At 38.2% G+C, this 72,089-nt stretch overlaps 1 protein-coding gene across 1 annotated transcript; it reads right to left on the reverse strand.

Annotated features, from left to right (window-relative positions):
* Window positions 1–15,826: 15,826 nt before the first annotated feature.
* On the reverse strand, window positions 15,827–53,717 carry Pcsk1 (proprotein convertase subtilisin/kexin type 1). Its single transcript, XM_038322105.1, has 14 exons — window positions 53,538–53,717; window positions 50,523–50,627; window positions 47,246–47,356; window positions 43,762–43,908; window positions 42,454–42,530; window positions 35,596–35,684; window positions 32,260–32,432; window positions 30,801–31,013; window positions 28,218–28,318; window positions 21,970–22,203; window positions 20,810–20,967; window positions 19,643–19,776; window positions 18,135–18,296; window positions 15,827–16,207 (listed from the first exon to the last, which is right to left on the reverse strand). The coding sequence occupies exons 1-14, from the start codon at window positions 53,715–53,717 to the stop codon at window positions 15,827–15,829; spliced, it is 2,265 nt and encodes a 754-aa protein (XP_038178033.1).
* Window positions 53,718–72,089: the final 18,372 nt, after the last annotated feature.

A 72,089-nucleotide genomic window follows, 5' to 3' on the forward strand; every position in this document is an offset into this window, starting at 1 on the left:
CTGATCAGGACCAATTGATGTACACAGTCTGTGATTTCCATTAAATAACTAATTTTTCATCTAAGCATATCTTTCAGCATTTGATGCTAAAATAAGATTCCGACCAGTCACATGAGTCCAGGTGTGCAGCTGGGCCCAGCTGGGTTCATTTTGTAGGTGGCCCATGACACCTATTAATAGGTAATGGTTATTGCACCTACTCCATCTAAGTAAACCACTGGTAAGATTTAATATCCAAAATAAAAATCATAAGTTGCTAATTTAAAAGGGCAATATGTCAGACAACCTAACCATCCAAGGTTTCAATAGCCTCTTTACTTACACCATGTGCAAGGTTTTACAAGACTTATATGATGACCCTCCTACATCACTATTTTTGATTTTGGGGATTAATCCTGTCCTCAATATTTTTTCTTACGAATATTGTTTACAATAGGGTTAAGAATGAGGCATTTTTAAAATGGTACAATCTTTACAGACTGATATCAGACTTCTCAAAAAAGAGGTTGGGAATCTGAAGAAGGATACAACCAATTTAACTAACAAACTTAGTCAACTGAGGTACTTTTAGAAATGGTACAGTCTGATACCAAGCTTCTCAAAAAAGAGGTCAGAAATATGAAGGAGGATACAAACAATTTAACTAACAAAACTCAGTCAACTGAGGTACTTTTAGAAATGATACAGACTGATAGTAATTTATTTAAAGGAAGATTCAGCACTCTGGAGAATAAGTCGATTTGGCACATAAAACCCAATCAATGACAGTGAGTGATGAAACATTATATGAGAGAATTTGTACTGTTGAATGTATTAATCAGACTCTGTCAAAGGAGTATGACAGATTGACTGATAAAATGTCTCTCCAGGAAGGTAATATGTGTGCTATAAAGATTATATTCAAGGATGAGACATTAGCTCTACTGGACAGACTTCATACCTTGGAATCCTCAATGAGAGTATTAGAGCAGAACACTGGACAGAAGAGTCAGACATTACAAAAGGCAGTAGCAAATAGATTTGAAAAGATTGAAGAAATTACAGAATTTGATAACCAGGAACAAAAGTTTAAAAGGCAAAATTTAACCTCACTGGTACATAAAAATCTCTGGGATAGCTTTCCAAGAGTTCTGCCCGCCTTTTCAGTAATAACATCAGAAAAAGTATCTAGCTCCAAGTACTCTAAGGTTGTCAAAAAATATTCATGGGAGCCCATAAGTATGACTGATCTAAAGGAAATTAAACAAGCAGTTGTAGCTTATGGACTACATTAATCCATTGTTAGGGAAATGGTCAAAACATGGGCTTTCAGTAACAAAGCAACCGTTCAAGATTGAACTCAGTTAATCTTAGTAGTCCCAGAAAGTGGACCACAATTACTTTGGAGGTACTTTTTTAAAGGGGAAACTGAATTTTAGAGCAACAACAAAAAGCAAAAAGGACTTGAGATTTTCCTAGATCAAATTCTAGACAAATGACTTTACTCTGATCCTCAAGATCAATCTCTTTATGATAACCACACCTTGTCCCTAGGTAGCACAGTAGCTTTAAAGGCTTGAACCAGGATTAAGGAACTAGGAAAGAGAGTTAAATCATATCTTAGTGTTAAACAGGGTCAGAAAGAGCCCTTTAGTGACTTTTTGCAAAGACTAACTAGGGCTGTACAAATAGGAGTAACTGACCCAGAAGCTAGATGTATAATAACTGAATCTTTGGCTTATGAGAATGCCAACATAGAATGCAAAAGGATCCTTGGACCTCTAAGGATCAGATAAGCACCCATGGATGAATGGGTCTTGTATACAATGAATGTTGAGTACTGAAGCTTGGGTAAGATAAGCAATTTCCAATGGTAAGAGAAGACATCAAAATATCAAAGGTTTTAATTGTGGAAGAATGGGACATCCAAGAAGGGATTGTAGACAATGCATTCCTAGGTATGTTTCCTCTGGGGATGACAGAAATAGGAGGACTCAACCTTCAGGTATATGTAGAAGGTATGGCAAAGTCCAACATTGGACAAATGAATGTAGGTCAACAAAATATAGACAAGGCAACCGAGTACCATCAGGAAATGCCATGGGGGGACCTCTTGCAGGCCCCCAAGATGAATGTTGTCCAGTCACTCCCAGTTACTGTGAAGAACGTGTCTCTCCAGGAAAATTAAAAATCCAAAATCTGCTGTAAAAAACAATACTGGTCTGAATGATGGGTTAAATATGGAGGATAAATAAAAAACTCCACTAGGACAGAGAAAACATCTGGCAGACTTCTGGAAATGATCAAAGACCAAAGCTAAGAGTGTGTATAAATGCCATTTTTATTGAAGGCTTACTAGACATGGGTGCACATTGGAATTGACTCCTTCAAGAGGTAGATGTTCAGTTCCTGGGAATTGGAACCCTATCTTGGGTAAAACAAAGCACAAGATAGGTTGAATGCATAGGACCAGAAAGGCAAATAGGAAGACATAGGCCATATGTATCCAATATTGCAGTGAACTTGAGGGATCATGAACTACTGCAGAAATGGAATACCTAGATTAACATTCCTAAAGCCTCAAATCTTATGTTTCTGGGGAAAATATTAGAAGATATTATAGATGACAAACACAAACCATTCAGACTGTACAAGAACACAAAGCATTGATAAAACTTCAGAGGTACCAACAGCCCTACCTTTAAAATGATTAACTGAGAAACCAATATGGGTTAAGCAGTGGCCTCTAGCTGAATAAAAGTTTCAGGCTTTAGAACAGCTGGTACAAGAGCAAATAGATGCTCGTCATATTGAAGAATCAACCAACCCTTGGAATTCTCCTGTATTTGTTGTTTAAAAGAAATCTGGAAAATGGAGAATGGTGACAGGTTTAAGGACTATCAACAAGGATATTCAACCTATGGGCCCTGTACAGTCTGGAATTCCTCTGCCTTCTCTGTTACCAAGGGGATGGCCTCTCATAGTTACTGGTTTAAAGGATTGTTTCCTCACTATACCTTTACAAGAAAAGAATAGAAAACTGTTTGCCTTCACAGTGCCTATTTATAATAATTCTAAGCCTAGTAGGAGATATCAATGGACCTTCCTTCCACAGTATAGCCTTCCCTGTGCTAATACTTTGTCAGCCAGCCATTGGAAATAATATGTAAGCAATTTCCTAAGTCTATACATCCATTACATGGATGACATTTTGTTATCTGATTTAAATACAGATACTTTAGAAAGGATGTTTGAAGGAGTAAAGAAAGTCTTATCTAAATGGGGACTACAAATTGTTCCTGTAAAGATTCAAAGAGGAGATTCTGTTAATTACCTTGGTTACAGAATGGATTTACAGAAAATTAGAACACAAAAGGCAAAAATTAAGAGAGACCAGTTATGGATTCAATGATTTTCAAAGATTATTCATAAACATTTTTAGGTGGGATAACACCTGATCTAATAATTCATTTAAACAAAACCTTAGATGGTGATAAAAACTTGAATAGTCCCAGAGAATTAACAGCTGAAATGGAAAAGGAATTAATGGTTGTCAAGGAGAACGTACAGGAGGCACATGTGGGTAGGGTGAATCCAAATCTTAATTGTATTTTAGTCATATAGCCTTCCAGAATTTCTCCTATAGGAATTTTAATGCAGAAGGATGATATTATCTTAGAATGGATCTTTTTACCACATAAACCAAGTAAAAAATTAAAAACTTATGTGGAAAAGGTCTCTGAATTAATTATAAAAGGTAAATTGAGACATCATCAATTAACAGGTATAGACCCAGCAGAGATTATAGTGCCTTTTACTGCTGAAGAAATAAAAAATGTTATGAGAAGACAATGAACCTTGGCAAAGGGTTTTTGCTAATTTTTTGGAGATATTAATAGCAATTATCCCCAAAACAATAGACTTCTTATAAAGAGAACTTCTTGGATTCTTCCCCAAATTGTATGTAATGCACCAATAAGTAGAGCCCATATATTTTATACTCTTGCAAATAAATCAGGGAAGACAGGTTACATATCAGAAGAATTAAGTAAGGTGGAACAAAGCCCTTATAATTCTGTCCAGAAGGCAGAATTGTATGCTATTCTTATGGTACTAAGAGATTTTAGAGAACCTCTCAATATAGTTAGTGATTCACAATATGCAGAAAGAGTTGTCTTGCATATCAAAACTGCTGAATTTATACCAGATGATACAGAATTGACTTCATTATTCATCCAGGTGCAAGAAATAATCAGGAACAGGCTTTGTCCTATATACACAACACATATCCCATCCCATACAGGTCTGCCAGGTTCTCTAGCACAAGGTAATGCAGAAATTGATCCATTATTGATTGGTAGTGTGTTGCAGACCTCTGAATTTCATAAAATCATCATGTCAATAGCAAAGGTTTAAAGAAAGAGTTTTCTATACATGTCAACAAGATAGGGGGCTGGAGAGATGGCTCAGCGGTTAAGAGCATTGCCTGCTCTTCCAAAGGTACTGAGTTCAATTCCCAGCAACCATATAGATGGCTCACAACCATCTATAATGAGGTCTGGTGCCCTCTTCTGGCCTGCAGGCACATACACAGACAGAATATTGTATACGTAATAAATAAATATTAAAAAAAACAAGATAAGGAGAGTATAAAGATATGTTCTACTTGCTCTTTCTATATAAAATCAAACACTTAGCCTTTAGAATACCAGCCTACTTGGGCATGGTCTCTTATACTGTAAAAGCAGTTCTAAATCTGCACCCACTCTCTTGCTTCTGGCCCCTGTTTACAGCTGCAAGACTCTGTTCCTGTGTACTCAAAGGACTGTTATTTAGGACAGTGATCTGTAAGTTTCCCCTTAAATAAATAACCCTTTTATTATCCATAATTCTGAAGTGGTGTAGGATTGTTTTGTGACTTCCATCATCATTACCCGATTTTGACTTGACTAATCATATAAATATCTTTTAAATACACATGACCTACTTGTATTGCTACTGTGGGGCATATCCCGGGATTAGATCTACTGCCACATTACAATCTCAAGTCTACTCCCCATCTGTGTGACTTTGAATGAACCAGAACACCTCCCCATACCTCAATTTTATAGTGTAAAAACTAGGAATGATGCCATTTGTTTCATATTTATCTTAAAGTACTTGTGAGAATTCAATTACACAATGGACTGCACTGTGCCTGTAGTTAAGAACCCCTTGCTCTCCCTAGTTGCCAATGATTTATAATTTCTTTATATTTGAAAATGGCACTGTGATACAAAATTAAACAGATTATTATCCTTCCTTCATTATGTTCTTTCTCTTTACTAGTAGACTCTGGCTTTCTTTGGTCATGGAAACTGTTGCTGGAGCACAGTTTACATTGTTTCTGATTAAACAGTTGCCAGGTTAGACTTTGGGTCATAGTTGAATGATAATATCCAAGACAATATCATATTAGCTAGAGATATTTTACATTATTTCTATTTTTCCATTGATTCTGACACTTTATCTTTTGTTGGATTTAGAGAAAGGAGTTATCCATTCATTAGAAAATTGGCAAACACAAATATGTTTGAAATCATGTGATAAAAATATAAAACATTTTAAACTTTGATTGATTGATTGATTTTAATCCTACATCTAGTTATTGCTGCCCAAATGAGCATGGGTGTGAGATCATCAAAGGGGGCATAGAAAACCTACCAATGGTTCTATTCCCAAGGAAAGGTACATATCTCTTGCTTTCCAAGAAGCCTCCCAAGCAGTCATCATTACCAATGGCTTTTCAGCTAGGCCTGGGCTTTGTGGACCCCCTTCCCAATCCATGCTGGAGTTTTTAACTGGCTTGATCTTGTACAAATCTTGTCGCAGTAACCACATCTGTTGTGAGTGCATATGTTCAACAGATATGACATGTTCAGAGGATAGCACTTCAGAACACCCTTCCCTATCTTCTATATTATTCTTGCTACCCCCTCTTCCATGATCTTTGAGCCTTCAGAGGAAGGAGTTGATATAGATGCTCCATCTGTGACTGAGCACTCATAGTCAATTCTTTTTCAGCACTTTAAACAGTTAATATACTGCTGCATTAACCATAATTAAGCACTTCTTTGTTGGGGAAGGACCATTGATTCATCCTGGCCACCCAGAACCAAAATAACCACACAGAAACTATATTAAATAAAATATTGTTTGGCCCCTTAGCTCTAGCTTCTTATTGGGTAACTCTTACATATTAATTTAACCCATTTCTATTAATTTGTGTATCACCATGTGGCTGTGGCTTTGGGCTGAAGTTTTGGCATGTCTGACTCTGGCAGCAGATCCATGGCATCTCTCTGACTCTGCCTCCTTTCTCCCAGCATGCCATTTAGTTTTCCCTGCCTATTTAAGTTCTGCCCTATCAACAGACTAAGGCAGCTTCTTTATTCATTAACCAATAAAAGCAACACATAGACAGTAGGACCTCCCACACCACTTCTTTGACTGAGGTTAGTGTCAGTACAACTCTATGGATGTAAACATAAACTTTTAGAAGGCAGTTTGACAACATGATGATAAATAAAAACAAAATAAAAATTACTCTCTTGGGGTCTGTGACTTTCTTAGCTATGGGTTTTGATCATATTTGTAGTATGAGAAATAAATTTTCCTTTGAAATATGACTTAAATCCAATCAAGAATTGGTTATCCTGTAGAGTCGTGCTGCATCTTGACTGGCAGGTCAGTATTGTAGCATGCAGAGTCCATCACTGGATAAGACCATTGATGTAGTTGGTTGTTTTTCACTGTTTTTCTCTTTTCTTCTTTGGCACTTTTGAGGGTCCACCACCCAGCTCCCTGATAAATCATACATGGAGTTTCTTCTTAATTATAAATGCCTGGCCTTAAGCTGACTCATTTCTAGCCAGCTTTTCTTAACTTAAATTAACCTGTCTTCTTAACATAAATTATCTCACCTACCTTTTGCCTCTGGGCTTTTTCCTTCTTCTTATGTCTGTATATCTTACTATCACTGTTATTCTGGGACTGACTGTATGATTAGGTGGTTGGTCACTGGAGTCTTCCTCTCATCCTCTTTCTTGCTCCTTGCTCTGTTCTCTCTTTTTCTTCTTCAATTTATTATCTCTGCCAGTCAACCACATCTATCATTTCTTCTGCCTTGCTGTTCTATTCTTTATTAGACCAGTGTTTTAGACAGGCAAGCAACACAGCATCACAGAGTTAAACAAACTCAACACAAAAGAATGCAACACATCTTTGCATCATTAAAAACATGTTCCACAGCATAAACAAATATAACACATCTTAAAATAATATTCTACAGCACATTAATGTGTTTTCTTCCCCAGTAGCTTGCATAACACCCCTTAACACTGAACAGGAACCAACAGGGAAAGTTTCCTGGTCAGTACAATATTAATTTCTCTGTGACATTCAACCAAAATGTGTAATGTCTTGAAAAATAAGGTCTTACTGTCTAGCTATGGTGGGAAGCTAAAAGCAGCTTCAATATCCTATATTGTTTTGGATATCTCAGGAGTCCTCTTTGAGAAATAAGTCAAAGGGAGATGATCCATGCCTTGCTCCTATATTTTCTGTCAATAATCTATGTCCTCTTGGAGTAGCATGGTTCACTAATGTGGAATAAATCTATTTAACTCCTTTATAAATTTGTATATTTTCAATTAGCTTACAAACTGGTGGCATTTCATAAGTTTTCTTCATACATCCTCTCTTCCCTGTCCTCTGTCCCCTCCTTAAACTTTTAGCTCCCAGAATTCTCCCATATTTTTCATATCATGTCTATTTTACTACACATTATTATTATAAATTTTATTTGGTTTGCAAGAACACACTTCACAAATAGTTTCTTATGCATACTTTATTTTTCTAAAGATTGGTTTTATGTCATTTGTGTGTGTGTGTTCACACATGTGTATACAGGAACTCTGTGAGACCATAATGGGTTTCAGATTCCTTAGAGATTTGTGAGCTGCACAATGCAGATGTAAGATCAAATTCTGGTCCTCTGCTATAACAGTAAACACTCTTAACTGCTTAGCTATCTTTTAAATCCCAGTACTTTGTTTAAGACTTCACATGGCCCTTCAGTTGCATAGTATTCTTACGCCACTACCTGTTTGAACTCTGCCCCAAATTTCTGGTCTCTTCTTTCATTTCTTTTATATTCTACTATGTCCTGTCACATCAAATTCATCACTCTGTCAATATCTATTTCTGGTTTCCTACCATCCATATCTACTCCATGTTAGTTTTAAATACACAAAACAAAAGATTTGAGGAAACAACTCTCATATGAGAAAGAACATGAGACATTTGTCTTAGGGGCCTGAGTACCTCAATCAGTATAATATTTTTTCAGTTCCACCTCCACCCAATTGAAAATTTCAGGATTTCAGTTTTCATTTCAGTTGATTAATATCCCATTGTCTATATGCACAACTTTTTACTATCCAGTCATCAGTTGATGGGCATCTAAATTGATGGATAATGCACTTCCAAAGTAAGTAAGGACCATAGTTATATGTCTCATTTAATTTTTTTTTGTTGCTTTTTTTTTCTTTTTTTTCTCATGGTTTATTTTTTTTTATATTTAAAAATTTCCGTCTCCTTCCCTCCTCCTCCCCCCTCCCTCCCCTCCTCCTCCCCCTTCCCTCCCCTCTCCTCCACCCATACCTCCCCTCCCTCCCTCTCAAGGCCAAGGAGCCTTTAATTTTTATGCAGTATTTTATACACTTCAATTTTATTGTAATACTTATTATAGAGAAAATTTACTTAAGTTGCTAGATATAACTGAATATATAATCTAGATATATATTCTTGAACTCAGATGAAGGGTGTATTAGTCTAATGAGCCATCAATTTTTATTGAACATACTTCTGTATTTAAAATTTTGTATGATAATAATGTGTTCATATATTATTTGTATAACTTCATAAAATTAAATCATCACTTAAAATTACAAGATATCCCTTTGGGTGCAATAGTTGGTACAAATGTTATGAGTGTATCAACTGTTGGGGTGGCTGACCAATCCCTGCACTGAGGGGCGTGGCCACTCCAGGGGCAAAAGGTACCTTTAAAAAGAACCGGGTTTGGGATAGGTGCCCCTGTTTTTTCTCCCTCTTGGTTCGCTGCTCTTCGCTGAAACCTTGGCTCTGTAAGTTTCTCCCATTTCCTCCCTTTATTAAAGCTGAGTATTTCAGATAAGGCTAGTTTGGTTATTTCCCATTGCTGGCCGACCACACATGCTACATTTTGGCGCCCAATGTGAGGCCCGCTTTCTCGCGTCCCCCCAGCCCCGTGCTCCCACGGCCTGCACCCGCCGCTTCCCCGGCTGCATCACAGTAGAAAAAAATTATGTGATATATAGTTTATATATATATTTTATATAAATATATAATATATATTTGATGAAGGAGGGTCATCTGTCTATGTGTTACTTTCTATGGCTAATAAAGAAACTGCCTTGGCCCTTTGATAGGATAGAAAATTAGGTAGGTGGAAAAAACAGAACAGAATGCTGGGAAGAAGGCAGTGAGGCAGTTGCCATGATTCTTTGACCCAAGACTGATGTAGGCTAGAATCTTTCTTGGTAAGCCACCACCTTGTGTTGCTCCACAGATTATTAGATATGGGTTAAAGCAAGATATGAGAATTAGCCAACAAGAGGCTGAAACTAATGGACCAAGCAGTGGGCTAAGCTAGCCATGCAGGAGCTGGGTGGGACAAAACGCAGGCCAGCCTGCAGCTCCTTCAACATAAATATATATATATATATATATATATATATATATATATATATATATATATATATGTATGTATATATATCTATGGCACTGAAAATACAGTCAAGAACACTAAGTTGGGGAAGCCACGAATGAAACACTTATATTACACTTTGCCCCCAAGATTCAAAGCCATTATGGAAAAAGAGTTAGAAAGAGTCAGATATGGTGGTAGACTAGAATGAGATAGCATCTTCTGGACATGACAGGACCACTGCATCCATCAATTTACAGCCTTAAAGGAAACCTAGTACTATTGTTTTGCTAAATAGGCATAGAAGTATCAAACTCTCTTTAAATTCATGTTTTTTTACCCATATTCAGTGCAACTCTTATCCCTCATCAGAGAAGTGTCTTTGTATAGTGGATGGTGCTTAACACAAAAACTCACCATGGGTTAAAGTGCAGAAGTGCTGTGGAGTGATTGGTCATAAACGAAATACCTATATCACAACACCTTTCCTCAAGATTCAGGGACCATCATGGAAGAGAGACTAAAGACTGTAAGAGCCAAAGGTTGGGGAGGACTGAAGTGAAACAGGGTCATCTGGACATCATAGGCATGTTGCCTCTATAAACTCATAGCAATTGTGGTAGCCTGCTCAGGACCTCAACAAAACCAAGTCAGCCAGCATTCTAGAATGGAATAAGAAGGGGTTCATGAGCCCTTCCCTAACTAAGGAGCTATGGTGCCAGGGGGATGGAGAGTCAATTTTCTTTAGGGTGAACTCCTAGGTCCATCTTACTCCAGTGGATGTTCCTATACTCAGAAGTATATGGACAATGCAAGTTGAAGCTAATGAATTATTAAATTAAGCATAATAAGGATACAAATTTGGGGCACTAGGAGGTAGAGTCTTATCTGAGATAAATTAATAAAAATATTTTAAAAACTCAAAAATTAAAAGTTTACCTATTATAAACTTACTACTTTGATTTAGTTAAATTTACATAATGTCAAACTATCCTTTAACCATCTATATTTATACCCATAAAAATACTACTCTCAGCCATAATGAGAAGTCCCTTTTGCAATGAACTGTAGTGAATACTCATTCAATGGGCTGAGAATAAGTGACAGTTGAGTTCTCAGTCACAAATGAGACATTTATACCTCCCAATCTATGGTTCAGGGAATGTTTCAGTACAGAAATAATGTGAGAACTGAAAAGTAGGGAGAAAAACTGAGAAATATCATCCTCTACATGTAATACAGCCATTGGGATCTTGAACTTATATCAGCTGCTGTTGCCATTGCTGGGACTACACAAAACTGGCCCTGCAAGAAATCTGTTATTGGATCATGAGGTCCTATTCATCCCTGATGAATTATTGGCTACTGAAAAATTCTAGAGAGAGGAAGTAATTACCTTTCCCAAGTTCCAATGTATAATTTCAAACAAATGGCCACATAGAGAACCCTGCTTAAACTTAATGGATCATGAAATAAAACAAAATGTTATGCATGCCAAGAATTTAGAGGGAGGAGGGGACATTGATGAGGCTGAGAGGTAATTCTCAAGTAACAAATTCAATTAATAAAAGACAGCCCTGTAGCATGCCTTTCCTGTTGGACTTTCTTTGGATCACCAGTCCCTAAATAATGTCACCGAGACTTATTATTAATTATGAAAGCTTGGCCTTAACTTAGGCTGGTTCCACTAGTATATGTCATTGATATCTGACTCTGCCACTTTCAGGTCCATTACAGCCAAATCTTACTTGCCTGCAGTACCAGCTAGAAGCTGTGTTTATCTACCCTAACTCTCATAAGCTGCTGAGCCTGCTTTCTAAAATCCCTATGAGTGGCAGCTGGCTGTTGTGAGTACTCATGGAGAGTCCCAGGCACTGACTGGTGTGATTTCTCCGTTAGTGTGGCCATGCCCCATGTTGGGTACCAAATGTAGTAAATCTTTTATGTTGGACATTTTTTGAATTGACAACCCCCACGTAATGTCACAGAGACTTAGTATAAATTATGAAAGCTTGACTTTAGCTTAGGCTTGTCCCACTAGCTCCTATATCTTAAATTAATCTGTTTCTATTAATCTACATTCTGCCACATAGCTCTTTCCTTCTCATCCAATCCATTCTGCATGTCCTACTCCCTCTGCGTCTCACTGGCTAATTTTGTGGGCCTAGGTTTATCCCCTGAGTTCCTCTCTCTCTGCCTGGAAGTTCAGCCTAACCTCTTCTGCCTAGTTATTGACCATTCAACTTTTATTAAACCAAACTCAGTGACACATCTTCACACAGTGTACAAATACCCCTCAACACAACTCAAGAACTTTTTTTGAACTATGTATGTCTCCTCTTCAGGTTCAATAGAGAAACCCACTGGACATGTGAAGGCAAACAAAGTGTTTTTCAGCATTTCAGGAAAACTTTCTGGAAGTTGTGCACATGGTAGAGAAACCACAAAAGTGATCTTTATCTATCTGGACAATTGCATGACAATGCCTATAGTCACTTCCTTATTGATGCATTGGTCAAGAGTAATACTTACAAAATATATTTTTGAACTAGGAGGACAAAACCCTTTTAGAACAATCCCTCTGGAATACTTGAAATATTATTTTAAGCTTAAATGATTGGTCTCTTAGGAGAAGCAAGTTGGTTGCCAGGGAAACCCATCTTCAGAGACAGAAGGTCTGTTTCTGAGCTGTAGAATTTTGAGGCGGATGGTAGCTTGTGCATGAGGAAAGACTGTCCTGAGGATTGAGACTGGAGGCTTGATCAAGGGACATCTTGGAAGAAGTGGCCTTTACTTTGGCCTTTAAACAGAAATGTCACAAATGATTTCTGCAAGGCTGTGAGTCCCTTCAGTTTTGTCTGCCTTTTCTCCTCCTCAACACCTCAGTTAAAGCTCAGTCACACAGATTTCTTGTATTATCATGAACAATGAAAGCCTGGGTTGAGTAGGAAAATGACATGTGCTTGTTCAAGTAGGTACTTAATCTGTTTCTAAGAAGGTCTGGCTTCCTAAAAATGAGTTAATCAACATTTTATTGTAAACCTCCCAATTTTCTAAAAAGTCCATTTAGAAAGAACATTGGGAAAAAGAGAAAACCTATTTTTGTTTTAAATATGAGCCTTTCCTTTTTGACTTAGTGAAGAGCAATTTATTCTTCTTATTTATAAGTATATTTACATATTCTGATTAATACATCAAGTGTGTAACGCAGGAAATCCATTAAGAATTCTAAGACCATGTTAGACTCAGTTGTACATTGTTTTAGGATATTAGGTGAACATAACTTTTATTATCACATCACATACATATGCACACACACATATATACTTTTATACATACACACAAACACACACATCTATCTATCTATCTATCTATCTATCTATCTATAGATATACTTTTCCATTCACAAGGGCATGCCTTTCAAAAATATTTTATTGGATGAAACATTCTTAATATCATGAAAGCTTTTGATTCTTCAATATAATTTATTATGCTTTTTAAAATTCTGTTTGATAAAAGAATTGGTATATTATAAATACCTATAAAGAAAATATAGCTTAAAATTCCAAGGGAAATATTATATAATTATTGTTCTTAACATTTTCACAAAATCCACATAGGCACTGAGAAAGACTGACAAAAATATTTTATGTCTAGACAATATATACTACAGGTTGGAAACATTCAAGCATGGTATTGTCTAATATTAAAGCTTATCCAGAGTGAACCTTTGGCTATAGCCCATGAGTTGGTTGAAGTTCTTACAGGGAAAATATATTATTAGAGAGGGCTGAAGAAAATCTCCATATATTTAGTATAAGATTTAGGGAAAAATGGGGTCAACCTCCAACTCTTTCATTATTTTAAGTCACTAATTATCAATTACCAATATTATCCTCCAGGCCATTTTTAATTAGTTGAAATTTAATGTAATAACTCATAAGGCATTTTTAGTTTTAACATGCTACAACAGTGGAAAATTCATTTAAACTTTATAGCAAAACAATGTAAAACCTTCAAAGACAGAGGGCTACTTCAAACCTTCTAGGCATCATGGTCATGGCTCTGGAGAGAGCCTTGCTATGTACAAAATCAAATAATGAAACAAGGAGGTGAACATTACCATACTAACCACACTCAAACCAAAGCAAATGAGTTGTCTTTCTGAACTGGCTCAATGCTAGGAGTGACTGTAGAATGCTTAGATTTTGTAGAAAATTTGCAAACAGGAACCCAATTGTAGAATGCAGGCATACAGTTAACTAGAGTCTATATTGGCATATTAAGATAAGGAAGTGGGGTCTCCAGTCAAAGAGAAGTACAAATGAATATCCAGGTGAGATAAGATTAAGTGCTCATATTAAAACTTCAGAGGTATTTTAGGATTCCAAGTACTCTTTTCCTTAAAAATGCACCAAACTAACTAAGTCATAGCAATCTCAATTATTAATGGCAGAGCCTGTCTGGAAGTAATCATGTATAATCTTTTTTCTTAATGCAGTTACACGTTATATAGATCCATTTAATGTGGGAAGAATCACATTCATAGAAAGACAAATATCACATTTTCTCTCATATATCGAATCCAGATGAAATGAAAAGACAAGGAATTGGAAGCAAGAATACTTGTGAATAGGAGGTAAGCAAGTGGGGACAGGCAGAAAAGATGGGGATAGACATTAGCCAAGTACATGAAATACTTGCAGGAGAATGTAAAAATGAAACCTTATTTTCTCTAACTAACACACTTTAATTAAAAAGGCATAAATGCCCATGGGATACCAAGTAGTAAAATAAAGCAGCCATTGTAAGAAAGTTGGCCAGGGAAGCCTAGACTTCAAATCTTACTAGGAAGGTGCTATCTCAAGCCAGCTATTGCCATGATGGAAGAAGAGTCTGAAAAATCAGATTTTATGTGAAATCTCACACCGTGAACACATTTTCACATTTTCAACACATTATGTATAACTTACAGAAAGGACAAATAAGACCTAAGTGCTGCCTACCTGTTTTCTTATTTGAAACATGGAAGAAAATTGGTAAGAATTTGAATATTGTCCTCAGAGATTGGAGAACACCCTGTGGTATCCAGAAATGAACACTCATTTGCAGAAAGTCAGAAGAACCTGTCCTAGGAACATGACTTGTGAAAAACCTCTCATTGCTTCTCCTCTTTAATCAACACATTCCCTGTTAATACATTGGCTCTCTATATATTGAGTAGTTACTTGTTATTAAACAAAACTATGACTAGGAATTTCCCAACCTCAAGTTCAATTTTGTTCTGAGAAAAATGGCATTGATTAGTTCTTTGAGTTTTGAGCTTGTGTCTCAGAAAGGAAATATACAAGGCAGATGGGAAAATAAAAGGCCAGACCATATACAGTATAAGTCACAGCTATCTCTGGATCCACAGAGATCTCTACATTGCATGCCAATCAAGAGGAATATTCTGTCACTATTCTAGTTAGTTAATATAAAATTTAAGATCTGCTTTCATATGTAAATAACGTATTTTATTCTACCCTCTCTAAAATGGTCAGATCAGCATCCTCTGCATGAGCAACACATGATATAGAGAGGCCTAGGGTCCTTAGTGAGCTGTGAACTCTCACTAGATGTTTTATGAATGCTTCCTTAAGATCAAAATTCAAAGAACTCCATTGCAAAAATAGGAAATGAGATAAGCTGTAGTGCCCCCCCACCTCTGTAGATTACTTTTCTGAGTTAAAATTAATCTCCTAGTCTTTTCCTATTCTTGTGAGACGAAATGGGGAGGCTCAAGGACCCATTCCATTTGGTAAAGAGCTGTATGTCAACAGTGACTTTAGAAAGATGTTGCTTTACTCATACAGATAGGGAAGATATTCTCAAATACAGAGACCCATTCAAGAAGTATTTTCCTTTTGGAACTCACCCCAAGGTACAGTTTGAGGAGAAAAGGTAAAAGAACCACAAAGGACATTATAAGCATAGGAATCAGTGACACAGCTCCAGACCCAGGACCATCTAAGGAGAAGGAGGATTCATGAATATTTCCAACTTGGGGCCAAACACTTAAGAATTTTCCTCATTCAGAATGTCTACAAGAGCTTGCAGCAGCCTATCATCTCTATGCTTATAAGGTTTGGTATTATAGAAAACATCAACATAGTCACTATACAGATTGTCCTCAGAGTCTTCAAGCCAGGAGGGTTTGTTTAACTTTTCCAGTGCTTCATAGAAATTCGCATAAGGGATGTTGAGCTTTGCACCTGGAGACGTCTTTGGTGATTGCTTTGAAGGTGGGTGTTTGCTGAAAGCACTTTGTAGGAGCCGTATTATGGCCTCTGAAGGAGCCCCTTGTGCTAGCTCATCTCTTCTGCTCTCCACACTGCTGCTGCTGGAGCTTTGAGGCACCGGGAGATTGTCATTCAGGCTCTTTTGTGTGGGTTGCTCCTGAAATACAAAATATCATCAACAAAGGAGGAAAATTCATTATTTACAGCCAGAAAAGCTAGATGCACACCTAACTCAAGCCCACTACAGGTCCCTTGAGAAACAATTTGGAGAGCAGAGAGAACACAAGCTTTGGAGTTATAAGGCTTTGTATCTCAACCCTTATTTTCCCCCTTACTGGCTCAGCTTTGGCAAAATTTCAGTCTCCAAAAATTTTAGCTATAAAGTAGAAATCAGAATGCTTCTATGTCTGGTAGCACTGGAGATTGAGACTATGCAAGTATGTATTCAATGTGCTGTATTCCTTCACTATAAAGCCTGCTACAATCTAATCCATTTGGGGAAATGACAGTAAGTATTTAACAACTCGCTTGAATGGCATCGATTGCTTGCTGTGGGCAAATGCAGCTGACTAGAGGACCTATGCTCTTAACTTGGAGAAAATCTCAGGGGAGAGAGGTCATGAGCAGGAGCTGGGAGATCTGAGAAATGGATTTTTCTCAACCATTATGGAAATACAGGTGTCACTTAGGTCTTTCCATGATACCAAAATCAACAGATGTTCAAGTCCTTTGCATAGAATTGAAGGGATTGCTATATAACCTATATACATCCTCTGGTATACAGTATCATCTTTAGGGCATTTGTAATACATAATAAATACTTGATATACTGCATTATTTAAGGGAATAGATAAAGGTAAGTAAGTCTGTACTTGTTCAGTACAGAGGCAGTTGCTTCAAATATTTTTGATTTCTACTTGGTGGACTATAAGGGCTGATCATATTTCAATACTTCAACAAGGAAAAGTCCTGTTAATACTTGGAAAGGAACTACAAAAATATGTGGCCTCTATAATATTGCCCCACAATCTTGCAGAAACACCCACAGTGTGAACTCTCCTCAATTGTTGTGGAAAAACTGTACCTGGACTATGCTTAGTAGAATACAAACAAAGTCAGAAGCCTATTTGAGGATTTTTCAAAGTTAGTTTATAAGTTCTTCCTGTAAGTGTCATGCCTCAAAACCTTCTAAAACGTCCAGTAGAGAGATCTCCCACTTAGGGTAGATTATTCCAGCGAGGCACTATATCAGATTCTGAGAATGTGGGGAAACAGATGGCCTCTCTTCAGGCCTTCTAAAAGAGGCAGAGCCAGTATCTCCTGGAACTAGAATCACATTGGCTACACTATGAATTTTTCTAAGAGAAGCTGTAATTTCATAACTCTTCTTAATGATAACAAGGCATGTCAGCTAAGTCCCAATTCTAAAGAGAAATTAGTGAAGAGAAGCTTTCATGATTTGACTGTCTAACCTTGGTCTCCTTTCTTTAAATATTTTCTGTCCAGATTACAGAGATTACAGTTAAAATAAAATGAAATAAAATAAAATAAAACTGACATTATTTTTTATAAATTTATGTGTTTTTTTTTTTTTTGAGACAGGGTTTCTCTGTATAACCTTGACCATCCTGGAACTCACTCTGTAGACCAGAGACCAGGCCGACCTTGAACTCAGAGATTCACCTGCCTCTGACTCCTGAGTGCTGGGATTAAAGGTGTGTGCCACCACTGCCCAACTAATATGGAATAATTGCCCTGAAATAAAATACTGCATAATATATTATAATAGGTATACACAACCATGTAAGACCCAGCATGAGTTGCAATATGTTGTCATACATGGATAAAATTCATGTTATGAAATTTAATTTTATGTTCATCAACGTTAATTAATAAACTCCAGATTTAAGACTATAAGAAAAAACAAAGGTTCATCCAGTTGAGAACCAACAGTTTTTCTTTCCCTTTCTCTCTATTTATACATAAATTCTTCCCTTTGTAAAAACTAGATGCATCTTCACTCTCTCATTGTTTACTACTGTTCAAGAACAGAGTACACACGGCAGGAGCAGAGCTACACAAACCTCTACCACATTCACCATCTTCTCCACTCCTCTCCTGTCATTCTGGACAGTATTGTAGGATGTATACACACGGGGCTGCTTCATGTGCTCTGGTTGAGAGGAGGTCCCATGCAAAATCAGCTTCCAATTCACAATCCTTCCTTCATTTTGCATTCTTCCAGACTGGCAACAACAAGCACATGTATGTTTTAGTCTGTGTTTCAAATATAAAACAAACCTAATCAAAAATGCCTAGAGAATCTCATAGTTAAAATCTAATTTTAAGGGGTTGTGCATTTCACATTCAAAGATCTATTTTGAAAGGAACTGCTGGATCCACTTCTCTAATGCTATGGAAGTCCAACATTTTAAAAGACTGATTGATTGCCTCAAAGTCAAGTTTAAAAAGCAGAGTTCCCTGGGTGAATCTGTTTTGTCACATTGGTCCTGTTCTTGAGAAGCTGATTGTTTCTGAAACATTCGTAAGTCAAACATCTACACCTGTGGCATTAGACTGTATGGATGTGACATGAAGTAGACTCATCGTAGTAAGCCATTGGGCTTAGTTTCCCACAGCTGAAGCTGAGCTAAAGAATTCAGGAGGGGATAGGAAGGTGGCTCATTGATTAAGAGCACTGACTACTCTTCCAGAGGATCCAGGTTCATCTTTTGAAGTTTAAAGTCATTTAGTTTTAAAAATTATCTAGGCAATGAAATCTGCACTGCTGGTCCTTACACTTTTCTCTCAGACCTCAAAGGTGGAACACCATAAATTTACATCACAGCCTACAGAGAAAACAGGGGAATGGCGCAGGAACTAAGAATTCAGCTATTTGTCTTCAAGTCAGAGACAGCCCTGCCATTTGATCCTTGTGGCACTGTACTTTAGCAAGTCAGAAAGAGTATTAGCACAAATACATCATCTGAAATGCTTGCAACCACAAGTATTTCAGATTTCCAAATCTCTCTGGTCTTAAAGGGTTTATACAGGTTTTTACCAGCTGAGAGTCTCTATTCTCCAAATAAAGTCTGGAGTGCTCAAAACCTGTAATGTTGTTGAGTATCATTTGAGCTTTAGAAATCAAAATTTAAAAAACTGTAGTGTATTTTTGTTACTAAAAGTAGAAATAAGATATTAAATAAGATGTCTTGCTTAACCTGAAACAGGAACCTGCTACTCAGTGAGAGCAGCGGATGAGTTGTAGGGATGCTCTCCTTGACTCCAGCAAAATATCCTAGCAAAGGTGCCTTCATAGCCAGGTGTCTCTGTGATTATGGATGATTCTAGGTTACATAGCTGGCTGCATACATTTTTTCCTACCTTAAAACATAACTGAATTTAGAAGTCTCTTAAAATTATTGTCTATGTAAATAAGTGCGCAGGGAAACCCTATACTTTTATTTTTTTTCTGCTAAAAAGTGGACAAGTCAAGTTCATTAGGACCTAGCTAGGAATGTCATCAACATTTTAAAGTACTTCAAAATATTTTGAATGAGTTTTGTTTCTTTGTCTTCTTACTCATGCTTACCATGTCTGTAATTTTCAATGTCCAGATGCCTACAGGATTCTCTCCCCATGTGTGAACAGACATGAAGTCCCAATTTTTAAAGCCATTGGGGGATGTATCCCGCTCCCTTTCAGCCAACAGTACGGTGCTGGTTCCTATTTTCATACAACAAACATGTTAGTGAATATTCTGACCTGACAGTCTGATCATAGGATTCACTGTAGCATTTAATAACTGATGAATATGGGTAAGATTAAGTGAACTATATATAGTCTGTCAGTGTGAGAGGCTGGGAATCTTAGTAGTATTTCAGGCAAACTCCAAGGCATCTAGAAAGTATACCTCTGCAATCAATAGATCCTACTCTCAAGCTCCAAGACTTCATTTGCCAGAAAGATCACAGAGTCAGTTAGCACATCTTTGCTTGTCTACTGTCTATGGACGCTGAAATTATTCAACTGACTGTTATCAAAATATTTTGTAAGATATTTTAATAATATATTTTTATTTATTTGTATATATGTGTTTGTGTGTGTGTGCATGTGTGTGTGCTTGAGGGCTTGTGCATACACATGTGTGAGCCATGATACATGTGTAGAATTCAGAGGATGACTTGTGGGAATTAGTTCTCTCCTATCACATGAGTCCTGGGGATGACACTCAGGCCGTGAGGCTTAACAGAAGGTGCCTATCTCACCAATCCATCAACATACTTAAATATATTGGGACAACTTTTGGTTGGATTGTGGTTTATGGTTCAACAGTTCTTAACTCATCTTAACTAGGACACTCTCAGGAATAGGGTAAAGTTTATATTATCATGTATTTTTTATTTGTATCACTGTGAAGATTTAATCACTATTCTTATTCAACTTTATGGGTCACAATTCTTAACTTTTCAATTGATTACCTCAATAATCCAGACATATTTATAAGTTTTGATAATTATTGAAAATATATCACTGTCATCTAAGAGACGTAAATGCTCAGTCTTTAACCTAGGGAAAAGAATGTAGTTTGAAAACAGGTGACTTCAGAAAAGTTTATTAATTAGCATACTGGAGTAGGTCAAACCCTTTACCTAAGGTCTAGTGGTAGTGAGCAGGAAGAAAGATGATGTTTTAAAGAATAGTAAATGGCTACAATGAGACTTGTTCCTACAGTCATTGATTGGTTGTTGAAGCTTACCTGCAGCAGAAGTGAGTGTGACATGAAGGTCTCCTCTACGAGAATATTCGATTGTTGCTTCAAACTGTACATGTTCCAGGGACTTGATAACATTTTCTTGTCCTTCACAAGCTCTTGTTGGGATTTCAACAATCACTTCTCCATTAGCTTTCAGGGCTCTACATATGTTAGAGAAGCAACATTAAAGAAAGGGGAACTTCCTGCCATCCTTTTGCTTCTTTGAAACAGTTGCACAGGTGCATGCAGGACCATGCAATCATGGTCTTGACCAGATAATCAGCAAGGTTTATAATTATTATATGATTATCTGAATGAGAGGTCAATTCAGAATTATCTGTAGGAGAATTTAATGCATAAGAAAATGGTAAGGAATGCAAATATATAAATATGATGCTATTTAACTTGATGCTAATCAAGTTCAGTTTTGTCTTCAATCCAATAAAAGTGGCCCATAACAAAGCTATCAATAAGATCCTCATAAAAATTAAACTCACGTATAAGGCCTTCCTACTGCATGTTTCCATGCTTTTCAGGATAGGGAATTTTGTGTGAGTGGATTTTTATTAGCATTATGGTCACCTTGATAAAAACAGAATGACAATTATAGCAGATTCTGTTTCTATAACCACACACAATGAGCCAGGATAATCCATAAAGAAATGCAGTAGGAAGTAGGGCTTTTGAAATAAGCTTTAGGTGACACTAGTTGGCAAGTACTGGATTCCATCAATGCTAAGTTGTATTTTAAAAGCAAACTTAATATTTTTATTTGAGAAAGAATATTTTTCATATTTTTATTTAAAAAAATTACTTTTAATTTTATATACCAACCCCAGAGAAAGAATCTTAAAACCAATTGTTGATTGGTATTGGTTTGAGGATGTTTTGTCTTACTGTTATACAAAGCAAAGCTGCCTCTAAGGCTTAACTTTACATTGCAGGCAGCCTGCAAGAAGAAAACGGAAAGATGTTAGCATGACTAGCAGATCTTTGGTTTCTCCATGACTCCCCAGAGGGACACAGACAAAGTGAACGCTGTTCTGTGAACTCCATCCTCAGCAATTTCATACAACCAAGTGTATGAGAAAAGCTGCAGTGACAACAGCTTTCCCAGCCGTGCTCTGGGAGTGACATTGTTCAAAATTTCTGCAAGTCCTTACCTAGGCTCAAAGGCATCATCTTTTACAACACATTCTTTCTTTTCAGGCACACTTCTCCAGGTCCTAGGATCAGCCAGATCCACCAAAGCTTTGGCATTTAGCAAACCAAATCCAAATCGACTGTTCACCATCAAGCCTGCACCATTCTTTTTCCAACCTGGGTTATTGGCCAATGGGTCATACTCAGAGGTCCAGACAACCAAATGCTGCATGTCTCTCCAGGTGAGATTTGGGCTAGAGAGAAAGTGACCCAAAGTATCTTTTAGGGATAAAATAAAGTATTATTATAAACTCAAGTCCTAAAAATAAGCATTTCCTTCTAAGGATTATTAAATACCTTTTGTAAATATATATTATGTTGCTTAATGCTACGTTGTTTTATTTAGAACTCAATACAATACTAAAAATTCTTACCTACAGCATTCAAGTTAAACTCTTACTATCAGTAAAATTCAACCTTAAGCACTGTTGACTTTGTTGTTAAAAGCAAACTTAATATTTTTATTTGAGAAAGAATATATTTCATATTTTTATTTAAAAAATTTACTTTTAATTTTATATACCAACCCCAGAGAAAGAATCTTAAAACCAATTTTTGATTGGTATTGGTTTGAGGATGTTTTGTCTTACTGTTATACAAAACAAAGCTGCCTCTAAGGCTTAACTTTACATTGCAGGCAGCCTGCCAGAAGAAAACGGAAAGATATTCTTTTTCAAATAAAAATATTAAGTTTGCTTTTAACAACAAAGTCAACAGTGCTTAAGGTTGAATTTTACTGATAGTAAGAGTTTAACTTGAATGCTGTAGGTAAGAATTTTTAGTATTGTATTGAGTTCTAAATAAAACAACGTAGCATTAAGCAACAGAATATATATTTACAAAAGGTATTTAATAAAAAAAATTTGTTATGGACTCTAGTTATTTGTATTTATCTAAAGCAATTTTTTGTTTTTTATTTAATTTTTATTGATTCTTTGGTAATTTCACATCATGTATCCTAATTCTGCTCATTTCTCAGTCCCTGCATATCTCTCTCTCACTGCTGTAGCATCCTCTCAAAAGAAAATTTAAAAACATATTAATTCAAAATGGACCAATGTAAATAAACAATCAAATAAGAAACCCACATCTCTCCCCCGTCTTTCCCACCTCTCCAACACCTCTTCATCTAAGTGTCATTGAGAGCTATAATGTGTCATGCAGTATCTTGCCTTCTTTTTTTTTTAATGTAGTCAGCTCTATATTCCTGGGTTCCACATACTTATGATTCAACCAAACACAGATTAAAAATATTTTTTTTTTAAAAAAAATCTTTTCATTTGTACTGCTGTGTATATACTTTTCCTTGTTACCATTCTTTAAAGAGTGCCATGTAACATAGGCATTACATTGTATTAGATATTGTAAGTAATTTGAAAATTACTTAAAATATATGAGAAGGTGTGCATACATTGTTTACAGTTACTATATCATTTCATATATGAGACTTGAGCATTGTAGAACCTATCTTAAATCTGATCCTTGGCAGATAATGAGGAATAAAAATAAATGAAAGTTATCAAGAAACTCTTGGCTTCATGAGATTACTCTTGAAAGGTACTATGCTAAATATTATTAGAATATTCAAGGAGGTGGTTCTGGTTCTTCAGAAATGGGAAGCACAGTTAAAAAGCCTTTTATGTAACTTTCTATGCTGAATGCTGCATTTATAACTTAATGTACTATGAAAGCCTGGAGAACATCTTTTCTGGAAAGACATATGTGAGGTGAACTTTGAAGGGTTAGTAGAACTTCTGAAAGGGAGTCCATGGCAACAGGAGCAGAAGTAGCATGATGTGGGAGAACAGCTGGGGCCAGATTACAATCTGTGTGCTATGGCAGAGAAGAGAATGAGGAGAACTGAGTCAGAAGCCTGAAGATGCTGAATGTCATAGAGTCAGCTTCGATTTTATCATTTAGACAGTGGGAATTATTCTGGACTTTTGTTCAAGAAAATGGAGACATTTGGTAGTTTAGTAAAATTAATTTGTCAACAATATGTTAAAGTTGGAGACTCAAAGTTTTACAATAGGTTGACACCTTCTTTGACTACCCTGCTGAGATATCCAGCTCTTCCCAACATGCTCCTGGTGGTCAAACCCTGCTCTGATGTTTTTCTTTTCTCCATATTACTACATATTGGTCAATTCATCGGTTTCGTGTCTTATTTTCAGCTGCTTTAGCTAGAATTTAGTCACAAGGAGTGAAAACTTATTACCCCATTCCATGATGTTCAGCAAACACACAGAAGAATGCCAGGCAAAGAGTATATGGGATTGGCAAACAAGTAAGTACACCTTACATCAAGCCTGTTGATCTGACTGCTACCCCCAACAGCTGCTTGGTGGAAGGAGAGAGAACTGACTCCTGCAAGGTATCCTCTGACCTCCACATGTGTGTCCTCTGTAGCACATACATGTGCACATACATCTACCAGGAGGATATAACAAAATATCTAAGCTGCACACAAAAGTCTCACCAACAAATCTACCCAAACATGAACTGAACAAGGACAACAATAACAGACATGTCAAAGTGGACCAAAGAAAGTATATGAGGCCTCAATCCTACACAAAGAACTACAGGTATCTAATGAATACTGAGAGTGGGTGGGAAAATTTGTCTTCCAGGAAAAAGCACATCAATTACCTTGAAAACATGCGCACAAGTTACATTATTCAGACTGAACAGGTTATATTTAGGAATACACATTTATATACATATGTAACAATAATTAATAATAAGAGGTCATGAGTTTTAAAGAGTAATAAGGTTATATAGAAGAGTTTGGGAGGAGAAAAAGAAAGGATAAAACCATATAATTATAATCAAAAAATAATAAAAAAGAGTATATGTAAGCAATGTTGATGAATAATAAGTAGGCTATGCTTAATATTGATTTAATTTAGAAGCTTAATGCTGTTAGTCATTGGACTATTTCAAGACTTTAAGCTTTTCATTGCTTTTATAAACTGCATTGTTTCACTCATGTGAAATAAAGCATTATTTAATAAAAAATGCATATTTCTCAAAGGTTCTATCTTACCATAAGGCTTCAGAATCATGGAAATCTCCTGAATTTGCCTATTTGTTACCCTATTGGACAATCCCATAATTACAGCTGGATGAAGTTGTAGAAGACAGTTCTTAAGAGTAGAGTAATTAATTCCCAAAGCTTGATTAAAGTACTCCTAGCATTAAAATGCCTTGGATGAACACAGCTTCTAGAATGTACTCTTTAGAATCTCGGTCCTTAGCAATTTGGAAAGAGCATGAAAATAACTTGCCCTGGGGGATTCTGTACTCAAGGGTTACTGCCTAAGGAAGAAAAGTCTTGCTTTATAGATTATTTCAGCCTGAAATAATTCTTTCTATTTTCCTTTCTTCTCCAGTCTCCTAGCTCTTCCTCATAAGTACAGTAAGGTGTCCTAGACTGTAGCCTTTTATGGAAACTACATGTTCTTCACATCAGCCTCCTTTGTTTGGTGGGATGCTTGGATTCCATTCAACACTCTTCTCCCTGTCAGAGCTGTCGGGAACAGCATGAGGTAGTACCATTTCAGGGCAGACAGGACTGAGTTTACATCTTTTTTGTGAGATATTAATCACAAATTTCAACCCCTCTAAGTCTCAATTTCTTTATTTATAAAAAGTGACTACTAGTTTCTATATTATAAACATAAGGATTAGAATTAACATTATATGTAAAAGTTTAGCACAGTGTCTGACCCACAATAAGAACATGATAAGCACTGAATGCCATTCTTGACAAGTTTAATCAAAAACCATTCATTCTCTGTGGCTGTTTCCTAGGTGGTGATGAGTATTTGAATGATTCAGTCTAGAGTGACTATGGACATAGCTTAGGCTTCTATGTAGAAATTCTAGTATTCAGATTTTTCTGATATAATCTTGAATAGGCCATTGAATAGGGCTTATGCAATTGAGAACAGACATCTCAACAATTGTTATATACTTTAGCAGGATAGATACAAGTGCTTAGACAGCTATGTTCGTTGTACTGATAACTAGAATCAAAATTAGGGAAAGTAACATCGTATGTTCTGCTCCTGGATGATCACAAACTACTGTTTTAATCATGAAAATGATGTTGATCTTCTAGAACCCACAAGCCAGTGCCCAGAAAATTCTTTATATACCTTCTCAAATAATTCCGCATTTAGGGAGCAAAGAAATTGGCAGACTACTTGGTAACTGGGCATGCATTTCACAGCAATGATGCCCCTCCTTTAGGCAAAGCTCATTCGCAGTAAATAAGATTAATTAGGCAAGATGATTTTTAGACAATTTTCCTCCCATGTAGGTATGAAGGTTCAGAAATCTTAAAACCTCAGTTCTGGGGCTGGAGAGATGGCTCCATGGGTTTTGAGCATTTTCTGTTCTTGAGAGGACCTGAGTTGATTCCCAGCACAGAACAAGTTATAGGCAACTCCACTTACCTGTAACTCCAGTTCCAGGGGCTATGATGCCCTCTTCTAACATGTAGAGGCATTGCAGGCATGTAGTGCACACACATGCATACATATAAATAAAAAGTAAACTAATTTTTACATAAAAATTAACACTATAAGGTTTTTATGTTATAAAAACACTGTAAACAAAAATGGGCTTGGACTAGTGTACTGTATTTCTATGCATCAGATAGACAGTGAATAGAGAAGGGAAAAAGTCCAACTTAATCAAACATCTCTCCAGTTCTTCCCAATAGGTAGACACTAGATAGGAGCCTGGACAGGGGTCATGCCTGGTCTCATTGCTGATACCCAGAAATTCCACCCTCATCTCTTCAGGGAGCCCCAGGGGACCCAGAGCTTCACCAGACTCCTTTGAACAAAGACTCAGCGGCTCAGAACTCTTCCAGGTGCTTTGGAAGGCAGCATGTCTGTTCCTGAGTCTAGTCTGCAAACATGTGGGAGGCGGTTACACCTCTTCCAGCTAGGTTAACCTCTTGTCACCCAGCATCAGAAGGCAGGGACAAGGAAACATAAGCCGTGGAAGCATGTATGGGGTAAATGTGCTCTGCCTTTCGCCTTCTGTTTTAAGTGTCAGAATGTTGAACAACTCTTAAGCAAAAATGTTGCTAAATCCATTTTTTAACATCATATACTAAAATAAAGGTCTGAAGGATTCAGAAGTTAGGCGTGGTAAAGGAGATACAACAAACACAAACAATTTGAGTCTAATTTTGGTTTATGAGATGTTTTAAAGAAAGAAACTCTAGAAAAATAGACCAGCAAACATAGCTGATTACTTATTAGCTTCATTACACTATATTACCTATGACTAAACAGATAGTAAATGCCAAACTGATAAAGTATTAATGGATCTTTGGAGCCTAGGTCATAAAAGAAAGCCAGGCCCATAAAGAGGCTGTAACACAGGACAACTGGTCAAATTTCTGAACTTCATCAATAATGACTCAAGTATTAAACAGGATACCATTTCCTCTACACAGCAAATACTTTAAAGGTGAACACTGGTAGTATCTTAGAAACTAGCAGCTTCAAATATCTACTCCTGGTGAGACAATAACATGATATGGTCTTTCAAGGCAATAACTTGTTAATATGATTCAAAATTATTAAAGCACACCTTTTCTTTGGCTCAGAATTCCCAGTTCTGTGTGCTTGCCTTAAGGAACATATCAGAAAAGCCAGTATTTATAGAAACATGACTGGATGGTTTTACCAAAATTTGTATTTATAGTTTGTAGTAGTATGAAAAGATAAAAACCTGCTGTTAATTACCATGTCTTATCTAGTTACATGAGCTCCAGCATGAATGCTTTATAATCTGAAGAAAGCATACTTGATCTCAGCATCACTCCCAGGAAATGATTTAAACAGAATTCTGCCTGATAGGACAGGCTTATTGCCCAGGAGGAGGACTAGGAGAAAACATAAATTTAGAAAGCCAAGGAACATTGACTGAGATGTGAGTCAATATCTATAATATATTATAGATTTTTAAATGTTAGAAAATAATTTAAAATAAGAAATTATATATATGTGTGTGTATATATATATATATATTTAAATCTATTCTAAGATGTCAACAATGAAAATTTCAAAGTGATACAATTTATCTGTATTTTGTTATTGTTCCTGTTTTGTAGTTGTCTAACATTTCTCCTATAACCACATATTCAGAAAACAGTATGAAAGCTGACCAGATTTGGGAGCCTTACTTTGCTTCCAAGGCCAGCGCGAAGATGCCAGCAGCCAGAGGCGCAGAGGCTGAGGTGCCCGTGTGGGTCTCTGTGCACTCATCGTGGAGGTCTGCACTTGTCTGAAAGAAGAAAGGCAGAGACATGAGGAGCACAGGAGGAGCAACGGTACCGGAGTCTGCATCTGTTGAGACCAAGAAGCCCAAGATTCCATTCACTTCTTCCTCTCAAGCACCAGCGACCGGATATTTGCCATCTGCTGATATTTTAGTTTACTCGCCTCTATATGCAACTTGTCTATAATTCTGGCAGTGAGTTGCCTTTTCTGAGAATGAAGTACTCCCACTATGAATATTTTCTCTTCTGAGATTCCTAAACGAAATGTGTCTATAAAAAAAGGAAATGTTTCTAAATCACTATGAATCATCCCAGCCCATTAATCATCAGGTCCATTGTGCATGGTCTGGCATATTTAGAAATTATAACTCAAACAACATTCCCTCTGGCCTTCAGATTGACGTCTATCTGCCTCTGTCACACAAGAATATAACGCCATCTTGATCAAAGCTCTTTGAACAAAACTTACTTAGAATAGATTTCCCATTAACTTTAAATTTGATTGGAAAGCTATGAGTTCATGTCTTCTGCCTTTAGATGGTCAGATTTAAAAATTAATCCACATTTGGTTCTGGTTCAGATCATAAAACTACTGTGTATTAGATGTGACCCGTGGTCACATTATATGTTCTTCTTATTAGCAGAATGGGATTTATATTTTCAGACTCAGTCCGAGACATAAGTGTGAGCCTGCTTTGTGAAAGTATTTGAAAACAGTATTATTGTATGTAAGAAACTGTGCAGGCTAACTTTAGCATAATAAAGAGGTTACTGAGATAAATCAGAAATACCACAAAGCCTTCCAGTCAGTCTGCTGGCTGAACAAACAGTGGGGCCAAGGGATTACTAAGCAGACACCCACCCTGGCTTCAGTGTCTTTGTGTTAGCTAGAGATCTCAGTGTGTGGGAGGGAGGTGTAAAAAAATAATTTGTTCTATTAGCACCTCCTTTGGCTTCCTACTTAGTATCCTTGAATTTCTCACGATATAGTGGCTCTGCTTCTCAGAGAGCTGCGGAAGTCAAGATGCCCTTTATACCTGTTGACGCAAATAAGCCTCCAGAGATGACAATGTGGAGGAAAAGGGTTACGTAAGAAACAGCATTATTGCCACTGTCTCAAATAGAACCCACCATCTGTCTCTGCCAGAACTGGTTTACCTAAGGACTAATCTCTTCCCTGCTTCAGTGCACTGGGTTTTGGGTGAGGGGAAGTCTATACAGTAGCAATTCTAAAATGCTTACCAGGCAATTTTAACATTTCAATTTAACAAGCCAACTCTGGATGCTGCAGAAATAGCAACAGCTAGGGGCTCTGACACCCATGGACAGATGTCTGATATGTTCTTTGTAAAGCTATAAAGTCTGCCTACCATAAAGAACCTTTGAGTAGAATGTCACAGTCTATTATTCAAGTAACTGAACATATGGCATGAAAGGGAGGCCAACACCTTTCAGTGGAGACTAAACAGCTCTGTTGCCTAAAGTAGGTACAGAAAAGGAGAAATATAACACTCATCCATCATGTGCAAACCAGACATTAGTGCTGTTAGTGGGAATTGTCCATATATTCCAGGACCCTCATTTCCCAGAAGAGTAGACAAAGATAGAGCCCTTACACTGTTTCCCCTAAAAGACAGACTGTATAATACTATCATAATCTATTGGGATTACTGGCAACCAGTCCCCAGAACCTAGTAATTATTAACTAGGTCACAGCCTGCTAATTTATTAATTTATTGGGGTTAGGATCTACATGCTTTATTGAGTGGAGTCTATGTCCAGAGTTAAATTTGAGGCTTTAAAAGTTTAAATTTAAAGTGCCCATCTCTGTTCTCAGTGCCACCAAACAGTTCTTCATCATTATGCCCTTGAAGGGAAATCCAATAATTGTTCATGACTCATGGAAGTGAAGGCACAGGCTTGCGTGGGCTGGAGGAGATTGAAGCCTATAACTCCCTGTGCTGCTTCCCTGAAGGCTGAGGAGTTCACCTCAGGCGAAATTGAGACTGTTATTTTTCATGTAGGTCATCTTTTCTTAAGCGATATCACCAGTGTACAGTCTATACTTTTATCATTTGCTAACAGTCAAGTCAGACTATATCCCTGTTATTAAAGGATCACAAAGCACAGGATGATGAAGCCCTATGACCCTGAAATCTCCTTCTAGGCTGTTTCCAGAGATGCATCAGACAAGCAGAAAAGGTCTTTGGAGTGTCTGCTATATGTAATGACAGGTTTTGCGGCTTCTCTGATCTGAGTTAAAAAAAAAATGACAGGGAAGATCATCTTGGCAGAAGTGCTGTTATCCCTGGAGAGAAACTTAATATATGTCAATCTTTCAAGTGAGTAAGCCTGAGTCTCCCCAACAGAGACATTAAGCTGAAGCAAATCAATTTCACCAAAGGTCAGGGAAGAGGATTGTTCTGAAAGCCTGCCTTGATCCTCTACCTAGCAGAGATATAGAAACAAAAGCAATCTGAAACATACTATTCGCTGGTCTGTGTAATCACCGCTGCTGTAGGAGGTGGCCAGTGTGGAGGAGCACTTCTCGGCATACCAGGGTGACAGGCCTTGCTGGGAGGCGCTGCTGATAGAGATGGTGTAAATGCTGTCTGTGTAGCCATCACAGTCACAATTATCTCCCTGACGACCCCCGTTCCCAGAGGCCCAAACAAAGATGGAGCCCTTCCCTTGTCTCCCCTAAAAGACAAAATATAAAACAAATGATCATCATCTATTGTGGTTACTGACAAGTCCACAAAACTACCAGAAAATACATGTAGAATGTTCTCAGAGACAATCTTTGGAATCTGTCTTGAATTTCAGGGTCTCAGGTGTCAATGTCAGGCTGTATATCAGAGACCAGGACCAGAGTGTCCTGGCCAGTTTCTAGTTTTCACGGTCCTCTCTGCAGTGGGGTCCAGCAGAGCTCTTTCTTTCTTCTTTATTAATCTGGCCTTTAGCACAAGAACTATAATTCTCTTCACTCTTTACTTGGCTATGTCACTCTCCTTGAATCTTTGAACTTCCTCTATTTATGCTTGAATCGTCTGACTGATAGAATGACAAAATCAGGCATTATTCAGATCTGCCTTGCAGCTGCATTAAAAGACTCTGGATTGAATGAAACTCGTCAAGGCCACTTTTCTGTGATTTTTCAATTGGTGTTCTCCAAAGCATCTACTTTTGTCTCATTCTGCTTGGTTCAAGGTCTTAGAATCTGTCCAATAATGCAGTAAACTCAAGTGAAAGAGCAGCATCGGACGGGTGAGAGGATTCCAGGTGCAAGTGTAATGTAGACAACAGGTGTTGCTGCATTCAGGCATGCGTTCTCACAGCACCTGGAAGAAGACTGGGTTAGAGATGACCCAGCACGTGTGCATGTGTATGGGGGTCATGTATGTATGTGTTCAGATACGTGTGTGTGTAGCAGTACATACACGTCTGTGAAGGCCAGACATCAGCCTTGATTGTCATTCTTGAGATATTATCTACCTATTTTTTTTAAATAATCCATCTTGTTTGTTTAAGGCAAGGTCTCTCATCAAAGGTTGGCCAGTGAACTTCAGGGATCTTTTCCTGTTTCTGCTGCCTCAGCACTGGGAGAGCAAATGTGCACTGCTGTCCTTTGTGGCTTAGGACCCAGATGCTGGGGCTCCAAATCAAGTTTTCATGTTTTACAACCACTACTTTTTCATCTGGGCTATCTACCTAACCCCCCAAAATATTTTCAATGTAAATATTCTAAACATTATGAATCTCTGTGCCATGTAGTACCCAAATATTGCTCTTAATCTTGAACACCCATTGCCTGAAGAGTAATTTAGTTATTTAAGTGCAGTTATACTTGTGAAGGTGTTTTCCACAAAGCTCACTGTATTTTCTGTCTAACCTAAGTGTTCTCCTCTCCTACTAGTCCCCTGGAAGTCCGAATCAAGCATCTCACCTGTTTGACACCATACTCAAATGCCTTCTGAGCTAGTCTCCCAGGACCCTCCACAGTTTTCCCATCATCATTAGGGCCCCAGCTTGCACTGTAAATATCCACATGGCCAGGGTTGAATCCAATTGAACTGGCCTCAATTGCATCTGTTACAATGCCATCCAGCATTCTTATGCCTGAGCAAAACAAAGAAGCAACACAATGAGAATGTAACAGGAATGCCAGTGTGTCCAAACAAAAAAATAAAACACTAATAATCATATTCTTAAATGACTTTCTGAAGCAAACTAAAACAAAAACTAATAAGACAATAACAACAAAAAGCAAGGCAGTCCCTGGATGTTTGCCACAGCTGTGAGGCAGTTCCTAAGAGCACGGAAGACACAGCCCATGCCTTTGTGAGAGGACTTTAGAGTCCATAGTATGTACTACAAAGTAGCTGCAATTTGTTGCTATTGTTGATGATTCAAATTATTGCCCCTAATACTGAGATCAAAAGGAGTGGCATCCTTGCACAACAGGAAATGCCATTGCTACTAGTCATTAAAAGTGTCTCCTCTTTCTGTAGCATAGGAACAAAGTAACAGATGACAGAGAGCTTTCAGAAGGAAAAATAAACCAAACATGCCTCCATCAACACACCTGCTTCTGACTGCCATGTGACTATGACCCAAACTGTCATACAAAAACCCTGATTGGAAACAGCAGACACAGAGGATCCATCTACAATAAGAAACTAACACCGAGAAGAACTGTTGTTTCTAAGCACAGATTAAAAGTAACCCAGAGGTCATTTTCTATATGCTTGTTGAGAAATATTCTTTAAAGAACATGTTGTCTTTTCTTCTAAAAAGTCTCAAGGATGAAGTCTTTGCCACAGATTTTACTCCTAAAGGAGATTGTTTTTCATCAGGAGAGAGCTCTCTGTGTATTCCAACACCCTGTCACCCATTAGACTCATGAATCCAAGAGACAGAAAGGAAAAAGGAATTTGAACAGGATAGACAGCTACCTGGTTTTTCCTGGCTTTGGCTTAATATAATTCAGTGCACTTCACATTATTATTTACTATGGATCAGAAGGGGAATAATGCATAATTCCCATGATCAGTGAATGTCCTGCAGTTTTTAGAGAATTGCTTTTCTAAGCATGGTAACATTTGCAGTTCCCAGCAGTTGGATGGTAGAGGCAGAGGATCCATAAAACAAGATCATCCTTGGCTGCACAGTGAGTTCAAGACCAGCCTAGGCTACAGACCCTGTCTGAAAACAGCAACAAGATGCTTTAATGTGTTTGAAAAAATATTTTAGCTGTAATATTTCATAGCTGTATGGATACTTAGGAAGCTATTCCACCTCTCTATGTTCACTTTCATCAACTCTAAAATGCAGGCGTTGATAACAGAACACTCGAGTTATATGCAGTCATTATTCCACACACATTACGTACAGAAACTCATCTCTTCACCACTACTATTTCAGATGGGTGCTGTAGTTCTTGTATTTTATAGGTGGGCAGACTGAAGCCTGAGAGACACAGTGGATTCGTTAAGACTACACCGTTTGAAAGCAGTAAGCCTGAATCCAAATTCTAAAAACATAGCACCAAAATCTACATTGTCTTCTACAGGGAGCATGATCTATAACGTACTGTATGAAATTTGATGGATATACAGTAGATGCCTAGTACAGTAAATTGTTGTTCAGATTGGGACTCAACCATCAAAGACAGAAGTGAAGAAAAGGCACAGTAGATTTAAGATTAGAAGTTTTATGTTTTGGCTCAATGCTGCCACTGGCTGCTGTTGGTTACTTTAAGAACCTGACGCAATTCTTCTCCAAAACATGAAGGATCACATAATTTCTTCATAAACTATGACTGTTTGGTTTACAGATACTTAAAAACTGAATTCTTTTTTCAGTTGATCACATGATCTGTGCCTGCCTTCATTTTCTTTAAATTAGAACAGAATTTTGAAGATGGTACTATTAAAAGAATCAGGAGTAATGCATGTGTGTTCTACATTGGTGAGAGATGCAGACATATTCATGCTACAATGTATATTCATTTGGTTTCTAAGAAGAACTCTATAACCAAATTCAAAGTATAACCATGTAGATCCTAATGTAACTTTATTATAATGACATACTCTACAAATGATTACTTTGTGGTTATGTTTTGAAAATAAAATTAAGTTCAAAGTTTACTAAATAACTGTGAAAGCCTGAGATAGGAAGTAAAGGAGATAGTTTTTATTTCCTTCCTATATCCTGACAGATCTGTTCTCCACTGTTCTCCATTGGAACATGGATTCTACCAGTGGGCTCTCTTGCCTCCGAGTAGCTTTGTCAAATGCAGTCACCCATAGGAGCGTGCCCACGGAAGGTGAGTAAAGTCTTGTTCGTCTGTAACCTGCCCGCTTGACAGCGGCTTCTTTTACACATGCGAAGCCAGAGCTCCTGCCCAGGAGTTCTCTATGACTATGCTTTTCTCTGTCTGCATTTTTCTGACCTCCCTTTTTTCTATTTTGAGACCAGAGGTGGCAATCTCTGCTTATTAAAATTAACCCCTTGTTTGTTACTTCTAATTTATATGAATAGCCTCAGTTACCTCAACTGTCCTCACTGCCCTACACCGAATAAGTCAAGTAGTGAGTCATCTTTGCTTGGCATCAAAAGGTAGCACTGGCTACTGCATATAATAAAAACATATTTTTAAGAACTCATTGAAAAACTAGTCTTTGAGCCTGACATTGAGGCCCACGCCTTTAATCCCAGCACTGGAGAGGTAGAGGAAGGCAGATCTCTGTGAGTTCAAGGCCAGCTTGGTTTACAGAGTGAGTTCCAGCACATTCAGGAGTATTATACAGAGAAACCCTGTCTGTAAAAAAAAAAAAACAAAAAACCCCCAAAAAAAACAAAACAAAACAAAACAATAAACCTAACACAATCTTTACTAATTAGCAAATAATTGAGAATCAGGAAAAATCTGCCTAAATTTACCTATTCCTTCTGCTTTCTTAGCAAGAATTCAATAGCTATCCTCCTAAAACAGAATATAATATAGAGATTAGATTTCACTTGAGAGCCATTCAACATACCCATTATTTTTCCTGCAAATACACACACACACACACACACACACACACACACACACACACACACATATTCCTAGGAATTCAGGGCCACTATTTTCTTGCAAGTCACCCTCTACTCCTGCAATAATGTTTGTTAAGAACTCATTTTGCCCTTGGGTTGGAGAAAGTCCTCTCCCCCTCATTTTATAGTGGGAAGACACGCCCCAAATTAGTGACAAACTACAGGAAAAGGGCAACCTTACCTCCGACTTTGGAATTGTATGCAACTCCAACACCACACTTGTGATTGTTTGCTTGCATGGCAATTTCTCCTGCACATCTAGTCCCATGTCTGAAGATTAAAGGAGTAAAACTTATAAAACAGTAAAGATAACAATTGTGTTTTTCACATGACTTCAAGGTATTTAGATGTACTAGCTTTTTTTCAGCGTTCTTCCTTGTGTTCTCCCTATAGAAGTTATTAAATAAAGTTTGTCAAGATAAAGAACATAGGTGCTGGGGACAAAACATTTGAGCTCAGAGTCTGGCTTCTACCCCTAACCAATCTAGTAGTCTTGGCTCAGTAACTTATCCTCAAAGGACTGTTGTGAAGATCACATGAGCTGTGTGCAGAGCATTGAGAGCCTGTTAAGAAGCTGGTCAGTGTAGCTTCTGACACTGTTGTGAGTAAGCCAACACCCAGGGACAGTGCCACCAGCACATCTTCTGCTCCTTACATCCGGCCGGGAAATGGTTTCTCACTTTCTATCCTAGGAACAGTCTTGGATGAAGTAGTTCTCAATCAGCCCTCGTAAAGTATGACAGACCTTCTTCTAACCTGCTTGAGACCTGAGCAAGACTGGTTTTCCAAAAAGAGTAATTGGTGATACACAATATTTAGTGAAATATACCAATCCCTAGAGCTTACTGACTTCTACTACTGAAGCCTCAGTAACAAAATTTTGGAGAAAATAATTGGGCTTTCTTCTGTCAGCCTGACTCCGGAAGGCCTATAACCAACAAGAATGCTGAGGTGAATCCATTTCCGGGTTTATTGTATTCAGAAGCAGCTGGCTGTGGTGAGAAGCTGCTAGTGACTTACAGTAGCCACTGACAGATATGTTAACATAGATGAATAGTGAAGGGTTACCTTTTTGTGGCAACAATAGCCAGCAACTTCTAGTACTGCACAGGCCGTAGTAATTCATCCCAGCACAGGATATAAAATTCCTCAAGTTACTGGGCCAACAAGGAGAGTTCTGCTTATTATTTTCTCAGAAGTTCCAAATATTGTTTTCTGGTCTCCTTTGACAAATGGTATTCCTGCCCCCTTATGCTAATAGTGGACAGGAATTCTAGGTTTTTTTGTTTTGTTTTTTGGTTTTATAATAGGACTTGCCTGTTATAACAAACGTTTGCTTTAGGATTTTTGTTGTTGTTGTTGTTCCTTGTTTTTCTTTTGTTCAGTTTATAAGCTAGTATGTTCTCACTTAGTTATGTAGACTTTCAATGATTCTGTGGGATTCTTTCTGGAATAATGGCTACCTCTCCAAGGCAGCTTTTAAGCACTGAGCTGATTTAGGGGAAGAAAATACTACCCTTCCTTATAAACCTAGAGGGTGAAGTAGCAGGTAAGTGAGATACATTTGCTGACACTCAGGACCTGGAGAATGAAGCTAAGTGGGGGAGCAGTTTTAACAGTGGCTGATGTTGGGGGAACACATTTTGCAACTTCTGAAGCTAGGTCATCTGCTGGTGATTATGAAATTTCCATTTTACATTTTATCTTTGAGTTAGTAACTGAAGCTGTCCTAAAAATTTCTAGAGAATGTGTATAAATCAGAACACATAAAGATACCTCACATTAGCCAATCTTGGAATCCTTAGGACAATGATTCAACAGGATGCAACCTATGCCTGTCACTGAAGGTTTTACTTGATGGCATATGATGTTTAGCTGAGTACTATCCCCCAATATATGATGACTCCATTTAAATTTCTTTGATATAGTATATGCTTAAGAAAACCTCTACAGTAATAGGTCTTTTTGAAACACCATGGGGAAAGCCATTCTGACTGAAGGTAAGATGAAATATCAAATTAGTTTGACATTTTCCTGATGGTTAAGGATGCTGAACATTTTTTTTTTGAGTGTTAGTCATTTGTGTTGGTTGCTTTCCACAGCAATGATGGCAATACCCTATAAAGGCTAAAGACACTACTTACTTATGTCATCAAACACAGAGAAATCTAGCTAGTGTCCAACTAGACATTCACTCCTTTACTGACTAGTATTCATGGTGTTGATAGGCACTCTGCACACTACTGGAAGAGAAAAGCTCATCACTACAAACACTGTGACCTACAACAGCAATCTGCCTACAATATATACTAGTGCAATATTAGCACCCATCCACTGCAAGAAGAAGGTTCTCGATGAGGGTTAAGTAATGTACTTATTATGAGTATAGTAATATGTCATTAGGAGTCCTTGTATTGTCATGCTGCTTTAGTATTGGGCTTTCTCCTAGGCACATAACCTATCGTGTCTTAGACTCCCATTAGCAAAGTCAGTTATATGTTACATTTTATAGAATAGGCCTTAAATCTAAACAAAATGTAGTTGTAAATCCAAACAATCAATTTCTACTAACTTAGAACAGTGGTAGAAACTGGCATTTTAGCACTGGACTGAGCTCCCAAGGTCCCGATGAGGAGCAAAAGGAGGGAGATCATGAGCAAGGAAGTCAGGACCGTGAGGAGTGCGTTTACCCATTGAGACGGTGGGACAGATCTAACGGGAGACCACCAAGTCCAGTTGGAATGGGACTGATGGAACAGGGGACCAAACCGGACTCTCTGAATGTTGCTGACAGTGGAGGAGGACTGAGAAACCAAGGACAACGGCAATGAACGTGAACTCTACAGCATGGACGGGCTCACTGTGAGCCTTGTCAGTTTGGTTGCTCACCTTCCTGGACTTAGGGGGAGCTGGGAGGACCTTCGACTTAACATAGTGAAGGGAACCCTGATGGCTCTTTGTCTTGGAGAGGGGTGGAGTGGGGGTATGGGTGGAAGGGAGGGGAGGGAAGGGGGAGGAGGAGGGAAGGAGATGGAAATCTTTAATAAAAAAATATAAATAAAAAAAATTAAAAAAAAAACAAAACAACGGGATGGAACCTGGGGAATGACACCCCCCAAAAAAAACTAATTAAAAATTTTTATAAAGGTAATGACTATTATTTTGCTTATAACATTCTTTTGATATTATTTAACCTTATAACATTCTTTTGATATTATTTAACTGGAAACGTATTGGATAATTGGTGTTGAAATACTGAATACAGGTTTATGCCAGCTTAACAGTAAGAGCCACCTAAAATTTTAAGATTTATTGTTTGGTGATTCCTCTTCTGATTGGCAGAGGGCATTCATATGTGGCTCTATGTGGCTCTTACGTAGTAATTATGAAGAGCAGTGAGAGGGATGGATTAAAGAGTACTCATGGAATTTGGAACCCATTGCTGTGCAGGCCACTTATTCCTAAAGAATGTTATGTCTGACAGTGTGTGAGAAGTAACTACTTTTGGATTATAGCTTTTGAAAAGTGATAGGAATACTATCATTCTGAGTGATAATCAAGAGTGCTCTGAGAAATATTCCTATCTTATTTTCAAATACAGATTTTGAATTGGCTGAAATAACCCAAAATATGTTTCTCCTTATGCTCATATCAAATGATGCTGTTCTTGCTATGCTGATTTTTAATGAAATTCAGTCCATCTCATTTTCTAAATGAGAAACCACCATCACTCTCAATACAAATACCATTGTCCTTATCATGTTAGTAAATAATTATTTACATTTCTGTATTAAAATTCTATAAATTCTATAAATATGCATATAAATATATACATATCTGCTTAGTCTCCATAGTAAAAGTTATTCAAAACATTCATTTTCAAAAGATGTTGAAATTTAAACACAAAATCACCTAACTTGGTTGAGTCAACTAGAAGTAGAAGTAGAAGAACTGAGACTAATTGTTGTACAGATGGCATGTTAACTTTACACTATGTGGAAGGCCCATGGTGGGCAATGCTCTGGAAACACAGGGTTTTCAAGATAAGCATAAACAATACTATATGGGACTTTGAAACTCACTATGAGGGTAACAAGAAAGAAAGAAGGTTGGCTACATTTTTATGTGGAATGTTTCCCAAATGCACTTGTGCCAAGGGCTTGGTCTCTACCTTAGCCCTATTGGAAGGTACTGAAACACATAATAGATAAAATGTATATAAACAGGGACATATTCTAAAAAGTTGATTGTGAGGTGCTGGGCTCTTCCTCTCTGGTTTCTTCCTGTTGCTGTGAGGTGAGCAGCTTATTCCACCACAGTGATATACTATCTCACCGCAAGTCCAAAGAGCAGCAGAGACAACCGAATATGGACTGAACCCTCTAAAACTGTAAGTCAAGAGAAACCTTTCTTTTTTTTAAGGTGACTTAAGTTTATTTGTTACAGTAATGCATATAATGACTCATAAAAGGTCTGGGTCTTTCTCATAATCAAAGAAATGGTAGAGTACCATTACACAAGTTATCAACCATATTGAACCATATAGCCAGACCCAAAACTCTACAAAGGATGGAGGTATACTGCCTGCTCTCTCACTAAGTCTCCAAGACTCATCATTTGGCCACAGGGAGATTGTTCTTAGTTTTAACCAGGGGTGCAATGAAAGCTATTTTTATACAATTTTAATAAGGTTGTGACTGTTCTCAAGTATTTACTACCCATTTGAGAAGTGAGTTATTTCCCCATGAATTACTCCAACTCCATGTTAGTAATTGGCAGAGATAAAACTTACAGCTGGGCAAATACCACATGGCATTGGCCTAGTGTTCTAAAAAGAACTTGTATTCCCATTGTTTCTGACTGTCCCAACTGAGAAGTGTTTCTAAAAACTTGTTCATGAGCTCAGTTGTCATTCTCATTCAAGATATTCCCACTTTCCTCCAAGGAGACTCCACTAGTTTTCCCCTGTATTGTTATTGGAATGTTCTGAATTTACTCAAACCCCTTCCCTTTTCTTCAAGGAAGAAACAAGCACTGGAATTTGAGGTAAAGCCTATATGTTCAGTCTTTGTTTTTGGTGTGTACTATTCTGGAGGTGGGCTGGCAGGGGCAGTCCTGGCTCAGTAGCCTAGAAATAAATTTATAGAATTTTCAATCAATCCTTAGGGGTCTGGAGGAGATTGTCAGGTCTTTCTCTTGGGTAGTTGGTGCTGATGGAGTTGGCAATGCATGTCTGGGATCACTACCTGAAAAGGAGGTATGGGAGTAGAAGGCAGGTCTAAGACATGTGGAAGATGCTCAGCTCAGGGGTGAGTGGAGTTGCTAATGTGTGTTAAGTGCCCCTCTTGGAAAGGGGTGGTAGTGTGGAAAGTTCTTCTTTATATGTATTGCTTTTATTGGTTAATGAATAAAGAAGCTGTTTTGGCCTGTGATATGGTAGAATAGACTAGGCGGGGAAGACTGAACTAAATGCTAGGAGGAAGAAGGTAGAGTCAGGGGGATGCCATGTAGCCACCAGAGGGGAAAGATGTGTGCTGCCAGTTGAAACCTTGCCAGTAAACCACAGCCACGTGGTGATACAAAGATTAATAGAAATGGGTTAAATTAAGATGTAAAAACTAGCCAATAAGAAGCCTGAGCTAATAGGCCAAGCAGTTATTTAATTAATATGTCTGAGTGATTATCTCACAGTCTGGGCAGCCAGGAACAAACAAGCAGCCTCCCCCAACAGGGTGGTCCTTAGGGAGTGGGGATGGATGTGGTTTATTGCTTGAATTTGATGTCTGCCTAGAGAAGGAATTAGGTATCCAAGTACAAATAATGAGGATGCATAGAGCTGGTTAGAGTGAATGGAGTGGAGGTGGGAGAGAGTCTAGGTTTCCTAGAAAATGATAAAGCAAGAATGAGCTCTCACAGAATGTAAGGTTGGGGTAGAAAGGGATATGTTGTGAGTTGGGGCTCCTTACACGAAGGAAGTGTACCAGAAGGGTCTCAGGAAGGCAGACAGGACATGTGTTCCTTAGGGAAGCCAAAGGAAAAATAATTTTAAGTTAAAATTACTACCCAAGTCATTCAGGCCCCAGAGGAGAAAGAACCGCTTCATGTTTCATGTAGAATGCTTCACCTACCAACAGCCGTCAATATGGTTTCTAGCCTCACAGTAACAAGCCTCAATTTAACCCCAATTTCATCTCTTTGGGTGAAAGTCTCTTCTATGTGGAAAAGATATAAAGTTTGAATGTCTCCTTGAAGCCTGTAAGAAATATCAATATGATAAAAGGTGAGTGCTCACATGGGTATAGATACTTTGAGACTGTAGGTCTCTAGGATAAAGTTCCTCTTGAGTTGGGAGAGGGTACTAAAGTCTTTGGCTTCTGAATCATTCTGTGGCATCTAGCTTTGGAAGGACTCACTAGTTCTTGGTTTCCCTTATACTGTGAGACTCCAAAGGAAAACTGTTAGTCTAAGAGACAGAGACTCTCTCCTTTTTCTTCCTTGGAAGGTTCCCAGCTGCTTCAACATCTTAGAGACTGAGCCAGATGTAAGAAACAGACTATACCCGAGTTCCTTTATCTGTTGTCTGACTATGACTTTCTGATGGAACTAGATTAGAAAGCATGATTGTTACTAGCATGGAAAGTTGTTCGGTGTTGGTATTTATCTGTGTATATTTCTTTATGTTTCTTTCTCATAATTAATATCAAGCATGAAGGGAGAAGGAAGGCACACAGTTTACATCCATAACATTCCTAACATTCTTTGTAATTTACAAATATTCACTTGTATTTAAGGGGTAATTTCATGATATAAAAATGACAGTTTTATAAAATAAAAAATTAACTAAATATGCTTCTATAAACTAAAAGGAATATGAAAACAGGTTTTTGTTTCTGCTTTAAAAGCAATGAAATATGGTACATAGAGTATGTAGCAGAATTTACTAAGACTTGAAATAGGTCCACATTTATAGCATAAGTATCCGAAACAAGGAAAAAAGCAGTGTATATACTTTAGTCCTCCAAAATGCATGTTTACTCACTTGTTTTCATTTGTGAGATCGTATCGGGGAAATGGATCATGATCATTATCATTAAAATCATAGCTAGCCTCTGGATCCTAAAGAGACAATGGAAATAACAACATAGTGTCATAAAAAGCAGCATTTCTTGAGCTTTTTCTATCCTGGCAGATAGCTCCAAAGAGTGGATTTCAGAGCCTCTAGCCTGACTTAGCATGTATTATACCCACAAACCGGCAGCAGTGATGAGCAAGGCACCCAACACTCAGTGAATGTACCAAACTCATATTCCACAGATGCTCAGAAAGCTGTACAAACCAGCAATCCATGGGTTCAGCTGTCTCATTTTTCAGAAACCGTGAGGCCCAGAGAAGTTGGGTGACTTATTAAGGCCACAGAGCTAATTACTGATGTGGCAACTTGCATCCCTTCATAAGCAAGGTGCAAAAAGATGGCTGTGGGGTAAGTTGACTTCTATATTGCTTTCCCTCAGCCTTCTTATGCACACTAAGAAATCATGAAATTTAATTACTGAAAATTTACTTGAAACTCAAAAAAGTTTAACTTGTGTGTTTTCTTTTCCAATCTTACTGTTGCTTTTAGGCATGCATCTGACTTAGATCCATTACTACTATTAGTATGCCTGTCTTTTAAAAATTCATGATTTCTATTCTGGTCTATTTTTTAGGTCTCTTCTCTACAGTCCCTTTCCTTTGCTGTTTAGTTTTGAATTATGGCTGGGTGGTTTTGGATTGGTGAAAAGGACAAGCGAATGATAGAGGATAATTTGATAGGTGAGATATTCACCATCCTGTTCTAAAGGCAATAGATCAGTAATTGGAGTTGATGTTTTATTAGAAACATCATTAACTTCCCACTTGTAGTAAACTCTTTCTTTCTTGACTTCATATTTTTATTGTGGCACTTACCTTGCTTTTGCATAGTGGGAATTACATTCATATAAAAAGGGATACTAACCCATAAGACATTTTCAAAACAACCCATAAGACATTTGAAAAAAAACACCAATAAAATGATATCAAGCAGCAAGCTGATAGCTTTACTGCTCTAAATGGCTCATGATATGAAGGTTTTCCATTGTTTCCACAGTTCCATTGATGTGAGCACCCCTCATCTCTCTTCCTAACACAGGTTGTTAGGAGTTGTTTTTCCCTTCACTGGACTCTTCTTATGCCTTCTGGTACAGGCAGAGAGCAGGGCCCAGAGGCTGACACTCCGGCAGTCCACCTCTCTCCAAGGGAAGAAAAGCCCTTTATGTCTGCACAGTTGACCCCCTAAGTGATAAACATTAGGACATCTCAGACTCACATAATTGGCATATATGTCTGTGTGATTCCACTCCAAGCCATCATCCAGTACAGTAATAACTACTCCTTTGCCTGTAATGCCCTTTTGCCAAACGGGTATCACATGGAGATCTAGTTTGGGCAGAGCTGCAGTCATCCTGGTGTCTTGCTAGTGAAGAAAAACAAAGAAACATTGGTAAAATTATGGCTTTTCTTACTTAATCAGGAACTTAAGTCCATTTTTTCTTTATCTTTGGGTAACAAAGAGAAGGCTATTGGGTAAAATGAAAACACAAAGTTGAGAGTACAAGCCAAGTAACCCATTTATGCTGCTATTCTAATTGTCCTAATTTAAAAAGAAAACATAAGAGATGAATTATCTTTGACATCCGAACTACACATATTCTGCCTTTTCCCCATTTACATTAATAAGCACAAGCTTTCCTCATGCTGAAGTTTTGCTTTATGATATATATTTTCATCTCTCCAAAGTCCTGAGCCTTCCTTGCCACATCATGTAAGGTTGTGGTCAAAATATTCTCCCAAGAGGAAACTAAGCATCTGGAATGCCTATGACACAGTAGTCTCACTTGAAATCACTATTTAGTAGCCTTTGTCTTTGTATATATAATTTAGGGACTACTTTCTTTTCTTTTCAGGTAATTTCCCTGATATTTACAGAGTATATGACTGTATAGAAGAGCTAGGAAACAAGGCAGTACCGATATAATCTCGTTTCTAAGCATGTGCAACTTCAGTATGTGAGTGTCAGGTACCTCGTGTTAAAGTCAGCAAGCAGTGTGTAAGTAACCACAAGAAAAGTCCATGGATGGGCTATCCCCTTGTGTCAGTGCTACCCATGGATGTTCCCTACAAATATGTAGTAGAAGAAGGGTCACTAGGTGATTCTGAGGTTGAATCACAAGAGTTAGAAATATCTAACCTTTTGATTAGCCAGGGGTAGAAAAGGTGAGTTGCAAAAGTAATTATAGTGTATAGTTGCTAAGAATATAGCCTCTCAAGACTTCTAGTGGAGAGAATGGGACACCAACTCAGCCCACATAACCTTTGACTTACAATTTGTCCTGCCTACAAGATGTGCTAGGGTAAAGGTGGTCCAGAAATTGTGGGAGTGGCAAACCAATGACTGATCCAGTCTGAGACCCATGTTATGAGAGGGAGCCCATTCCTGACACGGCCTGGAGCACCAGGACCTAGAGACTGAGTGGCCTAGAGACCTAGGATAAAACCAAACATGGTATAAATAAATAAATAAATCATTGAGTAATGATACTTAACAATACTCTGCTATATTCATGCATTGGTGCCTAGCTCAGTTGTCATAAGAGAGGCTTCATCCAGCAACTGGTGGAAACAGATACAGAGACCCACAGCCAAACATTAGGCTGAGCTCAGGGAATCCTCCAAGGGGTGGGTTAAAAAGGATTGTAGGAGCCAAAGGTGTCAAGGATATCACAAGAAAACCCACAGAATCAACTAACCTGGGCTCATAGTAACTCACAGAGACTGAATCCACAACCAGGGAGCCTGCCTGGGACTAACCTAGGCCCTCTGCATATAAGTTACAGTTGTATGGCTTGGTCTTCTTGTGGAAAGACCCTCATAACAATGGCTCTCTGGGACTCTTCTGCTGGCTTTCGGGAACCTATTCCTCATCCTGGGTTGCCTTGTCCAGCCTTAATATGAGAAGATGTGCTTATTCTTGCTGCACCTTGATATGCCATGTTCTGTTGAAATCTATGGGAGGCCTGCCCTTTTCTGAATAGAAACTGAGGAGGATTGGATGAGAGGTAGGGGTAGCAGGGGGAGGTAGGGAAAGGGACTGGGAGGAGGGAAGGAAGGGAGAACTATGGTCTTGATATAGAGATTAAATAATTAGTTAGTTAATTAATTTTAAAAAGAATATAGCTTCTGGCCTGCCCTTTTCGAAAGGGAAACAGAGGAATGGATTTGGAGAAGAGGGCAAGTGGAAGGGAAGGGCTGGGAAGAGAGGAGGGAGTGGAAACTGTGGTAAGGATGTAATATATGAGAAACGGGTTTTAAAAAAAGAAGGAATATGTCCTCCGTAACCATGGATTATGGCCTAGCCACCAGTGGCCACACAATTTAAATAAATTATTCAACTTGACAATGTCTGTTTCTTCATCAGTGAAATGGTTGTAATTAGTAATTCCATCTTTACAACATAAGGTAGTTGTGAGAGAAAATAAGTTAGTGATATCAAACATGTAGAATAGAACTTTGATTTCTTTAAAATAGTCAATATACACTAAGTGTTAGTGGACAAGTGTCTTCTGCTGGAATCAGTAAGTATTGCTTAATTTAAAAGAATCACATGAGGAACTAATGGCCTTCGCTATCTAATATATGAACAAAAACCTCAGTCTATAGTTGTGAAAATTACCTTAATTCTATTGCCAGCAACAAATCTCTTCTGTTACCAGCCTACTATAGAACCTACTATAGCAGCCTACTAAAGGCTTGACACCTCAACAAACAGAACACCTTGAATCCATGTCCACATATCAAGGCTTGGTACATCGTAAAGGAACAATGATTTGTAAGGCTAGGTATTTGTAAGTTTTTGCCTCATTCAGAGATTCTTGTCTGAAGTGTGTCTAAGAACTGTCCATTTGGACTGCATATTGTGTTGACTATGGCCTACAAGTGACTTAGAGCATTCTTTAGAGTAAATTCTATCACAGTGATCTTATCATGCCAGGTCTTTCTGGAAATTCTTTCCTGCAAGGACCTGATTCTTCTGCATTTATACCAGTTCCACTTAAGAAGACACAAAGTCAAGAAGCACTAACAGATAGATTTGTTTTAGGCACTCATTCAGCAAAACAAAAGGTCCATGTCATGAAGTTTTATCAGCCCTGCTTTCTACAGGCATAACTTTCTCCCAAATTCTGTATTGAATATTGTGATGGCTATTCTTAGCTGTCAACTGACTACATTTGAAATTAATCAAAACCCAAATGGCTGAGCACACTTGTGACTGACTGTTGCTTAATTAAGTCATTTAAAGTGGAAAGACCCACTTTTAATCCAGATCTTTTAGGGTGGGAAGATCCACCTTTAATCTGGATCACATCTTCTGCTGTCACCCTATATAAAGGACATAGAAGAATGAAAGAAGGAAGCTGGCTGTCCCATTGCCTGCTTGCTCTTACTAGCAAGCTCATTCCTTCCCTGGCACGTTCAGTCCAACCCTATGGACTGAACAACTACTGAATCCTTGGATCTTCTGTTGCTAGACAGTCATTTTTGAACTATCTGGACCACAGCTCATAAGCCATTCCAATAAATCCCTTTCTATAAATCTATATATAGACATATAGCTAGATGATAGATAGATATAGATGTATTCTGTAGGTTCTGTTCCTTTAGAAACCTCGAGTAGTACAGTTAAAAACTCAGACAGATCCACCATGTGAATGATGAGGAAGTCTAAGAACCTAGACAGCCCTGACAGTACTTACCAGGTACCACTGCTGATTCCACATTGGATCATTAAACAGATTCAATGCTGAGTCTTTTTTAACTGAACGCTTGCTTCTCTCTTTTTGATACTGTTGTTCAGCCCATATCACCTACAAATATATTTATGGTAAGAAATCGAAATCAAGCTTGCTCCTTGGTATAATCATCTTCTCTCTACCTGCAAGACCCTCCCACAAAAACTTACATAGTTCAGTGATGTTTTTGCCTGACCACAACTCAATCTCCCAACCCAGGGAGAATAAGGAAAGATTGCCCACTGAGGAGACAAGGGTTCCCTCCATTACAATGAGGAGTCCGCTCCAAGGGTAGGAGAAGCAGTAAGCAAAGGAGTGAGGCCCTCAGATTATTTACAATGTGTTGACATTGGGAACAGAAGCACAGGCTGCTGTCATCAGAAACCAGGCCACAAGACACATTTCCACACCTAGGTTCCAGGCCTCTGAGGCTGAAAATTTGCTCATTTTCACAGAATGAGTGAATAAGCCCAGGGTCCTCTGGGACTATTGCTGGAACACTCTTGCTGCCTCATTTCTCTCTTCATATCCAAAGGTAAAAGTTACAGTGTTACATAAGAATGGAGCTGTGTGCAAATCTGAAACCTTGGCTCCCCTATGTTTTTGCTTCCTACCTAGGAGTATTTAATATGAGAAACAGATTCAAGACCTGAGGTGATCAATGAGCATTACTGAACAGACACACCTGTCATTAATTTAGCCTCATGCATTATGCAAACTGATCTGACATTATATAAATTACCTGGCCTACATCTCTGGCCTAATCATATTATGCTTAAGAGAATGCAGGGCAGTCTTGTAGTTATTATCATGAGTAAGGCTGTATTCTTATTTAGTTGAGAAATATGACTCTTTCCGACTCTAAGCACAATTTTTCTGTTGTGTTTGTAATGACAGTCCACTGTCAGTTGGCACATGTTTAAAATGAGAGTTTCCATGGGTCAAATCCAAAAATAAAAACTGAAAAATAATTTCCAGCTGAAGGCCAAAGACATCCACTAGGAATGTCTTGAATTTTCAATTAGAAAATATATTACAAGCCAATCCAAAGCCTGGAAGGAAGTGGAGAGCCAGCAATTAGTCTGTCTAATTTATTTTAAAGCACTTGTATTTTCAAATGCTATCATGTTGGCTTAAATACCATGCTGCTCAGAATCCATTGCCTGTAGTCCAGCTTTGCCCTTGGGAGCTGGCAGCAAGAAAATACATAGAAATCTTTGTGGGAGGGGATGACGTAAAGTTAGAAAATTCATCAGTCTGTAAAAATAGGCATCATGACACATGACACGGTGTTTATTTGAACGAATATTTCTCCAATTAAAAAGGAGCAGCAAAGTGAAAATCAAGAGCAATTTTTAAGAATAACATATGAGAAGAACCTCTTTGCCATCTTATTAGATAAACATCCAGTTGTAGCAAACCATGCTATGATTAATGTCATAAAATAGAATTACATTTTATTCTCTAGAAGAGCAGACTAAATAGACTAGAGAATATCGGCAGTGCCTTCTTATCATGTGTATGATAGGTATCCTGAACTTCATTGTAAATAATACTTCGGATCCGCCAAGATACTAAATACCATCTTATCCACTGCAAGCATCTGTGACTCCAAGGTAGTTCCTAAACTAAAATTATCCTGAGGTTAACTTTTCATGGGATTAATTCCTTTTTAATGAACTTTTATTAAGGAATAATTATTAATCATTTGTTATAAGTCTTGGGATTTTCCCCTAAATCATTGAGACAATAACTGAAGAGAAGAATTAAGCCATCTGTTTGAATGAGATACACTGTGACACTCGACACTGTCCAGCTTCTTTGATGAAGATGAAAAAGGATTTCAATTGACTTCCTCATCTATCATGTTGGGAATGTATTTAGAAAGAGAAGGAATTCTTTTTCCTGCCTGGTCCAAGGACCAAGCCAGCCTTGTCAGGGTACTGGAACCTGTTCCGTTTTTTACAAGCCATCTACTTTGGTATGAGGCATAAGAAAAAAATCTCACTAGACAAGAAAAACTTTAAATAAGGTTGCTGGCTTCCAGTTTGGTCTTCCACATCTAGCCATACTTTGACACAAAGAATTAGCAATGGGCTGACATGAGCTGTGGGATTGTGGCCCTTGGTCCTGATAAAGCAGCATCAGTGTGGGGCATTCTATCGCTTTTGAGCCCTGCAGTCCAAGGCCCAATAATTTTTTCTCTTCGTAATTTGTTTTCTTATTTTAAAAAAATTAATAAAGGAGCAAACCAAACCACAATATAATTCACAGGATTCCTATATTCCATGTACTTTCAATAACTATGTCACTGCCACCTTTCTGTCATTTACCTTCTCCTCCCTCCCAAAGCTAAGACAAGACTCTGTATTTCTCACAGTAGCATGCAGGGTGTCCTAAGAAACTTTAGTCATGTACACAGACATTAGGCTAACCAGCATGGTTTTCTTTAGGAACACCAGGGACAGAAGAGAAGGCAACTTTGTGCATCTGTATTTCCTTAAAGGACTCATTCAGTCTTTTCTATTAGCATGACTTCTGACCTTGAAATCAGATCCCCAAACCAACAGGTATAATTAAATATACATTTAAATTGTCCTCCCACTATCTATATTGATCCTAGACATTCCTTGCTGTTGCCAAGTAATTATGTCTTGGTATACAAACAAGGATGAAAAGAACTGAAACTGATGATTTGGATCAAAAAACATACAAAACATGCTTGGAAACACTTACTGTGTGAAGAAACAGATTAGAAGCTTTCTCATAAACACTAATATATTTTAACCGTAAAAATGGTAAAATGCTTTTCAGTTATATTGAATTGTTGCTGAAAACTAGATTCACACATTTCTTTGGCTCATATTAAAATGATCTTTACATTTTCTGATTTAAGGATTTCAACAAGGAGCGTTTCATATTTGCCACACACTATATAAAATGGCTGATTACAGTGTCGATTATTTCATTAATTTTTTCCCTTGATTTTCAGCACTCAAAACTTGACTCTAGATATATAAATACACATTATATATAACTAAGTAAGCATATGTATAAAATTAATGTTCATTATCTTAATCCAATACAAAAGTATTATGAGCAAATATAATTCCACAGAAAGAAATAACAAACAATATAGAGAAGCAATCATGACCACAATACAAAAGGATCAAAGGTAAAGTGCTTTTGTTCCTGTTGGGAGTTGGTCAGAATGTGAGGTTGAAGATGAATGAACACTTACACGATCATCATCAGATAACCTCTTAGTGATATGAAGAGCACTTCTTCGAGACCTTCGAGGATGATTTTTGTGTTTGAATAAGTAGTGATTTTCAAGTGATCCAATCTATTAAAAAAATCAAAATAACAGTCCACTCTTTTCAGAATGTATACACAGACTAGTTCAAAATCAACTACCACAGTTGGCTTTTATTAACAAAAATATTTTTTATTAGACCTACTGAAGTTAACTTTTTCTTCATGAGAAAGTCACAGAAGTTTTAGATGGCCTTCAGTATTCAAGAACAGAGATGCTCCCGTTTCACATAGCAATAGGGACACTTTTTATTTTAGAGGCATAATGTGGTATTTTTTGATGAAAATATGCATATGTAGATATTTCTCCAAACATGCCCATTTAAACAAATATACCCTGTCAGAAAACAATTATTTGTGGAACACAATATAACTCCTTAGGGTTTTTAAGTGATTATTGTCACATTCAGTTAAAACAAGATATTGTAGGTAAAGAGTTTGGATCAATTATGATAAATGTTACCAGCCATTATTGGTGATTCATTTTTTCATTGGTTCAGTGCTTTCAGAAGTGTGCTATATTTAAGACAGATGCCCCACCTCAGGATCTTTGTACTTCTTTAGTAACTATTAATACCTTCTGGGTCATTTAGAACTATGTTTAATATTCTTTGAGCTAATGTTCTTTCCTATAAACCAGAAGAAAATGTAAATTGACTAAATCCTTTAGATGCCTGATTAGTTTAAATTAAGACACAAACAATTGCTATGTTGTTTCAAAAGAAGTATGTGTGTTTTTTATGTAGCTCTCATCATCCAGAGAATTGCTTTTAGTAGATATGTCAAGGCTTAGTTACAAAGCAGAGCCTTGGGCAGTGAATACACTGTGAGCTGTAGACGTAATTGGGAGGAGATATCAAAAGCCACAAGAAAAGGCCAGGGCTGCTTAGAGCTGTTCCTATTGTCAACTAGCTCAGCTTTTTGTCTCTACTATTCCTAGCTTTATCATGAGGCTGTAATGCTATTTGTCTTAAATTAGTATGGTTTTAGAAATGTTGAACAAAATGGCATGTAAGCAGAACCAGAAAAACAAGTTATGATTTTCTGAAATTTTGCTATTGAATACACCATTTTTAAACTAAAAACAACCAGAAGGAAGCTAGTTTAATTTGAAAAATTATTTTCAAACAGAGTGGCCTAGGTTTGGATGTGTGTCTGGGCTCATGTGTGAGGGAGCGCCAAAAAGAGTTTCATAGTTTTTTGTTTGTTTCCTCTTTTCCTACCCACAACTACCAAGCTTTCAACTATATACTACCTCCACCACCCTAGGACGACAAATTTCCACTCTGTGTACAGTACGTACCAGGATAATTCCATCTGATACTATTTTTTATTTTTTTGGTTCCCAACCATCAAGAACTGTACACAATCAACAAAGTTATGTTGAAGTTGCTTGTGTCTGTTTCCCCACGAGCTGTTTTCTATGCTGGAGTGTTTCTCCAGTCTCACCCTGCTCTCCTGGCAGCCTCTGACTCTTGTTTTCAACACTGTGTAATAGATATTTTCAGTAGTTTGCTTTTCTGCTTCCCAAATTCCCTTTTGGCCTTTTCTCCCTTCCATCAAAAAAATGCTGCATTAAAAGCCACCAACTACAACTTCTCTTACACAAATTGCATTCAGGTGTAGTTATTTATTCCTAATCCACTGTCCTCTAGAATTCCATTGAGAATTGTGAATTCCATTGAGAACATGTCTTTTACTCCTTTTTAGTTCCCAGTCCCTAAAGGATTGTTCAAAACAGCTCTGGGAATTTATTGAGTTTCATGCTGGGCCTTTCAAAGACCATTTGCCTCACAAAATTAGAGAATGAGCCTCTGGCTAGAGAAGGCTTATTTCCTAGTGGATTTGATGCATGGAATTGACACCGCCCACGCAGATTACTCATCTGTGACTTCAGAGTTTCAATCACCACCCCCAAAATAGAAAACGCGCCAAAATGTTTTACAACTTCCTCCTCCCTCGCTTAACTGTGGACAGTTTCTGTGGCATGGGTCCAGGGTTTTACTCTACTTCAAGGAAAATGAAAGCTCAGATTAGAAATTACACCCTCTGGATTCCCCTGTGGGATAGCTCTGCCAAGCAGGCTTGCTCTTAATGATTCTGCATGCCCCTCCCCACCTGTCTGTTAGTTGAACACACTCTTGGACACACATCAGTTTATCTAATAATCTGATACCCCTAGGAATTGATTTTGCACTTGGCCAAGGAACAAGACAGAGAGAGATTTTTTTTTTTTTTTCCCAGCTAGACCCTGCTGAGACATTGGTCATACAAAGTTAGGAAGCTTGGACTGTAGTTGTCGGTGAAAACCCTGAACTCTCCCATAAGCTACACTCAGATGTCTTCCTTTACCTCGTTCCCTTCCAGCTTCCCTCACCACTCAGCACCACCGCCACCAGCGGTCCCCAGTCCCAGCAGTTGACGCTCTCTGAGAGCTCTGGGCGCTCCCCAGCACGCCGGGCATCTCCAAGCCTGTCTGGCCCCTGGCTTCAGGACTGGGAGCTGGCGCTGCCATATTGAAAGGAGGAAATCGCCGACTCTGGACGCAGGCGGTCGGCGTCCCAGTGGGGCCAACCTCACTAGCTCTCCCAAGGTAGGCTAAAGCCTGTGTACACCTCAAGTTCCCCGAAAAAACACGAAGGATTTTTTTTTCAAACCTGTGGGTGCCGGTTTCAAGTATAGAGCGGACAGCGGAGAGATCAGGGTCTGCTGAGCTGCCGCAGTTTCCTTTTGCTTGGCGGCGCCCAGCCCAAACAATAAATAATGCAAGCATTTTCCCTCTGAAAGAGCCCAGGGGGTACGGGAGCAAAAGGGGTGCTCCTAGCTGCTTGTGACACTGAGAGCAGTGCAGTCAATCTGGGGTTCCCACTCGGGAGACTGTACTCCAGCCACACCAGTGTCCTCAAGCTCCAGAAAGTTTCTCGAAAGTGGAAACTCTTACCTGACCCAAGAGGTCATAGCCCAGCTCCTCGGCGATGGCAGAGGCAGCCTCCGGCCCTCCGGGGATCTCCGCCGCCCATTCATTGACAAACTGCCTTTTGGCTTTTACGTTGTTCAGTGCACACCAAGCGCAAAAGAGAGCGAAAGCAGCACACTGCAGAGACCAACCTCTTTGCTCCATGGCTCACACACTTGTTCTCACACAAGCAAGAGGGCTGAGAGAAAAGCGAGACAAGAGAAACACCAGCTAGACTCGACCTTTTCACCCTGCAGCGCTGAAACACTCCAGGCTTCGGGTTGCTCTGCTGGAGCTACGAGGCGCGCTGGGAGAGGCTGGGCGGCGGCAAGCGCTCACTGAAGCGCTTCAGTCTCCTGGCAGAGTGGAGCCTCAGCCTCCCCAACCAGAATGGAAATGAGTGTTTACACGTCAAATCTACGAAAGCCATCTCTTGACGTCAGCTCTACCTGGACTGAGAAATAGATGGTATTCCCTGCGGGGTGGAGAAACGACTAAAATAAGCAGGGAAGGGTGAAAAAAAGGAAAGAACTGTTTAGTGGAATCAATCAATTTTGCTGTTTGCCCATAAATACTGTAGCTATGAGAAACATCTCCATTCTTCAAACAGAAGCGCCCCGTTTGAATTACCAAGATCCTAAGACAGGAAGTGCACCACCACCCCCAATCTATTTTCTCTGTGTTACTTTATTGTCTCCTATGTGCCTGGGGGGCAGAGAGTGAAGCTAGAATTCTAATCGCCCTTGAGTATCAGCATTGCTATAAAACAAACAGACAAAACCAGGACTCGTGCTTAGATTTTTCAAATGTGACAGAAGCTAGAAGCAGAGTAGGGAAGCTACCTGCTGCGTTCCTTTCTACCCCACATCACCTAAGAAAATGAGGGCTTCAAGACGGTGTTGAAACGTTTTCAAAGTATGTTTTATATTATTTGCAATTCCATCTCTCTTTTCCCGAGCACCGCTAAAGTAATGCCTAAAATTCTACACAGATCATTTGGAGCCCAGCGCCATCATCAGTGCAGTATTTACAGAGGTAGGCTGGCTATCTTTCCATTTCTGCCTTCACTGGACTGGAGGGACTAAGGGAGGGAGATGAATTAGCATCATGAGTTTTCAAAATAGAAAAAAAAATGTCTTATTTTCAATAAGGAGGTTCAGGACCCCAAAGGCTTTCGTATCGACTCAGAAAAGGGAGGAATAAGTTCATTACCCCAGAACTTTCCTATTTTCCCTCACTGGAGATTCCAATTTGGGCACTGACCTGAGCTGTTTCACAGCTTTCATATTAAATACTCCATGTAACTTTGTGAAAAACATCTTTTCCTTAAAAAGAAAATAAGAGAACGTATCCACGCTCACCTGCTAGACAGCATTCTGGCTTCCCTGACAGAATCAATCTGGATTCCGAGGGATTGAACTGGCGAGAGGAAGCCCAGTCTTCAATATCAGCACCGAGGTTTGGACAGCGACAGTCATGTGCTTATAGAAGCGCTCACCTTCTGAACAGATGGGAATCTCTGCTTTGCTGCCCCTCACCAACTCTCAGCTGCTTCCTCTTTGAACAACAAAATAGAAAGCTGGCCTAAGTGAGAGTGTGATGAGGCTCATGACGGTTGCTGTGTGCAGCTTGTGTGTGGGAATATGCTTTGAACTCTGCTCAAAATTAAAATTGCAACTAAAAGAAGGGTGTATGTTTTTCTTCTGAAAAAGATTCTTTAAACTCCTAATGAGTGTGTGTGTGTGTGTGTGTGTGTGTGCGCGTGTGTGTGTATGTGTGTGTGTGTGCGTGCGTGCGTGCGTGCGTGCGTGTGCGTGTGTGTGATGAAGAAAGAAAAAAAAGCTACTGGGAAAAGATTTTAGACCAAGCAGAGAAAGGAAGCAGAAATGCTCTCCACTATAAGCAAACTAGGCAGGACTTCATGGAGGAAGGGGCTCAGTGGTGCTAAAATGTATGTGAGGGGTGTATGTGCACTGTGTGTTTGCAGATCTGTGTGTGTGCTCAGAGACTGGAACACAGTGCTGGGTTCCTACTCTATCACTTTTTTCATTATTTCTCTTGAGACATGGTTTCTCACTAACCCTGGAGGTAGGCTGGCTGTCTTCCCATTTCTGCCTTCATTGGACTTTTTCTTTTTTCTTTTTAAACATTATCTAAACTCGGGCTCTTATTTGTGTGGTACACCAGCTGTCTCTCCAAGCCCTAAAATTGTTTTAATAAATTTTATAACTTTCTAGTTTTTATAAAGGAAGGAATGATTCAGACCTGAACAGAGCCGTGTTTCTATTATGACATGCCTGTTGTGATTGCTCCCAATGCCCAGTGATTCAGTTAAGAACTTATTAGATGTTTGGGAAAGTAATAAAAACAAACTTAGTATGGAAGAAAGAATAGGTTCCTACAGGTCACTGCATCTACTTGGCCTTAGAAACGTATGCTACTTTAAAATTACGTGTGTACCCTAACATAATAAGTAATTTGCATAAAATTTGCTGCAAACTGAACAAACAGAAAGAACTTTTCAATCCCAAAATAATACTATTCCAAAGTTTTCAGAAAGCATTAAGAATGTTGAAGCAGGAGGATTGCATCAGGCCAGCCTGAGTTAGCAAAACAGAACATTATTTACAAATAAAAAAAGATTGCAATGAAATCACTTAGTTTACTATTTTCCAGTCATTATTTAGACTTAAAAGTTTGCTATGGGTAATAACAACTGCACGCTGAGTTCATAATTAAATGAGATGTTTTGGAACAGGATATATATTAGAGACAACATTTAGTGGGTTTCTCAACCTGGAAAATATTTATGTGGTACATTGAGACAAACGAAGAAATTTGGGTATTTGCTTATAGGACTAAGGGAAGATAATTTTTAGGGAGGAAGTGCCACCCCAAGCCCCTTCCCCCACCTCTCTCTAAACCCTGCTGCGTCTCAGAAAGCCCACCAAATGATCACTTTTTCCCCAGAGGTGCTCAAGATCACTCCTACAGGCTATTTAAACTGCCCCCCCCCCCAGAAAACCCATGATTTTTTGGTCTTTCTTTTTCATCTCTTCTTTGGGGGGGGGGGACTGGATAAATCATTTGGGAGAGTTGTAACCATTAAACCTGGGCTCTTTCTAAGTCTGTTTAATTTGGTCTGATTTAGATTTTTGCATCAGTGGGGAGGTTTATAGACACTTTTCAATAATTTCTTTATGTAATATAATTATGACAAAAACATAAAATCCACTATTTTAACAATATTAAAATTGAATATAATTAACTTTAAATTAATACATATGTATATGTTCCCATTAATATGCATTTCTCCTCAATATACTTTAATAACAATTTGGTTTTTTATTATTATTAAATTGTATAATTTTTACAAATTTTCACCTCCTCCCCTCCTCCCATTTCCCTTTCCCTTCCCCCATTACTCGTCTCCCTCCCTCTCCAGTCCAAGGAGCAGTCAAGGTTCCCTGCCCTGTGGGAAGTCCAAGGTCCTCCCTTCTCCATCCAGGTCTAGGAAGGTGAGGATCCAAACAGACTAGGTTCCCACAAAGCCAGTACATGCAGTAGAATCAAAACCCAGTGCCATTGTCCTTGGCTTCTCAGTCAGCCCTCCTTGTCAGCCACGTTCAAAGAGACCAGTTTGATCACATGTTTTATCAGTCCCAGTCCAGTTGGCCTTGGTGAGTTCCCATTAGATCAGTCCCATTGTCTCAGTGAGAGGACGCACCCCTCGCAGTCCTGACTCCTTGGTCATATTTGCCCTCCTTCTGCTCCTCGTTTGGACCTTGGGAGCTTTAATAAAAATTTGATCTCCTTAGTTTATATAGAAAGGGGAATAATTTAGACACTATACAGAACTGTGTTACTATTATGGTGTGCTTTAATATCCAATAAATTTTTCAAATTTTTGATGCTGCCACCAATGAAGTATTTTAGATGGTTGAGAATGAAATAACTGAAACCAAGAATAACAACCTCCAGTTTAAAATAATATAATTTAAAATAATATAATAATAATAAAATAATATATTTAAAATAATATAATGTTTCCTTGTCAATTTAATTATCATAATTCCATGTGAGGATATTTATTGATTTAAGATCTATATACTTTATATACAAAAGTAGTATAAAATTATATTGTAAGTATAAATTGGAAAATATCCTTAGAAAGATTACCATATCCAGCTTTATCATAAATGGAGTATTTAGCACATGAGAAGACTGATAGTGGAGACACCAAGTGATGTTGTACAAGACAGGATGCCTGGCTTGTTTTCTCATCATATATCTTCCCATGACCAAATTTTGTTGGTCATGTTGTACTAATTAGCAACTTAAAATATGAACTTGTCCAACTGATCTATAGATTGTTGTTACATGTTAATTAGGAATATGTTTTTTTGACATAATTAAAAAATTCAGCACCCAGAATGAAAGAGACAGTGTATAGCTGACCAGAGCAATAATTTTGCCTTTTTATGGAATTTTTTCAAGAATCTAAGTAGAATTATTTTTCCTTTTTCTTACTCAACTAATGATTACTAGACTCTAGGTTTCTTATGCTGCTTTCAAATTACTTGTCAACCAGGCTTGTTTAGTTTATTTATTTTTGATCTGTCTATATGAGAGAAAGGATAAGAAATTAAGATTTTTTTTCTCCCTTTCTGAGTTCTAACTTTACAAGATGTTTGAAAATTTTTATTTTATTACTAAGTTATTTGCTTCTTGCTTTGTGTTATATTTAAATGTTCACTACCCATTGGTGTCTTCCCTCAGTAAGATCTAGATTGTTCTCTATGACTGAGATAAAATATTTACCAAAAGCAACTTGGAGTATGAAAGAATTTCTTTGGCTTCCAGGTTACAGTCCAGCACCAAGAAAAGAAGGCAGAAGCTTAGGTAGAGACCATAGATGTGACATGGGTGAGGACTTTCACTCTCACTTTGGCTCCCACTTGCCAGCATTCTCTTTCTCTCAATTTCTCCTTTCTCTCCCACCCCTCATCCCATCCAAAGCTCTCAGTTCTCAAGCTCTTCTACAGGGTGAAGAAATACATGTTCACTACTTTTAGGGCCACAGTGTTTTGATTCATGACATAGGATAAAAGAAAACCTTCTTCCACTTTCAATGCTATAGACCTAGAGAAAAATATTAAGTCTGTGTTTGAGTAGAGCATTTTAAAATTGTCACCTGAGGTGGCTCCCATGGCTTAGTTGGCTAAACTGGTGTGGAAGAACATATGCAGTGCAATGACCAATGATCCAATTTCTTTCCCATTTCTCTGTTTCTAGGCAAAGAAAAGGCAGTGGCTATAATTTTGTACACAAAACCAGGTGAGAACTAATAGAAAAGTTGACACCATTTAATAAATATTACCAAAGCTCTAGCTAAACACCATTTCAATTGCATGGATAAGAGCAAACACATAGACTACATACACATTGCTTTAGCTTAACAGTCCATACAATGAAATCTCTCTCTGTACTTAGCTCCTTCACAGTCAAAAAATTCAAAGAAAAACCAATAATATACATAATCCAGACTCTCTGTGTATATTCCATCTTTACATGGCTTATTTTTCTTTTTTCCTTTAATCTGTGACTGTCTGTACTGTATCTCTTTAATTACATTGTTTTATTTTTTTAAACTATTTATTTCTATTTATAACTGTTCTCTTTTTGTTCTCTCTTTCAAGTCTATGTATATTTTCAAAAACAATGTGACTCATTCAGAGGCTTATTTCTATCTGAATCTTTCTTTATTCCATATCTGTGGTTATTTTCTGACTAGAAGTGCGGCCCCTTTTTAAAAATGCAAACCAGCCTGGCTAGGACCAACTCTCCAGTCCTGCCTGCTTGCTCTACCCAGTCCAACATGGTGAAGGCATGTTTCCTGCCTCTGAGAGCCATTCTCTCTGCCCCAGACCCAGAGGCATAGCAGGTCTGTGTCACCATTAAGCAGTTTCTAACAAACTGCTCAAAACTCCATTTAAGTGCTTGGCCTCCTGAAAGAGCCAGAATTCATGCTAGCAACATGAACCAGGAAGCTACCATTTAAAAACTGCATTTTTTTGCTACTGCTGAATCGGGAAGACCTCTCTTAAAGGAGCTGTGGCCAGCAACAACTCCCATTTGGAAAATAAAATGCAGCTAAGCTTTATTTTTTAGTTTCTAGAATTCCTTTCCAAGTCCTCTCAGGTTTTATGCAGATTTAGCTAGCACACATTGGAGCACCAATCTGTTGGGATAGGCTGTTTATTCATTTCCTAGCTGCCCAGACTCCTGAAATAATCACACAGAAATCTGTATTAACTACAATACTGTTTGACCAATAGCTTAAGCATATTTCTGGCTAACTCTTATATCTTAAATTAAACTTTTTCTATTAATCTGTATATTGCCATGTGGCTTACTGGAAAGGTTCTGGTGTGTCTGTCCCCAGTGGTGGCTACATTGCTTCTTTTTGACTTTGCCTTCTTTCCTCCAGCATTCAGTTTAGTTTTTCCTCCTAGCTCTATTCTGCTAAGCCACTTGCAGAAATATTATTATTCATTAACCAATAAAAGTAACACATATACAGAAGGACTTCCCACACCAACCTCCTAATATTTTTGAGAACTGAACATGACTAAATCATGAATAGCACTTAGAACAAGACTTGGCATATCATAAGTGCCTAGTAGAGGCTGGCTGCAATATCACCATGGGTTCTCATTGAATAGTAATTTCAAACTGATCATAGAAGCACTTTCATCTGGGTATGTGGGATCTATTTTCTGTTGTTGCCTTAGTCAGAGTGTCTGTCTGGAATTGTGTACAAAGCATTATAGGCCAATGGTTTCTAAATGGCTTGTTATGTGTACAGTAGTGCTCTGTGCTTGGAGCATGTGTTTCCCTCTCCTTACTCTTGACTCTGACATGGTGTAGGAACCAGGACATAGCAACATATATGTTCCAATATTGTAATAAACTCTGTAAATAGCCCTTAGGTGAGTTTGTCCCCACTCTACAGAAAAAGCTACTGCTCTTCTCTTCCTTGGCCTCCTTCTCCTTTTTCTCCTTGACTGTTTTCATCATTATTTTTTCTTACTTTGCTCCACTCTTTTCATATCACTCTTTTTCTTTTTTGTTTGTTTTGTTTGTTTGTTTGTTTCATTTCAAATGGACAAGCTGGGGCTGGTTTCCACCAGGCTAACTCAATTTTTATATGCTTACAGAAAATTTCACTGAATAGGACAGACACAGTGATACCTCGTGGAAAAAAGTTACACATATAATTCCCCCAGAGCCAATTAGAAAATCATAAAGTAAAAGCAAACATGTGATAATACATCACTTCAAGTTCCAGCCCTCTTATAAGAAGAAAAGTAGAGCTAATGATTTCTGGAGCTTGTCCATGTTGAACTTATGTTTAGCATGTTGATGATAAGGCGCATTCTTCCCTATGAATAATGTACACAACTAGATACAAGGTAGCCATTCTTAACAGTTCAACATAAAACTAATGCTGGCCCTTAGCTTCAAATTAGCCAGGCACTCAGAGAATGATGTCATAGTTACCATTCCATACTCCTACTCCATTCTTACTGCATCTACATTCCTATGAATTAGGCAAGAAAACCAAGTTGCAAGTATGTAACAGCTTACACTAACTAAATATAGTATCCAGTTTGGACCTTCTACAGAGAGCTTCAAGGAAAGTAGTAACTTTGCAACCTCCAGATTTTAAAAAAATATACCAGTCAAGTCAAGCCATACACTTCAAAATATTTTAAACCCAAATCATATACTTAATTTTCTTTCTGTATAGTATAGTTATTTGGTAGCATTCAAATACCAATGACCTGGACCTGAATTCTAATATTATAATTTAATTTGTATGACTTGGAACATGTCAGGTGATTCTTGAATTAGTTATCTGGGAGTATGTTTTGATATAGATGAATCAAATTCACTTAACAATTGACATCTCTTTAAGACATTAAGCAATATATGAGTATAGATTATGTCTAAAATTAAATGAAGCAAATAACTTCAAGAACACTTCCATTTCAATTTCTTTTATTTTTTCATGAAAAGAAAATATTAGTCTAAATATTTTTCTTAATTGTCAGGATTCTTTTTTGCAATTTGATAGGGTGTATGATCTTGTCTAAATTCTCCCAGAGTGTTATAACACATAGCACCTCAAAGATGTTCCAAATGAATCAATGTCAATATGAGGGATCAATGTGAAGAAGTAAAACTGACATTGAACTGTTTCTCTTGGTGCAATAAGAGAAAAAGTCACAGGAGTCACAAATTCACTCCACTCTGTTGGATGATGTTTTGCTCCTTTGGCTTTTGTGGGGCCCACCACTCAGCTCCCAAATAAATCACTTATGGAAATTTATTCTTACTTACTAATACCTAGTGTTAGCTTGGATAGTTTCTTACCAGATTTTCTTAAATTGTCTCAACTACCTTTTGCCTCTGGACTTTTTCTTTTTCTTACTTCTGCATATATTACTTCCATGCTTTTTACCTAATTTTTTTTTAAATTTAAATCTTATTTTATACCAACCCCAGTTTCCACCCCTTCCTTTCTAACCACTTTCTCCACTTCTCCCTGCTACACTCTCATCCACTCCACAGAGAGAGTAAGGCTTCCCTGGTGTGGGAGAATTGTCTGTAATCTGTCAATCATGTTTTAAATAAAACTCTGATTGGCCAGGCAGAAAGTATAGGCAGGAAATCCAGAAAGAAAGTAGAAATGATGTAATGAGAACGGGAAAATTCTGGGAAGGAGGAAGTTGATTCCTCCCACTTCTGCCCAGACCACCAAAGCAGCAGGATGTGATCTGCCCCACTGAAAAAAAAGGTACTGAGCCACATGGCTAACATAGATCAGGAAAATGGGTTAATCAAGATGTGAGAGTTAGCCAGTGAGAGGCTAGAGCTAATGGGCCAATCAGCTTTATAACTTATAGAAATCTCTGTGTTATTTCTTTGGGGCTTGCCAGCTGTGGGGTACCGGACAGGACAGAAACCCAAACAAGGAGGCCTGGCCCCCTCTTGTTACACTTCCCATGAGAAGTCACCAAACTCTAGCACATCAATTTGAGGCAGGACCAACCCCCCCCCCCCCCCACACACACACACTATATCTAGGCTAAGCAAGGTATCCCTCCAAAAAGAATGGGTTCCAAAAAGCCAGTACAAGCAGTACAGATGAAACCTGGTCTCACTGCCAGAGGCCTCATAGTCTGCCCCGCCATAACACTGCCCCAGCCATACAACATTCAGAGAACCTAGTTTTGTCCTATGCTGGTTCTTCTGCTGTCAGGCCAGAGTCAGTGGGGTCCTATTAGCTCAGGGAGCTCCCATTAGCTTGTTTAAATGGTCTTGACCTCTTTGCTCATATTCTCACTCCTCATTATCTTTGACTGGATTTTGGGAGCTCAGGCCAATGCTCCACTGCGAGTCTTTGAGTCTGTTCATCTGCTTTCATCAATTGCTGGATGAAGGTTATATCGTGACATTTATTAGTCATCAACATGTTTACAGGGCAAGGCCAATTCAGGCCCTCTCTCCAAAATCACTTAGGGTCTTAGCTAGGGTCATCCTTGTGGATTTCTGGGAATTTCTCTAATGCTATGTTTCTTGCTAGGCCCATAATGGCTCTTTCAGAAAAGATACCTCTTTCCTCTCTTTTAGAATGGAGTGGCGGGGCTGCGTCCCGCCACCCGGCTAGCTTTACCCAAAATAATTACACGGAAACTGTATTCATTTAAATACTGCCTGGTCCCTGGCCCGTTATCTGTAGCTTCTTATTGGTTGATTCTCATATCTTGCTTTAACCCATATTTAGTTATTTATATAGCATAATGAGGGGTGGCTTACCAGGAGAGATCTTAACCTGCGTCCATCTCGGAGAGGAGAGGCATGGCAACTGCATATGGTGACTGCCTGAAGCAACTCCTCACTGCCTTCTACCCAGCATTCTGTTCTGTTTACTCTGCCTACCTAATTTTCTGTCCTATTGGCCAAGCAGTTTCATTATTAATTAACCAATGAAAATCCTCCATCACTCTCTGTCCTTCCCCCATCTCAATCATCCCCATCTCTCAAGTTTTCTTACCCCTTCCCCTTCTCCCCTCCTCTTCTCCTTCCACCCTCCCTTCTTCCCCAATGCTAACACTCCCAATTTTCTGAATCCATTTTTTTACCTTGTCTATTTCCCCTTCCCAGGGGGATCTATGTATGGTTCTCTTAGGGTTTTCCTTGTTACCTAGTTTCTCTGGGTTGTAGTCCTTTGCTTTATGTCTAATATCCACTGAGTATATACCATGTTCCTCTTTCAAATGGTACTATTAGACAATGGTCTTGTATCCTGTAAGGTTTGTCATTTGTTTTGGTTTAATAAAATACTGATTGACTGGTAGCCAGGCAGGAAGTATACATGGGGTGACAAGAATAGGTGAATTCTGGGAAGATGAAAGACTCACTCTACAGTCATCACCCAGATGCAAAGGAAGCAAGATGAGAATGCCTCACTGATAAAAAGGTACCAAGCCACATGACTAACACAGACAAGATTTTGGGTTAATTTAAGATGTAAGAGTTAATAAGAAGCCTGAGCTAATAGGCTAGCCAGTTTATAATTAATGTAGGCCTCTGTGTGTTTCAGGTGGGACAAAAACCTCTGTCAAGAGGTCAGGGTTGTTTTTTTTCTAGTTCCATCCACTTGCCTGCAATTTTCAAGATGCATTTTTTTTTAAAAAACTACTCAATAGTATTCCATAGTATAAATGTACCACATTTTCTTTATCCATTTTTCAATTGAGGGTTATATAGGTTCTTTCCAGTTCTGACTATTGCAAATAATGCTGCTATGAACATAGTTGAGCAAATGTCCTTGTAGTATGATTACACATCCTTTGGGTAAATGACCAGGAATGGTATTCTTGGTTCTTAAGGTAAGTTGATTCCCAGTTTTGTGAGAAACCACTATACTGACTTCCAAAGTGGTTGTACAAGTTTGCACTCCCACCAGCAATGGAGGAGTGTTCCCCTTACTCTGTGTGTTAACCACCATAAGATATTATTGGCATTTTTGATCTTAGCCATTATAACTCATATAAGATGGTATCTCAGTTCATTTTGAATTGTGATTCCCTGATGGTTAAAGATGTTGAACTTTTCCTTAAGTGTCTTTCAGCAATTTGAGATTTTTCTGTTGAGAATTCTCTGTTTAGCTCTGTAACCCATTTTTTAATTGGAGTATTTGGTATTTGATGTCTAGTTTCTTGAGCTCTTCATATATTTTGGAGATCAGTTCTCTGTCTGAAGTAGGGTTGGTGAAGGGTGAAGACCTTTTTCCATTCAATAGGTTGCCTTTTTGTTTATGGACTGTGTTCTTTGCATTACAGAAGCTTTTTAGTTTTAGGAGTTCCATTTATTTATTGTTTCTCTCAGTATCTGTGCTACTGGTATTATATTTAGTAAATGATCTCCTATGCCAATGCATTCAAGGCTATTTCCCACTCTATTTTCTATAAAGTCTAGAGTGTCCGGATTTATAATGAGATATTTGATCCACATGAACTTGAGTTCTGTATATGGGGCTATGGATCTCTTTTCATTGTTCTATATATCCAGTTATGCCAGCACTATTTGTTAAAGATGCTTTCTTTTTTTCCTTTGTATAATTTAAGCTTCTTTGTGTGTATTATCATTAAGATCTTTGATTCAATTCCATTGATCCTCTGATCTATTTTTAGGCCAATATAAACCTGTTTTTATTTCAGTGGCCTTACACTATTGATTGATATTAGGGATGATGATGTCTCTGGAAGTTCCTTTATTATACAAGATTGCTTTGGCTATCCTGGGTTCTTTGTCTTTCCATTTGAAGTTGAGTATCATTCTTTGGAAGTCTATGAAGAATTGTGTTGTTATTTTGATTGGGATTGCATTGAATCTGTAGATCACTTTTGGGAGTATTGGCATTTATATTATGTTAATCCTATCTATCCAAGAGCATTGAAGATCTTTCCATTTTCTTATATCTTCTTCAGTTTCTTTCTTCAAATACTTGTCAAACAGGTCTTTCACTTTGTTGATTAGGCATTTTTTGTTGTTTGTGGCTATTGTAAATGGTGATGTTTCTCTGATTTCTTTCTCAGACTCTTTATCATTTGTATATGATGGAGGAAGGTCTTCTATCAATCTGTTGATTTCATTGGTTAATTAATAAAGAAAACTGCTTGGCCTGATAGGCCAGCCCTTAGGTGGGTGGAGTAGACAGAACAGAATTCTGAGAAGAAGGGAAATTAGTATGCCTCTCCTCTCTGGGTCAGACACGATGGAGCCAGCCGCCAGGTCAGACATGCTGAATCTTTCCCGCTAAGACACCACTCGTGGTGTTACACAGATTATTAGATATGGGTTAGTCAAGATGTGAGTAAGAGGCTGAAACTAATGGGCCAGGCAGTGTTTAAATGAATATAGTTTGTGTGTTGTTATTTCGGGGCATAAGTTAGCCAGGCGGCCAGGAGCCAGACAGGAATGCAGCCCACAGCTCCTTACTACATGTATATAAGAGGACTATTTTTTGACTTGATCTTGTATCCTGCCACCTTACTGAAGATGTTTATCGGCTGTAGGAGTTCCCTCATCAAAGTTTGAATTCTTTCTTTCCAGTTTGTATCTCCTTGATCTCCTTTTCTTGTCTGATTGATCTAGCTAGAACTCTGAATACTATGCTGAATAAATATGGGAAGAGTGGACAGCCTTGTCTGTCTTTTACCTGATTTTAGTGGAATTACTTTAAGTATCTCTCCATTTAATTTAATGTTGTCTATTGGCTTGCTGTATTTTACTATGTTTAGAAACATTTCTTGTATCCCTGATTTCTCCAAGACCTTTATCATTAAGAGGTGTTGGATTTTGTCAAATGTTATTTTAGCATCTAATGAGATGAGCATATGTTTTTTTCTCTCAGTTTATTTATATGGTAGATTACATTGATAGATTTTCATATGGTGAACCATCCTTCTATCTCTTGGATGATCATGATGGGTGATATTATTTTTATGTTTTATGTGTTTATGTGGATTCGGTTTGCCAGTATTTTATTGAGTATTTTTGCATCAATGTCCATGAGAGAGATTGGTCTGTAATTCTCTTTCTTGGTTGGGTCTTTGTGTGTTTTTTGGCATCAGGGTAAATATAGCCTAATAAAAAGAGTTTGGCAATATTCCTTTTGTTTCTATTGTGTGGAACAACTTGAGGAGTATAGGGATTAGCCCTTCTTTGAAGTTCTGGTAAAATTCTGCACTGAAACCATTGGGCCCTAGGCTTTTGGGGGTAGAGGGCTCTGGGAGGCTTTTGATAACAGGTTCTATGTTATTGGTCTATTTAAATTGTTCATTTGGTCTTGATTTAATTTTGGTATGTGGTACCTATCCAGAAAATTGTCCATTTCTTTTAGACCTTCCAATTTTATGGAGTACAGGTTTTTGGAGCATGACATAATGATTATCTGGATTTCCTCAGTGACCGTGGTTATGTTTCTCTTTTCATTTCTGATTTTGTTACTTTGGATGTTCTCTCTCTGCCTTTTTATTCATTTTTTTTTGGATAAGGGTTAGTCTATCTTGTTGATTTTCTCAAAAAACAGCTCTTTGTTTCATTGATTCTTTGAATTATTTTCTTTGTTTCTATTTTGTTGATTTTAGTCCTTAATTTGATTATTTCCTCTTTTCTACTCCTCTTGTTTGTGTTTGCTTCTTTTTGTGCTAGGTGTGTTGTTAAGTCACTAGGGTGAGATTTCTCCACTTTCTTTTTATGGGCACTTAGTGCTATAAACTTTCCTTTTAACACTGCTTCTATAGTGTTCCATAGGTTTGGATATGTTGTACATTCACTTTCATTGATTCTAGGAAGTCTTTTATTTCTTTCTTTATTTCTTCCTGACCCAGGGGTGATTCAATTGAACACTGTTCAATAGCCATGCATTTGTAGGCTTTCTGCAATTAGTGTTTTTGCTGAATTCTAACTTTCAGTCATGGTGATTTGATATGATACAGGGGGGTTATTCCATTTTTTATATCTGTTGAGGTTTGCTTTGTTACCAAGTATGTGTTCAATTTTAGAGAAGGTTCCACAAGGTACTGAGATGTAGGTATATTCTTTTGTGTTTGGGTGAAATGTTATGTAGATGTCTATTAAATGCATTTGAGTCATGACATCTGTTAGTTTTCTTAATTCTCTGTTAAGATCCTATCTGATTGACCTGTCTCTTAGGGACAGGGGGGTATTGAAGTCTCCTACTATTATTGTGTGGGGTTTGATGTGTGCTTTAAGCTTTAGTAATGTTTCTTTTACATAAGTTTTAAGAAAAATCCTAAGATGAGCCACTCTGCTGGTACAAAGAAATCCAATTAGACCAGATTAAAACTCATCAAATGCCCACGTTAAATAGACCGTGGTTCCGGGTGGCCAAAGGCATGACAGGGGAAAGACGGAGTACCCATTCTTTTCAGTGCAATCCTAAATAGTCTGGTATTAGGACTTGGCAGGCTAGGAGTTAGAGTCCAAGCACCTGGCAGGCTGGGAATTGGAGTCCAGAGGTGAAGACGGGACCAAGGCAACTCTCAGGGGGAGGGGACTTGAGATGGAGCATTTTGCTCCATTGGGGCTCCATTGGTGTGATGGAGGAGTGTCTATGTATTACTTTCATTATTAATAAAGAAACTGCCTTGGCCCTTTAAGAGACAGAAAATTATGTAGGCGGAGTAGACAGAACAGAATTGTGGGAAGAAGGAGTTGGGCAGACAATTCAGGCAGTCGCCATAGTGAGTTGCCATGCTTCTCCTCTCTGAGATGGACGCAGGTTAAGATCTCTTCTGGTAAGCCACCCCTCGTGGTGCTATATAAATTACTAAATATGGGTTAAACCAAGATATGAGAATTAGCCAATAAGAGGCTGAAACTATGGACCAGGCAGTGTTTTAAAAGAATACAGTTTCCATGTAATGATTTTGGGTAAAGCTAGCCAGGTGGCGGGACACAGCCCCGCCGTTCCTTCTACAGATTGGCGCTCCAACGTGGTGATTAAATCCACTTAAAAACCTGAGAGGGCTTTAAATAAAGAAGAGAGAGAGTTTAACACAGCTTTTTGCTGTTTGCTAGGATGTGCCGTAGAGAGATTTCCTGTTTCAGCAATAGCGGCAGAGAAAAAGCTGAGTCATTTTAAAATGTGGCTTCCTGGTGCTGTGCTGCCAGTGCAAACTCTGGCTTTAAAGCATTTCAATGGCTTTTATGGGACTGGATGTTTGTGTGCCCACTCAGAATCAGAAAGAAAGTACTCTGAGACCATGCCAATGGCTCACTGCTCCCTGCCTGCACCTGGGCAGATTGCTGAATCAGGCTTAGGTGAGCAGGAGAGCATGGCGGATTTCTGCCGCCATACAGAGAGATGTTTTCAGACTGCGCAGTGCTCTGCTTGTCAGATTTGGTTGTAACTTGGATAAAAAGAGTTTCTGTGCCGCATGCTCAGTCTCAGAATTAAACTGCTGAGTGCAGCTCCTACCTGGAGGCCCCAGAGCTAGTACATCCTCCATTTTGAAATTGGAGAGAGGTGGAGCCAATATCCAGAACAGCTCACTGTGCTGCAGCCCAGAGCTGCAATTGATTCAGTCACAAGCGGCTCTGCCATGTTGGACTGGGCGGGACAAGCACACAGTACCTGTTTTTGACCCAGAAATGTCACAGCTTAGAGTCTTAAGTGCTTAGCGATGTAAAGGCGCAAATCAAACATGTTTCTGGACAGTAAAAAATTTACAGATTCACAATAGGACAGATTCAGACATAAAAGACTTTTAAATGAGTCACAATGTTGGATAAATGTATGTAGGCTTGAGAGAGAGAAGAAAAAATATAGAAAATAAAGTTAATGCCTTTAAAAAAGGGTAAAGTCTTTAAAGAGACAGAATAAAGTAAAGTGATAGAGTAAAAATAAGCCACGTAAAAATGGAAAATTCACAGAGAGTCTGGATTATGTATTTTTTTGTGTTTTCTTTGAAATTTTTGACTGTAAAGGAGCTAAAAACAGAGAGACATTTCATTATATGGGCTGCCAGGCTAGACCAGAATGGACATCTTAACGGTATGACTTCAGAATTTAGATCTAAGAACATGATGCTTTGGAAAAGAGGGTCTTCTTTTGTTTTCACAGAGGATGACAACCTGTGGATTGCTTCTATCCTAATATGGTATGATAGACCACACCCTCCTGAAAGGTTGCTATGAACATCTTCAAAAAATTACTTCACTCAACTGCCGACTGAGATGAACCTAGCAGACAGGTTATACCATGAAAGACCTAAATAACAGCGCCCCCATTCAGGAGGAAGCAGTTTGGAGAGAAAAAACTGTGCCCATTTTCCCAAATATTGTTTATAAATGTTCTTTTACATTTAAAGGGGGATATGATATAGATATGAATAATTTGCATTGGTATGGATTTTAAGGTCAATTTTGTTATATGTATATGTATTTCTAATCTTGATTAAGCTATTGTGATTGTGTGGTTCCTTTTAAAATGTAATGTATAATTAGGAAATATAGGTTGTTAATGGATAATCATTGATAATAGTCAAGCTTGTAGTCATGTTAGTTAGATTTTCTAGATGTGTATAGATATATTTCAGATAGGCATTCTTCATATCTTTCAAAGACTGCAGAATATGATATTTAAGTTGTTTTAATAACTTAGGGCTTTTCGTGACAATGAGACACGTCTGTTCCTGGCAGCACCATCTACTTCAAGAAGAAGATAGGCATCGAAGAGGCTACTTATGGAGTTTGATAGCCATTTGGGCAAGAAACTGCTCTTGCCTGGACTGTTGCATAAACTGGACACAAAGAACCCGTAGAGAAAGGACTGCAGAATTTGCCTAATGGTGAGATGGTCTTTTGGGGTTCCTGATTCATGAAAGAGTCTGCGAGATGTTCTGCAGGACACAGCAGAAAGTGACTGAACTGTCTTTGGAATTTCCTGCTTCATGGAAATGTCTGCTGGACACTATGAGCCTGAAGGCTGAAGATGGATGCCCCACCGGTACAGAGGAACTTTGGGTGACTGTTTAGGCAGCGAGTTGTCTCTGTCATTTCTAGAGTTTGAAAGTTGCATATGACTTGTTTACTAGGTAATATTACATCCTTCTGGAGTCTTTGATGGAGTTGAAGAATAGATAGATAGTTATAGTTTTCCTTAGTTATGATAAAAGATAAAATAGATCTAAATATTGTAACTGTAATACTTGCTTGATAACTGTTTTGTTACATGTAATTTTACTATGTTAAAGTTAAAGCCTTTTTTGTTTAAACAGAAAAAGGGGAAATGATGGAGGAGTGTCTATGTATTACTTTCATTATTAATAAAGAAACTGCCTTGGCCCTTTAAGAGACAGAAAATTATGTAGGCGGAGTAGACAGAACAGAATTGTGGGAAGAAGGAGTTGGGCAGACAATTCAGGCAGTCGCCATAGTGAGTTGCCATGCTTCTCCTCTCTGAGATGGACGTAGGTTAAGATCTCTTCTGGTAAGCCACCCCTCGTGGTGCTATATAAATTACTAAATATGGGTTAAACCAAGATATGAGAATTAGCCAATAAGAGGCTGAAACTATGGACCAGGCAGTGTTTTAAAAGAATACAGTTTCCATGTAATGATTTTGGATAAAACTGCCAGGTGGTGGGACATAGCCCCGCCGTTCCTTCTACATTGGTGCCCCTAGGATGGGTGCCAGGGATTGGGATGATGCTTCCAATCATCCCAGACTCTTGGATATAGGGGTATCATTTTTGACTAAACATTCCAGAGTATTTTGTTATGGGGCATCTGGTCAAGTCTGGCTTCTTCCTGTGGCCATGAGGCAGTATGGGAGAGAGAGGGGAAGCTGGGAGTTGGAGTTCATGCTCAGCAAGAGTTGTGACTGGAGTGGCATCTGATTTGCTATCGTTTTGGAGTTCTTAGGCAGTTGCTTTTTGAAGAAGATGAAAAGGCAGATGGCTAGGATAAAAAAATATTTTATTCCTGGTCCTATGCATTAACTGCCAGAAAGAGTGGAACAGGGAAGTGCCCTGGTTGGATAGGTTGGGTGTATCAGATAAAACCAGATTTTAGTCAGCAGGTGACTAAATTGAACCAGAAGAGTTGGTACCAATGGTGAAGTCCTGGAGAGCTTTGTACGTTGGTCTTGGCCCAAGCAGCAGGAATGACCTGTAAAATATGCTTAAAACTATCTGGGATTCTCTGTGAGTTTGAGACCAGCCTGGTCTACAAGAGCTAGCTCCAGGACAGGCTCTAAAGCTGCAGAGAAACCCTGTCTCGAAAAACCAAAAAAAAAAAAAAAAAAAAAAAAAAAAAAAAAAAAAAAAAAAAAAAAAAAAACTAGCTGCTAGCTGGGGTTAGCAAAAGGCTTTGGTAACTTTTTTTTAACCAGACTTGATTTTGATACAGTAGTAGAACTTTTCCAGGAACTTG

The sequence above is a fragment of the Arvicola amphibius genome, chromosome 3 (assembly GCF_903992535.2).
Source record: "Arvicola amphibius chromosome 3, mArvAmp1.2, whole genome shotgun sequence".
In the NCBI taxonomy this organism is placed as follows: Eukaryota; Metazoa; Chordata; class Mammalia; order Rodentia; family Cricetidae; genus Arvicola; species Arvicola amphibius.

Coding starts and splice junctions, on each gene's coding strand:
- Pcsk1 (XM_038322105.1), bottom strand. CDS start 53,717: ATGGAGCAAAGAGGTTGGTCTCTGCAGTGTGCTGCTTTCGCTCTCTTT. Junction 22,204..28,217: donor GCGCTGGCCTTGGAAGCAAA/GTAAGGCTCCCA, acceptor CTTTCTCTCTAG/CCCAAATCTCACCTGGAGAG. Junction 20,968..21,969: donor GATGATGCCTTTGAGCCTAG/GTAAGGACTTGC, acceptor TAACATATGTAG/AGCCCTGAAAGCTAATGGAG.